Below are 54,805 nucleotides of genomic sequence, written 5' to 3' on the forward strand. Positions count from 1 at the left end.
AACCCCTCGGTTTCTGTGACATTCCGTCTCCATCCGCTGTCGTACCTTCCAGGGAGGAGCAGGAGATGTTGGTCCAAGTCCTCCTCTTCCTCGCTCCTCCCTGCCCTCACCTTCGGGTGACTCGATTTTTGTAATCAGAGTTATGGGGTGCTTAGCTTTACTTTGCAATTCCTTTGGAAAAATTTTTTTTTTCCTTTTCTTTCCTTTTTTTTTTTTTTTTTAAAGGGAGGGCAGTAAGCCAGGTGGCTTTCAGAACTGTTTCTTAGTCGTGCCACTTTGAAGCTCTTTGAGCTGAGGATGCAAAAAAATAAATTAAAAAAAAAAAAAAAAAGGAGAGAAAAATGGAAAAAAAAAAAATCCATGTAAAAGCCAACTTTTACAATGTTACCATTATAATCTAGCACATGCTTCTATATTACTAACGTACACTATATATACCAAATAAAACCCTTCTAACACCTGATGTATATTTTAAGTGCTTTGTTTGGATGGAGGTGTGCAGATTTGGGAATAGAGGAACTGGTCTTTGAACTTCCACGCTCCGGCGGGCGCTCTGTGAGGCTTGCGTTGGAAAAAAGCAATCGGGGCTTTTTTTTTTTTTTTAACGCTGAAACTTTATCAAACTTCAGCAGTTGCTCCGTGCGACCGACCGGCCCCCTGGGGCGCGGCGGGATCTACTGCCTATGCAAACCCCTCCTGCTCTTTGAGATTTAAAACCCCACCAGTTCTGCCTGTCCTACCCACACTAGCTCCAGTGACCTCTAGCATCTCATCTTTGTATTTCCCTTCAGGGCTTTGTATACTTCACTGAGGTTCCCTTTTTTTAATTTTTTCTAAATATATATATATATATATATATGTGCGTGTGTATATATATACAGATTTAGTTTCAAAAAAAATATCGGTGAAAAATCGATTCACTTGCTCTCGATAGCTTGCAACTAATTTTTTTTTTTTTTTAAGTATTCATACATACTTACGAATGTCCCTCCCTGGATTTCTTCATTATCCTCATTTATTTTTTTTGAAACTCTGAAAGCGTGCCAGCAGCACAAAGAGCGTTTCGAGCTGCACTTTGCGACCGCCCCGCGCAGAGCAGGGTGCAGACGGCATCCTCCTGCCCTCGCCCCCCAGAAAAACCCACCCACCCCCCCGGAATTCGGGGGGTGCGCTCGGAGAAAATCTCAGACGACGAAGACAAACGAGGTTGTTGCGTGGCCGCCTGTCAACCCGTTATTTCCAAACGTTTTATTTAAAAAAATAAATCACCCAGTCGTGTGTATTCCAGGTCGCCCTGAAGCCTGGCTGTGGGGAGGTGAGAGGGGGAGGTGTCTTAACGAAACTTTGCAAAGTGACTGTCCTTTTTCTTTTTTTTTTTTTTTTAATTAATCAAAAATCAGTGTTTTGGACTACAAAAGGAATATTTTTCGTGTGAAAGGAAACCCGCTCTAGCGTCGGATCTGTTTCTTCTCGCGCCTCCTGCCTTTAACTGCTCTGCTTTTCCAAAGCGAAAGCCACGGTGCTTTGGGGCTTCGGTGTGGTTTGGGATCGATGACTTGGGTGGGGGCTCCGTGTGTCCCCCCCGAGGGAATCCCGAGCCCCCCCCCCCCCCCCCGGCCTCGATGCTTCCCATTTTGCACATCGCCCTTTAGGAAAGAAACTCCATGAAAATAATGCAAAAACTGGAATTTTTTGCAATATTATGAAAGATAATCTTATTTTAGCTCATTCTGTGACATGTGCAACTCCTGAGAAAGCCATACTTAATGGTTCTTTTTATTTTTTAGATTCTATATTGTGTTTTGAACTTCTGCCTTTTTTAGTTCCGCATAGTAAGAGTGCTGTGTGTATGCTTTCATATATATTTATTTTTCAACGTGCTTTAAACCTGTCTACAAAAACAAAGCTAAACAAATGAAAAAAAAAAAAAAAAAAAAAAAAAAAAGGACAGTGTTTGAAGATCGTTGATTATTTTTTTTTTTTTGCTGGGAATATTCTATATTATACTGACTTTATATTAATTATTATAAACCTGTGTTTGTATTGAAGATGTGTTTAATATTTTGGGGAGGTTGAGGAGATTTTAGTAACCAGAAGTCAGTGGGAGAACATGGCTGTGTTGTACTGATTTTCTGTAAATGTAGTTCAGGTAAATATGACCTTATTTTCTAGTTGATCTCCCAGTTTTTGTCTGCCTGGGCATGCCGGAGGCGTGCCTCTTCATTATAATTACTTTGTGATGGGATTTAGCTTAGACATACTTGCAAAAATCAATCAGTTTCAATAAATTGGGAAATTGCTGCTAAAATTTGTCTGTCTTTTTTGGGGGTTTTTTGTTTGTGTGTTTAAGTACTATTTTTTTTACTATTTTTTTTTCTCCTCCTCATGTGACGGTACAGCCGGACCCTGCACCCCCCCCCCCAGCTCCCCAAAATCCCCCCAGGCTGGGGGTGCTGCTGCCTCCCCCCTTCCCCTGCCCACCCCAAACAGGCTCCCGGGGCTCATCCCCCCCCCCCCCCCGCCCCGCTGTGTAAGCATTGGTGGCAATTTCCTTATTTTTAAGGCTTTTTTTAAGAAAAAAAATCCCTTTAGTGCAGCTCCGGGGCGCTGGGAGATGCAAGGCGGGGGGACACACCCCCACAGCACCAGCTCTGGGGCTGCCCACCCGGCAGCGCGAGGCCCCTCGTAAAAGCAATGAACAGTAGTAATTAATAAAAAAAAAGAATCCAAATATTTATTTTTCTTTGTTTTGTTTTTGGTTTTTTTTTGTTTTTTTTTTTTTGTTTTTTTGTTTTTTGTTTTTTTCCTTTTTTCTTCTGGATCTGACACATCACCTCCCCGGCGGCGCCGCAGCGGGGACAGGGGATGGGGGGGGGCCCAGCCTGGCACGGCACCGTCCTGGCCCCCGGGGCCAAAGCGGTCTGACCCCCTGTGAAAGAGGAGGGGGGGGGGGGGGGGGGGTGTCCCTGCGAGAGGGGGGGTCCCCGATTCAAGGGGACCCCTCCTGCGTGGCGGGGGGTGGGGGGGAACCTGCCCTGGCCCGGCCCCGGGTGCCACGCACCCACCCCGTCCCCACCCCACCCATCCATGGGGGGAGCGGGGCGGGGGGCAGCGTGGCCTGAGCCGCTGCCCGGGCAGGTGAGTGAGGGGATGGGGGGGGGGGGGGGGGGGGAGTGGAAAAAAAGGGGTTTGGGGAGGGGGGGAAAAGGGTTTTGAAGGGAATAAAGCCCCTTAAAAACCCCTCCAGGGCTGGAGGCAGCACCACGGCCAGTGCGCTCTCCTGCCCTGGGAGGGAGTATTTAAAAATACGAATTTTCATATATTTTATTTAAAAAATAAAAACACACGAAGGAATAGGGAAAGGGGGAGGGGGTGGGGGGAGAAGGGGGAAAAAACCAAAAAATTACAAAAAAAAATAAAAAAGGGAGGGGAAAAGGGGGGGGAAAAAAAAAAAAAAAAAAAAAAAAAGAAACCTCTTTGTGCAGTTTGGTTTAGTGCAAATGGGCGCATTCCTGCAGGCACTTCCCGGAGCATCGCCCCGGCGGGAGCCGCTGCTCCCCCATAGGAAAAATAGAGAGAAACAACGATACAAAGAGTAAAAACCCCCTTGGGGGGGGGGGGTGTTGGGGGCAGGCGCCCACCTCTGCCCTGGGCACTGGGGGTCCCCCCCCCCCGGGAGCGGGGGTAGGAACGGACACCCCCCTCCTTTCCCGAGCCCCCGCACCGCTGGTTTGGGGGTGGGGGGGGTCCCAAAGCAGGCACGGGGAGGGGGGGGCTGGGAGCAGCCAGCTGCCCCCCCTCCAGCCCCCACCGCAGTGTCACCAAAAAGGGGGGGGGGGAGCAGGGAGGCAAGGAGGGGGGGGGCAGATTTAGCTTATTTTCAAAAGGAAAAAAAAGGAGGGGATAAGCTCTCCGTGGTGTGCATAAAGCTTTGGGGGGGGGGAATGGGAAGGGGGGGGGGGGGGGGGGCCGTTCCCTGAGTCTTGGGGGGCCCCCGGGGTGGGGAGGGGGTGAAGGGAGAGGGGGTAGTGAGGGTTGGGGGGGGGGGGGGGGGCGCGAAGGCACCTCGAGTGCAAAATGTGCAAGAAGGAGGGAGCGCGGCCCCGGCGTCAGTCGAGGAAGCGCTGGCAGGCCTTCTTCCAGCGGCAGGCCGTGCACCACATCTCCCGGTTCTCCATGCCGTACACCTTGCGGCACTTCTTGGCCTCCCCCCGCGGCCTCCTGCGGGGGGGGGGGGGACACACACACACACACACGTGGACACGCACAGAGGTCACGGCGTGGGGGACACACATACACACACCCCAAACCCCCCCCCCCCAAATCCCGGAGCTGGACGCGAGGGGCTGGGGATGATGGCTCACCTGGGGACGGCGGGCGGTTTGGGGGGCGGCGGGGCGGGCGCGGAGGGGGGCAGCGGTGGGACCGGGCAGCCCTGGGAGGGAGATGGGGGGGGGGGGGGAGTCGGGGAGAGGGGTGGGGGGGAAGAGAAGAGACAGATCCGCGTCACAGCCCGGCCACCACATCGGCCCCGAGCGGCTGGGGAGGCCGGGGGGTGGCAGTTATTTGAGGGGGACACACGCGCACACACACATCCGTGCACAGCAGCAGCCCCCACCCCCCCGCCCCCCCGAATTCCTCACCTGGTACGCGTGGTCGGTGTGGACGTGGCAGAGGCCGGGGGGGGGCCGGGGGGGAGGCCAAGAAGGTCAGGTCGGGGCTCGGCAGCGCCGGCGGCACCGGAGCCTGCGCCTCGGGGCCGGGGAAGGCGGGTGGCACCGAGGAGGTGGGTGACACGGGCGTCAGGCTGGAGAGCCCGTCCGTCAGCGAGTCCACGTCTACGTCCAGCTCCGTGTAGTAGAAGTCCTCCTCGCCGTCGCTCTGCTCGAGGTCGGCTTTCCGGCTGCGGGGAGAGCGGGGTCCGGCTGGGGCAGCACTCCCCCCTCCCACGGCAGGACCGGGGACACCGTGGGGGGGCGGTTTGGGGGTGTCCGGGGGGGGACCCCATGTGCTTACCCAAGGTGCACGGTTCGGATGTGCTTCTGCATCCCTGAGGAGCTGCTGAGGACTTTGCCGCAGCTCTTCCACAAGCACTTGAACATCACCTTGGTGGAGTTCTGCAGGTGAGAGGTGTCAGGCCGGCAGCTCCGTCTCCGTCCCCAACGTCATCCACCATTGTCATCCCCATCCCCATCATCAGCCCCAACTCCATTGTCATCCTCAACCTGATCCCAAACCCCACTGTCATACCCAACTTCATCCTCAACCCCATTGTCATCCCCAACCCCAACCTCATTGTCATCCCCAACCCCAACCTCATTGTCATCCCCATCCCCAACCCCATTGTCATCCCCATCCCCAACCCCATTGTCATCCTCAACTTCATCCTCAACCCTATCCCCAACTTTATTGTCATCCTCAACCTCATCCTCAACCCCAACCCCATTGTCATCCCCATCCCCAACCCCATTGTCATCCTCATCCCCAACCCCATTGTCATCCCCATCCCCAACCTCATTGTCATCCCCATCCCCAACCCCACTGTCATCCCCATCCCCAACCCCACTGTCATCCCCATCCCCAACCCCACTGTCATCCCCATCCCCAACCCCATTGTCATCCCCATCCCCAACCCCATTGTCATCCCCAACCTCATTGTCATCCCCATCCCCAACCCCAACCCCATTGTCATCCCCATCCCCAACCCCATTGTCATCCCCATCCCCAACCTCATTGTCATCCTCAACTTCATCCTCAACCCCATCCCCAACTTTATTGTCATCCTCAACCCCATCCTGAACCTCATCCTCAACCCCATCCCCAACCCCATTGTCATCCCCAACCCCAACCCCATTGTCATCCCCATCCCCAACCCCACTGTCATCCCCATCCCCAACCCCATTGTCATCCCCATCCCCAACTCCTTTGTCATCCCCAACCCCACTGTCATCCCCATCCCCAACCCCATTGTCATCCCCATCCCCAACCCCATTGTCATCCCCAACCCCAACCCCATTGTCATCCCCATCCCCAACCCCACTGTCATCCCCATCCCCAACCCCATTGTCATCCCCATCCCCAACTCCTTTGTCATCCCCAACCCCACTGTCATCCCCATCCCCAACCCCATTGTCATCCCCATCCCCAACCCCATTGTCATCCCCATCCCCAACCCCACTGTCATCCCCATCCCCAACCCCACTGTCATCCCCATCCCCAACCCCACTGTCATCCCCATCCCCAACCCCACTGTCATCCCCATCCCCAACCACATTGTCATCCCCATCCCCAACCCCACTGTCATCCCCATCCCCAACCCCATTGTCATCCCCATCCCCAACCTCATTGTCATCCCCATCCCCAACCCCATTGTCATCCCCATCCCCAACCCCTTTGTCATCCCCATCCCCAACCCCTTTGTCATCCCCAACCCCACTGTCATCCCCATCCCCAACCCCATTGTCATCCCCATCCCCAACCCCATTGTCATCCCCATCCCCAACCCCATCGTCATCCTCAACTTCATCCTCAACCCCATCCCCAACTTTATTGTCATCCTCAACCCCATCCTCAACCTCATTGTCATCCCCAACCCCACTGTCATCCCCATCCCCAACCTCATTGTCATCCCCATCCCCAACCCCACTGTCATCCCCATCCCCAACCCCACTGTCATCCCCATCCCCAACCCCATTGTCATCCCCAACCCCAACCCCACTGTCATCCCCATCCCTAACCACATTGTCATCCCCATCCCCAACCCCATTGTCATCCCCAATCCCATTGTCATCCCCATCCCCAACCTCACTGTCATCCCCATCCCTAACCACATTGTCATCCCCATCCCCAACCCCATTGTCATCCCCAATCCCATTGTCATCCCCATCCCCAACCCCATTGTCATCCCCATCCCCAACCTCACTGTCATCCCCATCCCCCAACCCCATTGTCATCCCCATCCCCAACCTCACTGTCATCCCCCAACCTCATCCACAACCCCATTGTCATCTCCACCCTCAACATCATCCCCCTCACCGTTCCCAACCCCACCATCATCCCCCCACCCCAAAACCTCCCTCCCATCGTCATCCCCACCACGATCCTCAACCTCAGCCCCCATCCCACCTTCCTCTTCCGCGGGATGGGCTCTCCGAAGACAAAGTGGGTGCCGTCGGGCTCGTCGGGGCCCTCGTCCAGCAGCGGGGCGGGCAGGAAGGTGCTGGGGACGTGGCTGGAGAGTGGGGGCGACGGGGTGGAGGGGGTGGAGCGGTCGCTGGGGGGGTCCCAGCTCCAGTCCCCGCTGGTGTTGCTGCTGCTGCTGCAGCTGGAGGACATGGCGGGCGCCTCCTTCCAGACCTCACCTCCGGGCTCTGGCGAGGAGGAGGAAGAAGAGGAGGAAGGTCAGATCCTGCCACGGGACACGTCTCCAGGGAGGGTGGCGGCGGGAGGGGACACACACACACACACAGAGGGACACGCTTTTACCTGGGGCGGGGGTGGCCGGCGGGTGACTGAGCACCAGCGAGCTGGTGGAGAGGCTGGTGAGCACCGTGGCCGCCATCACCTCGTCGATGCCCGCCTTGCCCGAGAGCTTCCTGCCGGCGAGAGCAGAGCGCGGGGGGGGCTGCGGTGAGGAGACAAGGACCCCCCCACCCACCCCGGGACCCTTCATCTCCCTCCATCACCCACCGAGGTGCCGGGATGGCGAGGAGACAAAGACCCCCCCCCCTCCCCGCCCCGGGACCCTTCATCTCCCTCCATCACCCACCGAGGTGCTGGGACGTCACGGCGACGGGGTCTGCACACACCCCAGGGGTGGCTTGTTGGTGGGGGGGGGGACGGGGAAATGAGTGGCACAAGGTCACGGTGGCCACGTTATGCTGGGGACATCCCCACGGGCAAAGGCACCCGGGGGTGCCCCGTCACCTGCAGCACCCTGAGGTGCTTGGGCGTCATCCCAGCAGCCAGATTGGAAACCCCAGGGGTGCAGGCAGCCAGCCAAAACGGTTACCACCCCTGGGGGTGGGGTGTGTGGGGGGGTAAGGGTGGGGGGAACCCTACGTGTCCATGGGCAGCACCATGCCAGAGGGCACCTACAACCTGCTGAGAAACGTGGGGGTTTGCTCAGCTGGGGGTCAAACAACTTTCTGAAGTGGGAGGGGGGAAAAAAAAAAAAAAAAAAAAGAAAAAAATGACAAAAAAAAAAAACCAAAACAAAAAACCACAAACTAACAAACCCATAAACAAAAGAATGAAATTAAAATTAAAAATAAAGCGAGAGGTCAGGAGCAACAGAAGCCATCTTGCAAACCTCCCGCGCCGCCGAGGGGATAAATCCGGCGCTGGCGAGCGGCGATGCTCTCCGAGCCCGCGAGCGGCCGCGGTGCTGGAGGCCAAGCCTCAGCGGTGCTGAGCACCGCGACCGCTCGAGGGCTCGTGATACGGCACCTCCTCACCCACCAGGGCCGCGAGCGGGCAGAGCCCTGGGTGCCACCGGTCACAGCCAGAGACCCCGGGCGCTTCGGCCGAGCGGCCAAAGTCCTCCCCTCGCAGCCGGTGGTTAAAAAAAACCCCACACCCCCCAAATCCCGGCTTCCCACTGCCGGCGGGAGGTTTCGGTTGCCGCCCGCCGTGGTCCTACCTGTGCCGGGGCACGGGGATGTAAGCCGAATGCAGCGCCAGGCAGCGTTCCAGCCCGGCGTCCAGCACCCGCAGCATCGCTTCCCGGCTGGCCGGCTCCCGGCGCGGCAACGGCTCGCCCAGGCGTGGTAGCCAGCCCTCGGGGAGAGCGGCCTGCGGGAGAGACGGCGGGCGTCACCGGGGAGAAGGATCCCCCCCCCCGCCCCTCCCTGCTTCGAGCAGCGGAGATCCCGCGGGGATCCCCCCCGCCCCGACCTCGGCGCGGCACCTCCCGGCAGGGCTGACGGCACGACCCCGGCGAGCCTGTTCACTGCGTCCACTTCGGGGTGGATCCCAAGGGGATCCCGCCCCGTCGCAGCTGGGGGTTTCCCCGGGGGGGGGGGGGGGAAAGCAGCCAGCACCCTCCGGCGAGGCGGCTCCCAGCGCTGGTCACCCGCCAGCCAGCGGATCCCTCCCCAGGTGGATCCCCGGGGATCTCGGCAGAGCCAGCAGAAGACCTGCCAAGCCTCCTGCGGGGTGGCTCCAAGGTGGCAGCCCCCCCCCCCCCCGCCACGTGACAGCACCAAGGGGATCCCTCTCTGAGCAGATCACCCGGGATCCAGCGGGGATCCCCAAGAGCAGGGAGCAGGCTTGGCCCTGCCAGGCCCATCGGAGGCAGCAGCACCCACTGACTGGGCACTGGCACCAAGTAGATCCCGCTCCAGGTGGATCCCAAGTGATCTCGCTGGGGCTGGGACCCTGCAGGGATCCCCCCCCGGGAAGCGGGGAGCAGCTCTTCCCGCAGGCCTGACCCGGGTCTGCGGCGCTCGCTGGCCACACTCTGTCACCAGGTGGATCCCTCTGCAAGCTGTGCCCGGGCAGATCACCCAGGGCTCAGATCCCACCGGGATCTCCCTGGAGCCTTGCAGAGGAAGGAGCAGACCCGGTGCGTTCCTCAGGGCAGCCGCATCCATTGGCCGCCCATCAGCACCAGGCAGATCCCTCCAGGGCAGATTCCTGGAAAATCCCAAAGGGCTGGGATCCCTCTGGAGCTCTGCTGAGCCGGGAGAGGACAGGGTCTGCTCCAAGAGATCACTGTCATCTGGCTGCGTGGCAGCCCTGAGCAGATCCCTCTCCGGGCTGGGCGATCCTGAGCAGCACTGAGCAGATCCTCTCCAGGGATCACAAGCAGGTCCCACTGAGTCGGGCTGGGATCCCGCAGGGATCCCCTTAAGCTCTGCAGCAGCAGACGGGGCTGCTCCGGGACGGCAGTGCTGCCTGCCCACGCACCGGCACTCAGCAGATCCCCTTTCCAGGCAGACCCCAAGCAGATCCTTTGGGGCAGAGCTGGGATCCAGCAGGAATCCCCCACCCCCCCCGGCCCCCCCACCGCTGCAGCTCGGCCGAGCCGGGCTGCCCCGAGACAGCAGCGCCCACGGGCCGGCTGAGCGGATCCCTCTCGGGGGTAGATCCCGAGTGGCTTCCCCAAGGCTGAGGATCCCACCGGGATCCCCCTCAGCGCTTCGGCCAGCGCCGGCACGGAGCGGATCCCCCCCTGGTTGCGGGACAGATCCCCCAGCCCCTCGGTGAGCACAGGGAGTGGATTCCGCCCCCCCCCCCCCCCCCCCCCCACACTCCGGGATCCCGCCGGATCCCGCCCCCCCAGCTCGGCCAAACCGGGTTCGCACCGGGGATCTCCCGGCACAGCGCGGGGGTTGGGGGGGGGGGATCCCTCGGTCCGGGCAGATCGCGGAGATCCCGGCAGAGCCCGCCGCGGGGCGGGGGTGGGTGCTGGCGGCGGGGGGGGGGTGTGGGTGTGGGTGTGGGTGTGTGTGCCCCCCTCCCACCCACGCCCCCCCCCCCCCCCCCCCCCCCGAAGTTTGTCCCCGAGCGGCGCCATTTTAGCGGCGGGGAAAGTTTCGGGCGGGCCGCTGTCAGCTGTCACCGCCCCCCCGCCCCCCCCCCCGCTTCCCGTTCCCGTCGTCCCCCCCCCCACCCCGTCCCCCCCCTCCGCCCGTTCCCCCGTTCCCCCCCCCCCCCCCCACACACCCCACCCCACCCCGGTCGCCGCCGCCGCCTCCCCCGGTACCTTCGGGGCGGTGCCGGTGCCGCCGCCGCCGCCGCCGCCGCCGGGCTCTGGGGGAGGAGGCGGCGGGGGGTGGCGGCGGCGGCGGCGGGCGGCGGCGAGCAGGGCGGCGGGCGGGCGCGGGGGCTCCATGAGGGAAACGGCGGCGGCGGCCGCGGCCGGGCCCGGCGCGGGGAGGGGGGGGGGGGGGGGGGGGGCGGGGAGGGAGGAGGGGGAGCGCGCGGTGTCGGCGCCGGCCAGGCCACGCCCCCCTTCCCCTCCCCGCGCCTACCGCCATTGGTCGGCGCCGCCGGGTCGGAACGCGGCCGCCGTTTTCCCCGCTCCCCATTGGCTGCGCCGCGCTGCCACTTTTCCGCGCGGCGGCACGCCCCCCTCCCCCGTTTCCCCGCCCCTCTCCCCCCTCCTCCCTCCCTCCCCCGTCGCGACACGCCCCCGCCGCGACACGCCCCCGCCGGCAGCGGCCATCTTCGCGCGCCCCGCCCCGCCGGGGCCCCCCCCCCCCAAAAACCAACACCTCCCCCACGCCACCCCCCCTTTCTCTCCACCGCCCCTTCGCCCGGCGCTTCGGGTCCCCCCCCCCTCCCCGTTGGTGCCGACACCCCCGCAAAGTCGCCCCCCGCCCCGCCAAACTCAGGGGGCTCCCCAAAAGTTGCAAGGTGCACCCCAACCCCCCCCCCCCCCAAAAAAAAAAAAAAAAAAAAAAGTTCAGATTTTATTATTATTATCATAGGGCGGAATGAGCGGTTTCCCCTGGAAGCGCCGGGTTTCCGCCGGCTTGGAGGACCCCGCAAAACTCCCACAGCCCCCTCAAAGTTACAGGGTTGAAACTGAGCGGCATTAGAACTTGGGGGCTTCCCCCTCCAAACAAGTTATGCCCCCCCCCCCCAAATTATATGGCTTCTGATAACTTACAGGGGTTCTCCAAAAGTTGCGGGGCTCCCCGCAAACTTACACTGCCCACAACTTACAGATGTCCCCTCCCAAAATTCCCCCCTGAAAGTTTTAGACCCACTGGAAGTTATAGGGCTCCCCCAAAAGTCGCAGTGTCTTTCTGCTACGTGGGGAGGGGGGGGGGGGGATCGTCTGGATTTTGGGGGTAGGGGAGCGGTTCCCAGCAGGAAAGGGGACGCCAACCCCGCACGGGTTGGGTCAGTCGCTGCCAAAAAGCCACCCAGAACAGCGGGGGGGGGGGGGGGGGGGGGTGCTCGGGGTGCCCAGGCTGGGTGCCCACCCATGCTCAGCTCCTCTCCTGCCCCAAAACCCACGGTCCCGCCGGCGTGGGGCCGCCCGGGCCCTGCTGCTGTTTGATTTTCCAACCCGTAGCCTGAAGGCCAGGACAGAGTCCGTGTGGCTCTGTCCCCCCCCACACCCCACAGTCTGGTTCCCCCCCCCCCCCCCCACGCCGGCAGCCCTGGGCTGCCCGATGTGGGTGATTCCTGGGGGTCAGGGCTGTGGGGGTGCTGGGGACAGAGTCCTGGGGATCCCCTGCCTGGGGCGGGGCGGGGGGGGGGGGGGCAATGACCCAAGCGTGGCGGGGGGGGGCATGAGTTTCGGGGTGCTCAGACACCCCTTGTCCCCTTGGGGGGGGGGGTGGCTGGAGGTGTCACCTTCACCCTGTGCTGTGCCCGGGGCCAGGCGCTTCCAGAAGCGGGGGGAAAAAAAAAAAAAAAAAAAGAAAAAAACAACAAAAAAACCAGCAAACTGGGAAAACCCCGGCCAAAAGAAGGGGTGTGTCACCGCGGCATGGCCACCCCTGGGGTCCCCTGTCGAAAAAAGGCGGGGAGGGGGGGGGGCATCCCCTTGGGAATGGGGGCACCCGCTGAACCCCAAACCTGCTGCGGCTGTGCCGGGGACCAGGAGCATCCCCGGCGGCTGGCGGGGCGGCGGTGGGGGAGCACACGAGGAGGAGCCTTCATCCCCATCCCGCAGCTCTGGCCCCCGCGGCCCTCGTTAGCGCAGCCCCGGAGGAGTTAACGACGGAGCCCCCGCGGCAAGACTCTTCTCCCCCCCTCCACACACCGCCCCCCCCCCCCCGAGTTTTTGATAACCCACCCGTGGCTTCGCTGGCCGCCCCCCGCTCCGGTTTAATCGTTAACGCCGAGCTGGCGGCTCCGGCGTTGTGCAACTCCCGGGAGCGTTGCCGGCCCCTTGCACAAGGGCTCCGGTGCCGCCAGCCCGACCCCTCGCCCCGGCAGGGTGGCTCTGGGGTGACACCCCAGCGCTGGCATCCCCGGGAGATGTCCCCAAGGTCCCCAGGTGCCGGGGTGGCGCTGGGCGGTGATGCCCCTCTCCCCGGGCTGGCTAGCGGGGTACAGAGCTGCAGGGGTGCAGGGCCGTACCGGGTGGGGAGCGGGACGGGGTGCGGAGCCACGCGGTGAGCAGAGGTGGGGTGGGTGCGGAGCTGGTTTGGGTGCAGAGACACGTGCTGTGCACAGCTGTGTGGGGTGCAGAGCCACAGGGGGTGCAGAGCAATACAGGGGGTGCAGAATCATATTGGGTGCAGAGCCATATGGGGTACAAAGCTATAGGGGGTGCAGAATCATATGGGGTGCAGAATCATATGGGGTGCAAAGTCATTTGAGATGCAAAGCTATAGGGGGTGCAGAATCATATGGGGTGCAGAGCCATATGGGGTGCAAAGCCATGTGGGGTGCAGAATCATATGGGACACAGAGCCATATGGGGTGCAGAGCCTTATGAGATGCAAAGCTATACAGGATGCAGAATCATATGGGGTGCAGAGCCATATGGGGTGCAAAGCCATGTGGGGTGCAGAATCATATGGGACACAGAGCCATATGGGGTGCAGAGCCATATGAGATGCAAAGCTATAGGGGGTGCAGAATCATATGGGGGGCAGAGCCATATGGGGTGCAAAGCCATGTGGGGTGCAGAATCATATGGGACACAGAGCCATATGGGGTGCAGAGCCATATGAGATGCAAAGCTATAGGGGGTGCAGAATCATATGGGGGGCAGAGCCATATGGGGTGCAAAGCCATGTGGGGTGCAGAATCATATGGGGGACAGAGCCATATGGGACACAGAGCCATATGGGGAGCAGAGCCATATGAGATGCAAAGCTATACAGGATGCAGAATCATATGGGGTGCCGAGCCGTACGGGGTGCAGAGCCGTACAGGGTGTGGATCCCTATGGCGTGCAGCACCGGGCGGCGTGCGATACATCATGCAGCACCGCGCAGCACCCTACAGAGTGCAGCACCGCGCAGCACCGCGCAGCACCCTACAGCACCGCACGGTGCGCAGCACCGCGCCGGGCTCCTGCTCGCTCCCCCTTGTGGGAACGGCACCGAGCAGCACCGGCCCCTCGCAGCTCCGTCCCCCCGCAGCTCCGTCCCCCCACAGCTCCGTCCCCCCGCAGCTCCATCCCCCCACAGCTCCGTCCCCCCGCAGCTCCATCCCCCCGCAGCTCCGTCCCCCCACAGCTCCGTCCCCCCACAGCTCCATCCCCCCACAGCTCCATCCCCCCGCAGCTCCGTCCCCCCACAGCTCCATCCCCCCGCAGCTCCGTCCCCCCACAGCTCCGTCCCCTCGCAGCTCCGTCCCCCCACAGCTCCATCCCCCCACAGCTCCATCCCCCCACAGCTCCATCCCCTCGCAGCTCCGTCCCCCCACAGCTCCGTCCCCCCACAGCTCCATCCCCCCGCAGCTCCATCCCCCCGCAGCTCCGTCCCCCCGCAGCTCCGTCCCCCCGCAGCTCCGTCCCCCCGCAGCGTGACGGGGACCCCGGCCTTGCCGTGGGCTCCCAGCTGGTGGGGAGCAGCGGGGAGCCTGCAGCCCGGGGGACCCCAGCACCCCGCCGTCCCTGGGGACGAGGAGAGATGCTCCCAGCCCTGCTCCCCTCGCTCTGACACCCACCCCGACCTCCCCAGCCAGACCACGAGACTCCAAGCAGTGTTTCGGGATGGATCCCCCAAGCGATGTTTCGGGATGGATTCTCTAAGCAATATTTTGGGATGGATCCTCCAAGCGATGTTTCGGGATGGATCCTTCATTCACCACCCAGTTTTGGAGCCTCCAACCGGGGCACCGGCCACGCTTTCCATCCTCTCGAGGACTGGGCAGTTGTTCTCTTATTTATCTGCGAGTCCAGCTCTCCCGAGTCCCGCAGGCAGCACCAGAATTACGAACACACACATTGGGGCGTTTTCTGCTGCTGGTGGAGCAGGTTTGGGAGATGCTTTGGCCACCCCCCCAGCTCAGGCGAGAGCAGCTTCCCCTGGCCTGGGGGAAGCCCAGTGCCGTGCCGAGCCTGACTTTCCCCAGGGAAGCGGCACAGCGATACCCACGTCCCGACCCCGTGGGCAGTGCCAGCACCAGCCTGACCCCACAGGACGGATCTTTGCCCCGGGAGCGAAGCAGCTCAGGTCCCAACGCAGTGGTTGGGGTGATGCAGGAGGGACCCAGCCCCGGAGAGCCGCGGGGTGGGACGCGGGGAAAAAAAAGGAGCAGGACGCGGGCGGGGGGGAGCCCACGCACGGGTGGCAGCAGGAAGAGCGCGGCAGCATCGGCGCCAGCCGCCCCACGCCGTTTTCTATCGGGGGCCTTTATCTCGCAGGGGGATGGGAGCAGCTGCCGGGGGCCGACTCCTCTATCTCGAAGCGGCTGTGGTTTGGCATCGAGCGCGAGGCTGCCGAAGCGGCACGAGGCCTGCCTCCCGGCTTCAACGTCTTCAGCGGGTTTCGCCGAGCGCCTTGTTTTCGTTTTTAATCTCTTCACCTGCTGTGACGTAAGGAGGGTGGAGGGGGGTGGGGGGGGGAAAAGCTTCCTGCCTGCCCCACGGCCCGCCACGGCCGCTCTGCTGCCCCGGGTCCCGGCGAGCACCGGGCCACCTCGCCGCGAGGTCAGGTAGCCCGCGGCCAGCTGGCTGTAAGGTGGGGCTGGGCTACACCCAGGTGGGACTGGGGTCACCATCAGCGCGTCACCTCAGGGGACACGGAGCATCCCTTGGGGCAGGGATGACAAATTCCACACACACCCCCCCCACACACACCGCGGGGAGGAAAGCCGGGGTGCAGAGCCAGCTCTCCCGAGCATTTCTGGCACCCCTCGAGGCCGCGGCACCCGCGGGAGCGGCAGCACGAGCCCTGCAAACGCTCCCCAGCTCCGATCCTGACCCCAGGCAGACCCTGTGGCTCTCGGCACGGGCTGACCCACCCCATTTCAACAGCTCCTGGCAGCTCGGAGGTGCAAAACCATCCGTGCAGGATGGGTGCACCCGCCCACGGTTACGCTGTGCCCGGCCCTGGCCCCATCACGTCGCTGCAGCAGCGGCCACCAGAATCAGGGGTTTAGATCCAGTTTTAAAGTGTGTTCTCCTGAGCAGGATGAACCCTTCTCAGCCTTTTAATGGTGTTTGGGAGACGGCTGCTCACGGAGGCGCCTTTGCACCGGTCCGAAAGGTACTGAGGCACGTGGCTGGCCCCTGGCCACGGCCGGAGCTGCTGTGCTGGTCCCTATAACTGGCCTTGGTGACATTCAGTGATGGGAATGAAGCTGCTCGGGGGCTGGACGGGGTCCCGCTCTCCCCTAGGCAGGGGGGGGGGAGGATGGAGACCCTCGCTCATGGCATAACCCTGCTGATGAGGGGCCTGATCCCGCAGCTCAGGGCCGCAGGGCTGGCCGACAGCCTCGCCCCAAAACACAACCGGTCCCAATCTGGTTCTCCCATCTCGGTGGCAGCGCCAGCTCCGTCCCACTGAGCTCCCACGTGGCACCCAGCCCCTACAAACTGCCCCCCTCCGGGCATCCCAACACCAACCTGCTTGGGCTGGGACAGGGACACTTAAAGAAAAGTAACACATAGACAAAAAGCGCTTGCAGGGATGGAGCCGCCCCACAGGCACTGGGCTCGGGTGTGCCCGTCCCCACGGGGCTCAACCCCCTGAAAAGACAGTCCCGGGGGGACCCCCGCCCCGATGGCATCGAGCCGGGGTGGGACCACCCCGCAGCGAGGACCCCGCTCCCGGGGTGGGGGGGGCAAGGAGGGAGGATGCTATAGGTTGGTGATGTACACCTGCAGCCCGTTGGCCGCCGTCCTGGCGGAGGGTCGCCGGGACCCCCCTGCCCAAACGTCACCGACGCTTTCGTAGAGGTTCTCAGGGGCACAGCCCTTCCGCGGCTTGTCCCGTTTTGCCGCCTTCTTCCAGTTAACGTCCACGGCCTCGTAGTCCGGGTCGGGGCTGCGGCTCTGAGCAGTCCAGGCTCTGTCGCTGATGGACTCGTAGCAAGGGTCGGGGGGGGTTTGGGCTGCCGGGGGCCAGCACCCAGCCAGGGCACCCTCCTCGCGGCGGGGGGGCGGCCACCCAGCACCCACCTCCCTCGGGGACGATGAGGTCACCTGGGTTTTCTTCTTGGTGGCTTTGCACACCGTCGAGTACATCTCTTCCAGCTGCAAAAGGAAAGGGGGGGGGGGGTTCGGGGGCAATCCCTGCCCACCGCAGGGTATCCCCACGGCCATGTATTCCCCCCCCCTCCGGCTTCCCACAGCCCCCTGGGAAGATCCTGCCAGTGGATTAAACATTGGGGATCCCGCTTTTTGCATAACCCAGGGAGCCTTTCGCTGGGCACAGAGAGCAGCACCCTGGGGTCTCGGCTTCATCCTGCCCCCCACTCCCCCCAAAGCTCCACTGGAAACGCAGTAACCTGATTTACACCCCGCTCCAAGCACAGGCGTTACAGGGAGGCAGGACATCACCTGCCCCCCCATGTCCCATCCCTGCTGCCCCCCCCCCGCCCCGAGCTGTACCTTTGCCTGGGGGGCATTGCCTGCGCCGTCCCAGCACCGTGGGGCTGCGGGTGGCCCCGCCACGGCCCCATCCTGCACCTCCGTGGGCACCATCATCTTCACCTTTCGGACACAGGCGTAATCGGCCGCCCCGTGCCTGGCCCGGGGCGGGGACACCTGGGTGCCGGCGGGTGTGGGGGGCACCGGGACATCCTCCCCCCCCACCGCCAGGCACTCGTAGACGGTGTCCGGCACCGGCTTCCGCAGTGGCGTGAAGAGCAGGTTGGAGTAGGTCTGGTCGGGGGCCTGGGAGGCGGCGGGGGGCTCGGGGATGCGGGGCAGCTCGCGGTGCAGGAAGATGCTGACGCTGGAGCTGTGGGGGGAGTCGGCACCGGCGGGGGGGCCCACGGGGCAAGGGAAATCCAGGCTGGCCGGCCGCTGGGCTGCGGGGAGAGGAGATGGAGGGATGCCGGGGGCGCGGGGAGCATCGCGGCGCGGGTGTGGGGACTGGGGGGCACCCACCCAGGGCCACCGGCCCCCCCCCCCCGGCTCCACGGCCACTCACCATCATCCCTGGCCTTCACCCGGTACAGCTCGTGCAGCTTCGTGTCCGACTTGCTGAGCGACCGCAGCTGCGTCTGCCGGAGCAGGGACTGCCACGGGACGGGGGGAACGCGCACCCTCAGGCTCGTGGCCGGGAGCTGAGTTCCCCCCGGGGCTGATCCTGCCCCCCCCCCCCCCCCAGCACACACTTACCTTGTCCACCAGCTTCACGCTGTCTGGAGGGATCTTCTTCTTCCTGCCCTTGCTGCGGGGAGAAGCGGGGCTGAGCCCGATGTGGGGAGTGGGTGGCCCCGGGACCCCAACCCGGCCACAATGGGTGTTGTCAGGTGCCCCTCACTGGAGCAGCAGCACCCCACCCCCCCAAAACCCACAACCCTTCTCCTTCACCATCCCCGCAGAGGGGGGCCGTGCTGGCTGGGGGAGGTCTCGGTTGCATCCTGCACCCCGTTGAGCCGTGCCGGGCACCGTTGGCATCCCCCTTGGCATCCCCCATCCCGCTCAGCCCTCTCCAGGCTGCTCCTGCGAGGCCTTTGGGCGCAGGATCAGACCACCCAGAGTCACGCCGGGGCCGCAAATTTGGGGATTGGGGGTGAGCAGAGCAGCAGAGCCCAGAGATCCCAACTCAGGACAGGCACGCAGCAGCATGGAGGGGGTGGGTGTGTGGGGGGGGGTTACTCCATGTGCAGCCGCCGCGTGCCACCAAGGGGTCCCCAGCCCTGTCCCCAGCCCCCCCAGGGAAAGCAGAGGGGCGGCGGGCGGCACGTACCGTCTGCAGGCAGCACACAGGGCGCCCAGGTAGACCACGCCGGCGAGCAGGGCCAGGGCAGCGCCGGCCGGCAGCACCGGGGTCCGCGCCGGCCCCTCGCCGCCGGCTGCAGCCATGGGGGAGCCGCTTGCCGCACCGCTGCTGGGGAGAGAAACCACGAGTTTCGGGGCGCTGCGGGGCTCACCACGGGGCGCAACGCAGCACGCTGGGCTTGGTGGGGGTCCCACGGCGTGGTTTCCACACCCCACACCCCTCCAAAGGCAGAGGGTGTCTTTGGATGCTTTGGGACACACACACGCGCGTGCGCTGGGGTCCCCGTTTTCTGACCAGCTGCTGCCCCCCACCCCGGGGCTGCCACGCCGCCTCCATCATTCTGCTCAGCCCGGTGCAGATGGCCCAGCAGTGGGTGCTCTGCCAACCCCAGGAAAAAAATTCAGACTTTGGTTCCTATTTTTTTTTAAAAAAAAAAAAAAAAAAAAAAATTAGGAAAAACCCAACCAAACCCAACAGGACTCAAGCTCCCGAGTTGCCACCAAATTGTTGAAAAAGGAGATGCCCAGGGACCCTGAAAACCCTCTGGAGACCTCCTAAAAGCACCAGTGCGCTTTCTGGGGACACTGGGACGTCACCCTGGGCTGGGGGCTGGGGGTGGCACCGCTCCCCAGCGCAGGTCGTGGGGTGGCCCAGGCAGGATGGGCAAACAGATGACTCAGCTTCCCGGAAATGGGGCGAGCTTCAGCCTTGCACTCAGCTCACCCTCCTCGCACCCCGGGCTCGGTGGCACCCACCGGGACACCCTCCTTCACAGGGGGGGCTCACCCTCTCCCCCCTCCAAGCCCCGCAGGATTTGGCCCCACGCCCCCCCCTGCCATGAGACCTGCAGAGTCACTGGGTAGAAAATCCCGGGTGGGAGCGACGGCGCTGCCGGCATCGCCGCTGTCCTCCCGTTTGCAGCACCGCGCACAACGAGCTCCCGGGGGGGGGGCTGAGCCCAGCCCTGCAAACCCCACCGCGATGTTTCTGCTCTGGCAGGAACCCGAGTCGCTCCTTGCAGCGTCCCAGCACCCTCCACGCTCGGGCCAGGAGCTGCGGGAGCGCAGCCGAGCACCAGCCCAGCTCTTCGGCACACACAGACCCCACCGCCGCCTCCGCCACCACAACCCCGCTCCTGCAGCCGCTCCGGGCTGCGAGAGGTGAGCAGAAAATGCCTGAATTTTACCGCTTTCCTCTGCCAAAAGAAAAAAAGCCATGCCTCGCCCAAAGCCAGCGCTCTTCCCTGCGCCTTAGTCAAGGAAAAAGTTCCTCGCCCGCAAACCACGGCAGAGCAAGCGGTGCAGAGACGTGAAGGTGCCGGGGAGCCCGACGCAAAGAGTAGATTCTCCCCAGCCCATCAGGATCCCGCTCCTTTCCCAGGGGAGCTCTCGGTGACACCCTGTGCCGTCGCCCCTGTCCCTCTCAGCCGTCAGCGCGCCGCAAAGCCCAAAGCAAAAAGCTGACGCCGCTTCACCTGCGCCGATGTCGAGACGGCGGCCGCTGCCCCCGGCTCCGTGCACGCCCCTGCCCCCCCGGAAAGGCCGGCGTGCTGCTAGAGACGTGCACGCCAGCGCCCCGAAAAGGCCTGGTCTGAAGGGAGACCGAGGCAGATCCCAGCGGCGGGGTAAAGCGCGGCTCGAAGCAGCCAGGGCAATGATCCGGACGGGGGAGCGGGACGGCTTCCACGGACGGGGCGATCCCGCGGGGCACGCTGAGTGCCTCTCACTCACACCCCCCCCAACATGTCTCAACCGGGATGACCAAGGTCAGGCGAGCTCCGGTGAGAAGCCGCCCTGCCTCGCGTGAACCCCGGCCCCACGGCAGCCCCGGCCCCACGGCGAGCAGGGAGGTCTGTGCCCCTCGGGGGACCGCTCTCGCTCCCCGTGTCGCGCCGCAGCATCTGGGGCGCATCTTCGTCCCAACAACCAGCAGGTCTCTGCCCACTTGTAGCACCCTTTTATCCGAGAACTTCCCACGCCTTTGGAACCTTCCCCGACTGAAGCCTTAGCACCCGGACAACAATTATTTCAACGTGGAAACCGAGACAGAGAGGCTTTAGGGACTAACCAGGCTAGACAGACTGGCTTAGATCAGAGCTGGGAAGGGAAAGCAGTTCCCTCCCCAGTGAGGTTTTAATTAGACAACACCGCTTTTCTGTCTGAGCATACATTAATTATACAGATTACCTGCAACACAGGCAGTTGCTTTAGACAGTCCTCGCTGAACTTGTTCAGCTCATGAGAGCGACAGGATCTCAGGCCGCAGAAGCGGCTGCGTTCAGGGCAGAACGCAGCAGGCTCTGAGGTTTAGCAGACAAAATTGTAACGAGGTACGACGGCTGGGAGCCGCTGTTATGTCAGGATTGAAACGCGAGCGTTTAGCACGCTGAGGCAGGCACACGCGGGGCGGCTTATCCCACAGCGGGTGGATTTTCCATCCCTGAATTTTTAAGATCGAAGAACGGAGAGGGAGGCTTCTTCAGTAGAAATGAATATAGAGAAATTCTTCTGGCCTACTTGCTGTTGTGCGGGAGGTCGGCGGTCGCTCCTGGATTTCTGACCTGGAAGGACGCCGAGGGCACGCTCTTGCAGGCTCAACAGTCACTGCGAGAAGCCGCTGCTTGGGACAATACGTTGGTTCATCGCAGAATTACAAATCTGCGAGGAAAACCCAGTGCCCGACCGCAGCCCCTCAGGTAGGACTGAGCAGGTTTGCAAGGCAAAGTCTCAAACGGACCTTCTGAAACCTCCCCCTGAGTTCCCTGCCAAACCAAGTTCTTGATCTCCCCATCCCGGGGCTATTCTCTGGGGCAGGAGGCTCGGCAGACGGCGTTTCGGAACGCGCTGGCTCCACATGCCAAGACGGCTTTGAAGACGAGAGCAGCCACAGCCGCAGCGTATGTGCGACGCACGCCCACAGCCCACCGAGGAGGGAACGGCTCCCTTCTGTGACACCCGAGCACAGGCTCGACAAAATGCAGTCGGTTTGTCGCTCCAGGACATGGGAGATTTTTTTGGGGGTGACTCCTACAAAAGGCGCCAAGTTTTCAGCTGGTTCTCAAAACAACGAGATTAAATTTACTGTAAAAGTAAGTTCTGCTGCTGCTGATTTTGCCTGGCCTCTGATTCATCTACCCAGATAAAACCGCACAGTGTTCAGCACAGGGTGACGAGAAGAAAGTCTATGAAACTACTAAAAGCGTATTTGCAAGAAACCAGGACAAACATTACAAGCTGATTTCCATCAGCAATTGTGAACACGGCTGCAGCAAACACAGCTCAGGTACCCTGGGGAGTTGTACTGAAAAAAAGTCCCAAGAAGCAGAAGTAGATCTTTTTTTTTTTTCTTTCTTTTTTTTTTTTTTTTTTTTCTTTTCAGCTTTGAAAAATGGAAGCCCCGTAACAGCTAGTCAACAACACTGACTCTGCCCTAAACCACGGGATGCAGTTAGTCAATTTTAAGATTATTTCAAATACAAAGCAGGCACGAGATCTTACCCACTTGACTCGCGTTTCTGCAGCAGGAGGGAGAGATTTCATGGTCAAATTCCTCTGGAGGTGTTTCATTTAGAAAGGACCAACTGTATTTCTAAATGCCAGACCCAGACGTCACAAACCTTGGATGCACACTTCCAACGACAGTCCTGATCGCTACTCACACGCTGGAGTGGCTTTTGAGAAAATACGATTTAAAAACCTTCAGGTAAGTGACCTGCCTGCTCACCCCGTGTGGCTTTGGTCGAGGCTGACATCACCTCAGCAGTTTATTTTCCTCCCGCCCTTCCGCGATTGCTGGAAATGCACTCGGGCAGAGAATTGCACTTCTAAGCAGAAATCAAGAACCTGCTCGAGAGACTTTCTGCAGAGCTGAGCTGCAGCAGGACATCAGCTCTGGCGAGACCTTGGTGCTGCAGCTATGGGAAGCCAGATTCCAAAATACAGGATGGGTGCAACGAGATACATGTTTTCTTGAGAACCACCTGCCTCCCACAGTGGTTTTCTTGCCACAAGTTCAGTAGTTTTACACAATTTTGGGTTTACAGAGGACAGCATTTCAGTGACCACGCTCTCTCAAGCCTCCACACCCACAGCCAGGAGCTCAGCAATTCCCCAAGAGCCGTTCCACACGTAAGCAAAAACTCTAGTTCCCCTCCCCACAAGACAACTGCAAATCTTTCTGTTGAAAAAAAAAAAAAAACAATGCCCCACACCTCCGAACTCAACAATTCATTCGCCGCACAAGTAACCGGTTCCCCCTCAGCCTCTCGACTCGAGCCACGGGACCCCAGCAGCGTTGCCAAGCTCAAGCACCTTTTCTTCCTTTTTTCAGCCCGGATGCTTCCAGAGCACGAAGCACCAAGTGGCACAGAGCTTGCAGCCCTGCTCGCAGCCCGCTCAAACTGCAACCCCGCTGATGCTTCCCCACCGCAGCGAAGGAATCCTGCCTCTCCAGTCCGGCTGCAACAGCATCTCCGGCAACACAGCGATTCCTATATAGATCAGGGGGTTTTAAAGACTTTTTCAACCCCTGATTTAGTTGCAGATACCCAAGTCTGCCAGGCAAGAAGCAAACACCACTTACTTTGCAGAAACTCAAAAGCCGGTGAGCGTGAAGAGCAGGGATCCGATCATGATCTCCTCCTTGCCAGCCAACCTGGAGAGTTCAGCTTCTTTTATCCCGCAGATTTATTCCTAATTAAGGGTTCCCGAACCTCTCAAACATCTCGATGTGAGCTCTCCCGCTCCTCTTCGGCTCCTCCTAGAGCAGGCAGCTCTGAGCAGACACCACGCAGCACACACCACAGCTCGCTTCCTGGCCCGCAGAGGTGGTTGCTTCACCCAGAGGTAGGCTGGGTTTCTCCCCGCCTCGGCTGCCAGCGGCGCTGCAGACGGGCTCCGCAGGCGCCCGGCACACAAGAGCACCCTCTGCCGCGCTCCGCTTCCCACCGAGCCGGTTTTAGTGGCAGCTCTCTATCCGCAGGGCAAGAGCAGGAAAGAATGGGTCGCCCCAGATCGTCATTACCTTGCAAATGAACAACACCTTACAAGGACAGAGGGGAAAGAAATAAAACCCAACTTTATTCACCAGGGATGTGAACTGTCTTGGGTGGGAGGCAGCAGCTATTTGAATAGGAGTCTGACAAGTGAGGCTGTGGAAATCCCAAGAAAGGGTCAAACTACAACTTAGCCAAGACACAGCACTAAATACACCCAATTCTTAAAGAGATGTTAAGTAGTGTCAGAGCGCAAAACAAACCCAAGAAATTTCCCTGCCCAGCTCGGCTCACCAGTCACGGGCCACTTCAGCGAGCACCCATGCTAAGCTGGGCACATTAATCCTTGTCACCACTCAACACTTGAGTGTGGGAAACAAACAGTCATTTGTGAGGGAAGGGCACTGAGTAACCATTGTTAAACCCTTGAGTTAAGCCCAGTGCACGGAGAACACGACTTCAGAACAATGAAGATAGCGCGGCCAATTCAGTCAGAAACCGATGGATGCTGAAGTGCTCAGGGCAGCCCACGCCACCTTCACATCTACATGGTGCCCACCCCAGCGGGGCCCAGGGGCTTTCCCACAGGAGAAAGTCACTCTAACAGGTTTCCTGAAGACGTTCATCTTGTTTATTTTTGCTGCCACTCTGTATATTCTGAGGTGTGTCTGCAGCAATGCTAAATCCCACATGACTTGAACAACTCTGATCGTATCTCCTGCAGCCTTAGATTTTCTGGTTAGTTTGGCAGCCTGACCCTATAAGGAGGTGCAGCCCTGCCCAAGCTGACAGCTTTAGAAGTTTCTGAGGAACAGATAAAAAAAGGTGGTACTAGAGGAACAAAAACTTTTCATTAGAAAAATGACTCGCAGAATAAAAGGAAATCGATTTCTTAAATTAAGAAAAAAAAAAAAAAAAGTGTCCTTAAGATACTGGCATGAAATTGCAAACAAATTTTCTTTTAACAAGCAATTACAATGCACAAGTCCCACCAGAAACAGATTCTGATGAAACCACCATCTCTTCTGGGGCAAGGACTGGCTGCCACCAACGCAGGATATAACCTAGGGGAGAAGACATCCTTTCTGCCCAAAGCCTCTCCACGCTGCAGGGAAGGGCACCGCTTGCCTGGCCTGCTTCCAGCACAGCCTGAAGCTCGCCCACAGACGGGGCTGCACGCTGGGCACATGCAGCCCCCTCCTGATCTTTGTGCTCAGCCGGGGTCCAGCCCGACCCAGATCTGGGGCCTGAGGTTTTTTAATAAAAGGACCTGTGTTCAGCGAGCCACCTAGGACAGAAAAACTCAAGTCATGATGGCAAAAAAAAAAAAAAAAAAAAAAAAAAAAAAAATCACAAGGCTCTCTGTGGAGTTGTTCCTAGCTAGGAGGTTTGAGAATCCGTTACTCTGCCGTCTTATTCCCCCAGCTTTGGCACTCTACGTGTGGAACCACGCAGCTTTCCATGCCAAGTCAAGGAGTTACGCTACAGCATGTCCTAGGGATACTCTTACAGTCAAACTGATGAAATCTGATGCTTGAGGCCACTAGTACCCACCTCCAAGCTGCCAGTTTTCTGTCTATTCATTACACTAGGGCTACAAGGAACTGCTCCCCAAAAAACTGAGTTCTCAGATAAATCCCACAGCAAGAACCAGAAGGTAGAGAGCAGCTGGAGCGCTTTGCCTTTGTTGTTTTCACCCAGCACAAGCCTTTTCTGCTTCGCCAGAGTGTGTTCGGGACCCTGCCTCCACTTGTGTTCGTCAGTTGGCTGCAAACACAAGCCACAGTTGATGGCAGGATGTGGGGCTCTCAAAGCCTCCCCAGCTGGGTCGTAGCCAGCAATGTCATCCCCGAGTAGCTACAGACTCTGGAAGGAGGTGCTACCGCAGTGATAACAGAGGAAAGAAGTGTGCAAGAGAGCAGAGAATCGTATTTCTTGTAGCTAGTCCTCCTACAAGGCTCAGGCTTACGGAATGCTTTCAGGGCTGGACGGATGTGTACTCCCACCCTCCCCTCCCAGCAGAGCTCAGAAGCATCTAGTTTTAGAAACTGCTGCTTTTCAGCCCAGTTTTCAGGCTGGGCAGCCCGAGGCCCGGAGGAGCAGGATGGCTCACCCAGGCGCCGAGGCCACGGGCACCGGGGCTGGCTAGAAGGACAATCACTGCAGTCAGATGCTTTTCCTCAGAGACTAGAACTCAGTCATCTTCTTATGCGTGTCTGCTTTCTTCTGCTCCCGCTGCAGACTGGCTTCCTGGGCCTGCAGCTGCCCCAGCTGTTTGTGCGCATTAGCCAGCTTCTCCTCCAGCTGAGCTGTAGCAATGCTGTGCCTGAAAGCAAAAAGCATTACAGCGACGTCATCCTGCGTGATAAGATCAAAGGCTTGTCATCATCCCAGGAGGGTTTGCCCTTCCCTGCGCGATCCTGCTGAAAGCCAGGAAGAACCTGAGGCTCAGCACAATCTGGGCTAGAAAATGTCCTCCCGTGATGCTCAACAGCAGCACTGCAGATGGGCACGAGAAGGAAAGGACTCCAGCACCTTTCCTCAGAGAGCTCCTCTCTTCGTCACAGCCTGAATTCCAGCCAAAGGACCCCAGACACATCTGCCAGTGTCCAAGCTGGCCTGAAGCACACACTGAAGTCTCCCCCCTCCACCTCCCCTTCAGTCTCATCCAGCTGTGTTTCACTTGTTCCTTCTACACCTCTTGTCAAGCCCACCCCTTCCCAGAAGCACCATCCTGCAGTCCCAAACAGCATGCTTTCCTACCGTCCAATGTTGCGTGCCAGGGCCTGCTGGATTCCTCTGATATCCTTCTGCGTTTGTTCAATCTTCTCCATTGTCTGGAAGAGGCGGACACTCAGGGCTTTCTTGGTGCTCTTGCTAGCGTGGTAGATCTCTTTGCTGTTCCTCTCCGGCAGTGCCATCCCTCCAGCCTTCTCCCCACCGCTCTTCCCTCGCAGTTTCTCATTCAAAAAGTCAAACACGTTGTGGGGAGGCTTACGGCTGCCCGCAGGGGATTGTCTGGAGCTGTTTCCCTTCGCTCGGCATTTCCTCGATTTGCCTGGGTCCAGCTTCCCCTGCTTCTTCTTCTGAAGCACCTCAGCACACTGGTCGAGGGATTTCCCTCGAGGAAGTACCACAGCCTGCACCGGCTCCACTCGGCCCTCAGCATTCTTCCCTAACCCTGAAGAGAGACACCAAGCAATTACTGCAAGTGAGGACATCCCCGCTCCGAGTCACCTCCCGCTGACAGTCACAAGCTTAGAACAAGCAACCAGGCTTTCGAGGCACAAAAAGCCATAACTACCACCCAAGTTAAGGGGAGCAGCAAAGGCCACATCGTGGTGGATGCAGATGCTATGACAGGAGCCTTCTACAGCAGAAGATACGTGATAAAAAGCCCGAGGCCATCTGTTAGGCCGGTTTCTATGAAACTAGGTTCAGCCTCACATTCGCAGCTTCTCAAGCCAGCTTCTTCTTAAAACTGGTTTGGTTCCTCTGGGAGAACCAGAGACAAATGCAAGTAGCAGACTGCCCTCCTAAAGCCCCCAAGGCTCAATACAATTTGTGTACTGAGAAGCTAGTTCAGCAGGCTTTGAAGTCTGTGTCTAGAGCCAGGAGATGCTTTAACACAGACATCAGAAGCTTCACAGATCAGTTCCCTTCTACCTAAAGCCTTTGAACATCTCGTACAACAGTTCTCACGGCTTTAATCATGAACTTGACCATGATTCCAAATGCCTCCAATTTTTGCTATTACCATACAGGGCTTGGTGCACACATATGCCTGTACTTCGATTAAGCAAGTTATCCCTTCTTGCCTTCCTGAATCTGCTGGGATTCATCACAGAGCTTGAGCCTTATCTAAGAGGCCCTTCCTTCAGCACAGAAAATTTTTAGCATCACCCAAAATCTTGCTTTCCTTAACTAGCTTTAGGATCCACCGAAGCAGTCAGGCTCTCACAGCACCAGGACCACCTTCTCCCCTTACCTTTTCCAAACTCGTATCCCATCTGAACAAGCAGTTTGGAGCCGATACCACGAGTGTGGGCTTCCCAGCCACCAAAAGAGGAACTGCACGCCGGAGTCCATTCCCCGTTCTCAGGAACTCCCGAATCTATCACTGTGGCACAGAAGAGATGAACCAGTGAAACACAGAAACAAAGCTGCTACACAAAACCTTCATCCGGGGTACCCACACAGCACGAAAACCCCTCACGAGGCAGTACAATATACTTCTCCCTCCCTAGAACCATTTGGCCACTCCTTCAGCTTTACTCAGTTCCTACTGAGCTGTCACCTTTCAGGAACGCCGCATAGCAAGTCACTTAAATGAGAAATCTCACTTGATTTAATGTACATACCATCTCACAGTTACAGGCAGAATCATCCAGATGGTTTTAGGTTTCCTTTCCTTCCTTCTAGGATGGTGATACAGACCGACATACCATCAGAGTAAAATCTGGGACAGTGGCATGTAATACTTGTTCTGTGCCTCCAGCTGATGTCTCTGCTACGAGGCCTCTCTAGGCCACAATGCTAATTTTGTGTTATTAGATTCCAATAATCTCTATTACACTAAATTAAAGAGCTCTAGGACACAACTGGGTCCCTGTGACGTAACTGTGGTGCTAGCACAGGGACAGTGCTGTAATCTCAAAGTCACTTAGGCTCTCTCTGTGTCAGCTTCCAAGACTGAAACAGGGCACGGCGGCTCCTCCGACCTCCTCGAGGCACTGGAGGACCAAACACTCACAGTTCCTGGGGTCTTGTCCTCGTGTGCCATGGAGCTACACAGAGCTCCCAGAGATGAGGAAGTCTCCCGATTCACTTATTAGCTCAACTCAGCCAGCCACATAAGAAACAGGCTGAGAGCTTGGAACTCTGCTTTAAAATATCACACCCTCCTCTTTCATGTGTTGGAAGTTCCCATGGAAACCTCCAACCTTCATTAGCCCAGTAATTTGTATAAAACAAAGATTTTTCCTTTCCAGTTGTAACATAATAGCTAATTACTGTTCTCTATCTTTCAGCAGCATATAAAGCGATTAGCTACTCTTTCATCAGAGGCGAGACACTTATAATGAAAGCTCCAGAAGAGTAATTCAGTAGGTCCCAGAGAAAGGCAGACGTAGATCACGCGTCACTTTCGCTCGCACCGTCCTCACTCCCTCACCTTTAGCGTAACCGGAATCATCAACGCTGTCGTCATCAGACTCGGCAGATTCAGCACCATCTTCACTTCGCAGTGGGGGAATGACACTGTCTCCTTCCACAACAGCTTCTCTGAGCAGCAGGGAATCAAACTTCACAGTGTAGTAACCACTGTCAATGTCTACAGAGGGAAAAGCAAGGAACAAGAGTTCCACTCAGTCCCCAGTATGCAACTGGCAGAGGACTTTCTAAAACAGGGTTAGCTCCAGTGGAACGACACAGGAGAGGGGGAAGGCCCAAGGAACACGTCTTTTAAAAAATTCTGGTTTTTCTTTGTGCTTTAGATTTCTGTCTGGGAGGGAGAAGCACCCACTGCAATGACAAGCAATTTCTGCAATGCCTGTGTTGATACTTAAACGTTTATTTCTAAAAATGAAGAAAGGTGGGCTATTGAGAAATGGAAGAGAAGTTAGATTTTCTCCCCTCAGACCCAATAACAGTGAAAGAAAGATGAAAAGAGAGCCTAAACCCTCACTCTTTCCCAGGTCTCGGGGAAGCCTGTATCAGCCCCTGATGGGCAGGGCCAGCTCCCCTGGCTTTTGTTTAAACCACAGCAGATTGTTGCAATTCTAATCTAATATGCATGCAAATTCCTGCAACACCCGCCTCTTCCCTTTTGGTGCAGTTAACGTAGTAATTTCCTTCCCACGTTCCTGCTCTTACGTCTCCTTTTTGTCTAACACTCTCTTGGTTCCTAGCCTATTCCCAGCCCAAGCCTGACAAAGTTCAGACTGTTTTCTCAGCTATGTCAAGATTTTCAGTTTAAGGACGCAGCTACGCAGTTAATGTTTTTCTACCGTTAACCAAAATAGGTAAGTTTCACATTCACTTCTGCATCAGCCTTTGCTTTCCACACAGAACCCTGGCAAAGCACGCTCAAACAGGACTCACCGGTTATTTTTGCAGTGTACCATATCCCATCGCTGTGTTTCGCCAGGCAGGCTGAGCCCACCTCCAGCGCGCTCAGGTTGGGCTCCTGAAACGGCTGCAGCTCTTCCACAGCAACCACCTGGCCATGCGAAAACCTGCCAGGGAGGGTGGGAGAGGAATTATCTCTACCTCATTTGAGCGGGATTTAAACAAAAACTCCTTCCCTCCTTAAATGCAAACAAGTTGTCAGCAGTAATGAATCTTCACCATTAATTACGGAAGTTTTATCGTATTATTTCAATTACACAAGTTATTCATTTTTCATCGTAAAGATATTATTTATGTCAGGTAACAAAGAATCCATCCCACCCCAGAGAATTAAGCTCTCCTTGCTAGCGACACATCCAGCAGAAAAGTTCACAGGCCCTTTGAGATAAACAGGATCACACAGACTCTAGTCCAACCTCCTGCACCAAGCACAACCAACTTCAAAGACTGATCAGGTTGCTCAAGGCTTTACCTCATTAAATTCTGAAGATCTCCAAAGATGAGATCTCCAAAGGAGAGGCTACAGCCTCTCTGTGCAACTGGCGTGTGTGCACTATCAAGAGACGAGCTTTGGTGTTTTATTTTAAAATACTTAATCGGTTATTAATTTAGCCACTCAATTGATTATATAAAATCTCTGCAACTTCCCCATGGGATTTTCCATTCCGCCTCTGCGTGAGCTAAAGAAAACAGCCAAACTGGTGCCACTGCTTACCAAAACACATTTAAAAACATAAACAAAGGCAAAATTTCATTGGGTAGAAAACCCAAACGTGGTACTTTCAGAGGTTTATCCCTCTGAGAAACAAGGCCCTTAGCTACAGGAAGGACACAGCCCCCTCCCACCCCTTTTGCTTTTTTACCGACAGTTCTCTTTAAATCTGCACTTGTCATCCAAGAAGAACGGGCACGGCTTCAGAGACTTGTGAGTTGGATAGAGATACAGCACTCTGACTCCCGCGCTGCCGTCTTCCAAGTCCTCTGTCCCCACAATCATGGCATTATGGTACTCCAGGGTCCCCCAAGAACTGTAGTAGGGAGCTTTAACCTTCATCCCACTCAACTCCTCCTCCTCCTCTCTGTCAGACTCCTCCTCCTCCTCTTCGCTGTATTTTGATTCGTTTTTGTCATCGGTTTCTTCATCTCTCTTTGATGATATCTCACTGCTGTCAGCTGAAGGCGTCCCATCAGTTCCAAGCTCAGCAATGGCCTCCCTAAAAGCAGCATACTCCTCATCTTGGGCGGAAGAGTCTGGGTTGGCAGCCTGCTCCTGGAGACCTCCTGGGGAAGAGGAGGCATTTGTATCTAAAGTAGCCAGAAGTTTGCTCTTTTTCACAGACACCAGGCTCGATTCGGTCAGTTCTATCAGCTGCTTTAAATCTTCCTGCAGCTTAATCAAGTCCGATTGCTGCGATGGGTCCAGGCCTGCCCCTAAAGCCAGCTCCACTTGCTGCAGCTGGGCATTATAGGTCTGAATGGATGCTTCCAGACTCTCTTCATCCATTATCAGCAAAATAAAGGTGTGTTTAGCAGCACCCTTTCCGGGAACTCAGAACATAGTCAAAGAGTTTACTTAAGATGAGCAACTTTTGGGATAACAAGTCCCTGCCCGCAGTAGGGACCATCTACCCCGACGTCCCGCTTCTTCTCTCAGAAGTAGCCAGGCCGATGCTCCCGCAGCAAACCGGCGATGAAGGAGCCTGAGGGGAGGCCAGGCCCTGCCCTGCCCTGCCTTCCCCCTCCCCGCTGGAGCCCACCGGACCCACGCACCTCCTCCCGGCAACCTGGGCACTCGAGGCACGACCCCTCCGCCACGGAGCCAGCGGCAACTCCCCAGCCTAACTCTGCCCCGACCGCCCCGCTCACCCCTCAGCTCCCCCTTCCCCTACTGCGCCGCCGCCATGACACCCCACCAACTTCCGGCCCCGCCGCACGCCCACTTCCGGCTTCGCTCCCCAACGCGCTACGCCGCTCAGCAGCACGGCTGCCCCCCCTCCCCGCGCCTGCGCACTCGGGGAGGTTCGTGCGTCGCTGAGCTTTCTGGGAGTTGTAGTCCACACGTCCCCTCCAGCACCACCCCCGCCGCGGCACGAGAACTACATTTCCCAGAGAGCCGCGCGCGCGGGGAGGGAGGGGGGGGAATGGCGCAGGCGGCCGGTGCCGAGGGGCAACGTTGAGGAGCTGTGGCGGGAGGTGTTTCTGGTACCTGGCGAGGGGCTGCGGGCTCTGGGCGCTGTCCTCCGCCTTCTGCGCTCGGGGGGACGGTAAGGGGCCGCGGTGGGGGCCCGCAGGGCTGTGGGGCGAGCCTGCGAGGTGCCGCCGGGCCGGGTTCTGGCCCTGGCCCTGGCCCTGGGCCGTGAGGGGGGGGAAATGGCGGGGAGGGTCGGTTTCCCCCTTCTCCCCTGTTAGGCTGTGGCAGGGGAAGCGGGGGGAGGGGGAAGAGTCTCCCGGCTCTAAGGGGAGCGGGTCGGTAGTTGGGCACGTCTGGGATCACTCGCCGACCCCAAAGGGGAGCGGGCCGGGGGGGTTTGTCCCGTAGCCTGCGGCCTCGATGCCTTCTCAGGGGAAAAGCTGGGGGTGAAGGGCCCCCCTGGCTCGGCGGATGAAGCCCCTGCGCTCCGGGGTGCCCTGTTCTCAGGCCGAGTGCTTCAGCCTCGGAAATCCCTTACTGGTCTGGAACGCTGTTGTTTTTTGTTTGTTTGTTTGTTTTTTGTTGTTGTTGTTTTTGTTTTTTGTTTTGCTTGTGTGTTTTTTTTACCCTTAGGCAACATTGTTTCACTTCAAAGTGATTATTTATCTGCTCACTTGCTCAAAGACTCTCCAAAGTCTTTGCCTTGAGGTTCCCTTTGTCTGTATTTAAACAGAAGAGTTGTCTCAATGCTGTGTGAGTCAGCTGTAGTGTTTGGTACCAATCCTTTTTGCATTTTGGAAAATTATTTCTGCCCTGTTTGTGAAAATCCAACAACAAAAAACCTGTGGGCTTTTGCAGGTGTTGGTGTTGCTTTGCCTGATTCTTAGTCTTCTGGTGTTGACTCATGAACTTACCTGTCTTGCCTTCATGGCATTGTAAGATGACAAAACACTTGTATGGTGGATACCATAACAGGAGGTTGCTGCTGGATAAGGCTTAAACCCCCTGCTTATCTTAATTTATGTGCCTTTATGATACATTGCACTCAGTTCAACCATTAAAGGTCCCATGATACTGTTACATGGATGGGGAACAAGAATGAGGGGACTGGCCTGTACATTCTTGCTCAAAATACCAATTCTGTATATTTGTATGGAGTTGACTTAATTTTCTGTGGGTCTTACATGTGCTGCAAAAGATATTCAAGCTCTTCTTTAGCTCTCCTTTAAGCCCCAAAGCAGACAGGGTAGTTTTCAAATGAGGGTTGAGTTTGCAGCGGATGCTGGGCACAACATACAGAAACAGAGGATAAGCTGTTTGGAAAGAAAGTCCCTCACTTGTAGGCGTTTGAAAACTTGATCTTGAGCAACTTGCATGATCTCTCTTGGATCTGTGATTTGTCCTGGGATTGCCTAAATATGAGAGTTACTGATAAAAGAATAATGTCACTTATTTACCTGGTGTTGGGAAAAACCTGCGTTGTGGAATGAGAGACTTCTGTAAATGACCTGTTTGTTAATGATATCCTGGTATTTGTTGCAGGAGCAGGATGTATACTCTGCTGTCCGGGCTCTATAAATACATGTTCCAGAGGGATGAGTACTGCATCTTGATCCTTGGTTTGGACAATGCTGGTAAAACCGTAAGTGCTGTTTATTACTCATTGCGCAGGGCATGTGCAATTTTAAACATCCTGCAAAGATAAAGCTTCTGACAGGTTAATCTTTCTTCGGCTGTATTGTGAGTTATTTTAATGATGTCACGCCAAATAATCAACCTTTCCCTCTTACTTAAATTTAGCATAAGCTTTCAGGGATGTAGCTGAGGCTTTGGTAATCCTGTAATCACCTCTGATCCCTTCTTTCCTTGCTAAAGTAGGGAACAAGAAGAGTGGTTTGTTCCAAGGTTAGGCAATACCTGTTGGAGCAAGATTCTGCAGGAATTAGAAGGCAGGTTTGGGTTAGGATTACCCCAGCCAGTAAAATATTGGAAAGCAAATACTTTTTCTTGTTCCTTTTCAGACCTTCCTTGAACAAACTAAAACTCGATTTAACAAGAACTACAAAGGGATGAGTTTGTCCAAAATCACAACCACTGTAGGCTTAAACAGTAAGTAACTCTGTTCAGAATTTTTTCAGCTTCCCTGCACAGTTAGACCACAGCTGGTTCTTGTTTAAAGTATTTAAGAATTGGCAAGGGCAAAATAATTTCTGGAAGTAGAGATTGTATCTCCCAACTCCCCTTGTCTTTTTGTAAGAGGATAAAATAGGCTTCCTCAGCTTATGAGGAAAAATCGCTGAAGTCTTAAAAAGGCAAGTGTCCCATTTCACTGCTATGCTCAGAGGTTAAGCTAAATTTCACTGGTGTTCATTTGTTGGTCTGATTCTGATAATATTTGCACTGGTATGACTCTGATATTAGTGATCACTCTTTGCAAAGGTATTGTTCTGTTGTTGAAAGTAGCCACTGTATGTGATTTGTTCCTCTAGAAGACTGTCTACCCCAGATTTCTTAGGGGGGTGTACGGGTGGTGATGCTTTAGAGAACACCTTTAGTTTTCATTGCACTGTCTTTTCTTCTTTCCCTCTAGTTGGTACTATTGATGTTGGCAAAACTCGGCTCATGTTCTGGGATCTTGGCGGACAGGAGGAACTGCAGTCTCTTTGGGACAAGGTTGGAGATGTATTTTTTTTTTCTTGTGGAAATGTTTTTGTCTCTTTTAGAATTGAAGCAATATGATCATTTAATAATCATACAGGCTTATTGGTGACCCTAGTACTTAGTGTCAGCACTTTTCCAGAGATTCAACTACATCTGTTCAAGATTAGTGAAGAAAATGATTACTATTTGCATTATTGTTTACAGTCAGCAGTTACCAACCCATATCTGAGGGTTGTGCCAGTAGAGATAAGGTTTTTGGGGGACAGATAAGCTATACAACAGGTGAAGACCTGTTGTATTCGGTAGGCCTGCAAACAGAGCAGGCAGTGCATTCTGTGTGCCACCATTCTTCTCTCCGGACATATACTGTGGAAACAGCTGGCTCTAACTGGTTGATCTCTTCCATGTGTATCAAAATTTTACCAAATTAAAAAAAAATTAGGAAGAAGAACAAATGGTCCTAGTGGATAGATACACTAATATCTCTGTTATCCTTTCAGTATTATGCTGAATCTCACGGAGTGATCTATGTTATTGACTCCACTGATGAGGAGAGGCTCTCAGAATCTAAAAGAGCTTTTGGTGAGTATGCTGTGTTTTACCTGTACTGTGATTTCATGATGTATTGTGGCACAGTTCTCTCGTTCCTATGGTGTCTGTTCCTGTGTCCTTGAAATAAGCTGTGTGGCCTGGTGATGACACATCTGTAGTGCTTTTGAACTTTTTTATTGAAGTCTGTCTTGTCTGTAACAGAGGACTCATTTTTGTTGCCTATAATGACCTCGAATCTCTTTTTGTTCTTATGCTAATGATTTTGAAATTTTTACACCTTATTTTTCACTTATCACCTCATTAATTCTCAGTAATATGTTCATTGGTCAAAATGAAGTTTGAAATTTGATCTGGGAAAAAATTCTGTGAAAAAAATAGCCCTGAAAGGTTGTATCAAATTAAACTGTAATGCAAGGAAGAGCCTCTTGATTCATCCCTGTGTCCAGATAGTCTGTGTCAGGCATTTGTGCAACTTTATCTTCCAGAACTGGCTAAACCTCTGGTTTTGTTTCTGTGCTTTATAGAGAAGATGATTACCAGCGAAGCTCTGGAAGGGGTTCCCATCCTGGTGTTGGCTAACAAGCAGGATGTAGAGGTAAGATTATTGCAGATTTACTTCTTAAATGAGCAAATAAATAAGCCTTGGAAAGGTGAGCTCTGCATTCATGTTAAACTTCTTTAATGTTCCTGGACTGATCCTATGGTGCTTCCCACTGCTGGAAATAATTGCTTTGAATTTAGTTTTGATTTTTTTCTCTTCTCCTCCAGCCCTTTTCCAGTGACATGAATGAGCTTACTGCAGGCACGTCCATATCAGCTTATTTCAACTTTTTCTGTAAACAGAACACACTATGTAGCTATGGGTGGGTTTTTCTTGTACTGTGACTTGGTATCTAGATACTGTTTTTTCCTGTTTATTCAGCGAAAAAATGTTTAGTGCACTTTGTTTATGCTGTTCTGCTACTACCTTGGAACAGCCCAACAAATGTATGTGAAGCAGTATCATCCCTTTCCCATAACCAGATAAGATCTGTTCAATGAAACATTCTGTTTGTCCTAGAGCATTCCGTCAATAACAGTAGTGAATGGCAAGGAATGCTTTTGCTAGTATAATTTGAATTATTTCTAGCATATCCAGAACTGCAACACTCTTGTATTTGTCAAGTGAGTGGGCTCTACAGTGTGACTGTTTAGGTGACGCATCCAGGGCAGTCCTTATCTCCCCTGACATGGAAAAAAGGGAGAAGAATGCCTAAAGCTATCGTGGTATTTTCCATGTTTTCCTCCTTTCCACGTGCTGTGCCTGGAATTCCAGTACTGCAGTTCGAGTGATTAATCTCTAGATGGAGCCAGAGACTTCCAGTAGAATTTGGAGCACTGATCCTGGCAGCTGTGATCAGTATCTGTTTCAAAACACACAAATACCTCCCAGCTTCTTCTCCTGGACTTTACACCTAGTTGGGTGAGTGTAGTTGTGGGAGAGACTTCCATAGAAATCACTTTGGCTTTGAAGGAGGATTTGGTTACACTTCATGTGTATGGCACAACAGGTTTTTTGATGATCATGAGATTATCTAGTCATAGAAATAAAATAAATGTAGTTCCTTGTAAAAGACAGCTTGAGATTGAGACAGAACTCCTGATTTATGATCCTGACTTTGCTGTGATCTCTGGTGTGTGGGGAAATTGGCTGTTTTCCCTTTGAGGAAACCAGAATATTAACTCTCATATTTCCAAGCAACACTACAGCTTTACAGCAGGGAGCAATCTGCACTCTTGCCTTTAGGTCTAGAGAAATATGCAGTGACCTGGAAAGCTGTTCCAATTTTCCTTATGGCTGTATATGCAAATTCTGTTACGGGCACACTGCAGACGCCAACTCTTCTGGCATCCTAGCCAGACTACAGAAAAAAGATTGAACGAGTGGACTTCTTCATACGACAAAAGAGATTTAGTACAGGCTCCCAAGATAAAAACTGGAGGGGGTTCAAGACCAGCCCACAGCTTTAGCGCCTTCATGCAGTTGTAGAACTGTGACAAGAGTTTAGCAGAACTGTGCTGAGTGGAGGTATACCTATTTTCAAGAAATACCTAAATGGTATATTTAGAGTTCTACTCTTAGACTGTGATTTTGGATATGAACACAGAGCAGAGAGATATCAGTGCTATTAACAAAACATTAAAGGGACTATAGCTTATTTTTCAGTAATTATGCAGATTCACTTAAGCAAGATTTAGAAAACTAGAAGGCCTGTTCCGCTGATCTAGCAGAATTGAAGACTTCTGGAGGAAAAGTGAACATTACAGGTTTGTCATTGGTAGAGATTTTTCTGCTCTGGATCTCCAGACATATAATTGTAGTGGGGAATGCTGACCGGCCTCCCTCTGTCATTAATGTGGGTTATGATAAAGGAGGTTAAGTAGTGTCTTAACCTTCTTGGTGTTCGCTGATGAAGATAATTCATGATGATTGCATCTTTAAAGGCCAGCAGAAGACTTGTGGGGAAATACATCACAAGTAGTACATCTGACCTAGATTTTTTTCTTTTATTTTTTTTTTTTTTAAAGTTTACATTCCTCACAATAAGCTAAAAAAAGTTCTGACTCAATGCCTGAAATGCCTGAAATTGCACAAACTGTAAGAATTTTTGGCCCTGATGCTAAATTCCTTGTACAAAAGAATTCCGCTGTTAATAGGCGCTACTACCCTTGGGTAAATTACATCCCTTCAGCACTGCCAAGCACGAGCGGTGTTTGGCCGTATCAGGAGATGTAATACAGTCATAGACTGCAAAACACCAATTCTGATGTTGTGACAATACCGTATATGATTTTTTTTTTTTTTTTTTATACCAGGAGAATACTCTGTGTTTAGCAGGAGCTTCAAAACGGGATCATTTCATAAATAATTAAAAGACTGGTTCAAATGTGTGTTGTGGGAGGGAGTTTATTTGGGGTTTTAAAGGAGCTATTGCTTATTGCTTTGTAGAGGAATTGAGTGTCTAATATGCACTCATTCATGTAGACTCCCTTTCAAGTCAGAATACCAATTCTGAAAATATTGGGTAGTTTGGCTTACCTACTGTTTACTGCAGAAACTGCAAAATGAGAACTTATTTGTCATTTTGTTGTGAGTGCGGTTGTTTAAAGATTTATAAAAGCTATATATTGGAGTTGTACAATGAATTGTTAAAACTTGAGGATAGAATGGCTCATTTTGGAACACTATGAAGAGTACTGGAAAAACTGAACTGAACAAATAGCATGTAAGAATAACGGGGTGTTATATGATGTCTCTGGGAGGAAGTTATGCCTTTCTAATCTTAAGACAAATTTTGGAAATTTTAATTTGAAATCTCCAGAATGTTGAAAAGCTTCCTCATGTTTTTGGAAAATGAGAGGAGTCATGGTGAGTAGCAGCAGCAGCATATATTTGAAGATTCATAGTGTTATGTTTTTCTAGACAGTGGTTAGAAAACAGGTCTTCTGTATGACAGCCATTCTAACTTAAGAAATACCACAGCTTCCCTGTAAAATTAGTTTTAATTTAAATAAGCTTGTAAAAAAAAAAAGATAGCACAGAACATAGGTTGAGTAGGCTTTTTATTAAATAGTTTTACTTAGGGTGTCCACCTTTCTGGTTTAGTTCCATTCTGCCGATGGATTACTCTCGAGATGGCTGAAGAGCCTGTACTTCAGGTTTCATCCTGATAGCAACCCAAGCAGCAGCATTGTCTTTCCTACAGTGGATTTGGCAAATAGATAAAGACTCTACAATGCAACCTTTTTTTCTTTTTCTGAAGTGACTCCAGAAACGGAGCCTTTCTTCTTAATTTACTTCTAGGTGTACCGTTCCTGAGTCTTAATTTGGGGAGTGCTGTCTTGAACCCTTCCTTCAAGGAATTTGGTTGTGCAGGCAAGTCAGTCCCGGCGAGACTGTGCCTTGAAGAGCCTTCATGAAAAGATGGTTTACAGTGCATTCTTTTGGGGAAGTTGAGATAGAAATATGATTTGTCAAGTTGTGCGAGTTTCCTCTGAAATGTATGGTAGATAACATCACTCCAGAAAGGTCATCTGTGGATTTTATTATTGTAATGGTACACTGTTTATGTGATCACAAAGCCAGCTTCCCTAGTTTGCTCTTGGTTTATGTGGTTTCAGTTGAGAAGCAAAACACATCTGTAAACAAATATTTTGTAACGTAGACAGGGAGGTGGAAAAGAGAGGAACTTAGAAGCCGCAGCTGACATTTTCTCCTGAGCATGAGGAGTGCAAATGCTCCTTCCTGAAGTGATGGGTGATCTGCCTCATCTTCTGCTGCAAGACAAGATTCCAGTTCGTGGCTTCCCCTTGAGCACTAAAACAGGCTTCTTTGAATTGATCGCTCTGGTGCTCACCGCTCTGCTGCATTACCATACTTTATGCCAAGGGGAAAAGGCCGTTCCTCAAAACAGGTGTAGTGTTGTGATGCAGAGACATCCTGCTATGAACAGTGTAAATGGGGCAAAGCCTCCTCAGAAGCAAAACTCCTGCTGCTGCAGATTTCTGTGGAGAGCAATGGCCGGACAGCTTTGTAGGAGTTAGGGCAAGCCACAATCGTACCAGAGCGTGAGAAAGGGAAGCGATTATAACGGCTACAGCAGTTATAAACTGCACTGGGAAAAGGGGACTTGGGAAAGGCCTCGGGGCTGGCCAAGGCAAAGGAGGTGGATTCTCTGTGCCGCTGGATGCGTGCAGGTGTACTACTCTGCAGTGGTTCTGGGGAAGTCGGTTGCCTGATGGCTTTGTGCAGGTCTGTGCAAGCAGAGATAAAGGGCAGTGTGGCTGCGCTCTGCGCTGTGATTTCCCACCTTGAACACATTCTCTCAGACTTATTGTAAAAAGATTTAAGAATAGATCATAATTCAGAAAAGGAGAAATTATTATAGTATGATATTAAACTGTGATAAGCTTAAAGTATATTTCAAGAAATATTTGCTCAGTTTCAGCTGCCTTGGGGTTTAACCCTCCTGCTGCCAAGTCTCATTTACTGAAAAAAAATAGTGACATGAAAAACAGCTCAAATTATTGACATGCAGCTTTTCTTCCTTCCCAGCTGTTGGGTAATTGACTTGTCTAGAGCTTTGGCTTAAATCAAGGGGCAGTTGGACCTGCCTTTCTTATCTGGCTGTGAACATCATACCAAAACTAAAGTAGCATCTTTTACAAACTTGTAGAGAATGGTTGTTTGGTAGTAAGCTCTTCCCCCTCTTCCAGACCTACTGGTATGAATTCCAACTCCCAAGTTCAGTCTGACTCCCTCTAAAGTTAGTATTTGGTTTGTTTGTTTTGTTTTGTTTTTTTAATTTATTTAACTATTTATTGTGTGGATGACAGCTCATCTTTATGAATTGTAGCTTTTTAATTTGGCAGAAATCCTGAAGTAAGTTGTTGGGGCTTTGGTACAATGAAGTAAGTAACATTTCTGGATACAGTTTCCAGCTCTTTGATTGAAACTGCAAGTTTGAAATGCAGTTTAGGTCATAAGAAAGTACAGTCATCCCAAGTTGCACAACCAATGGATTCTAGGCCCTTTACAGTGGAAAATCACAAGTCTGGATTCAAGGGCACTGGGTGAATAGGATATCGTTAAACTCTTCTCAAGCCATTTCTTAAGAACGTTTCTTATAAATAAGCACTGAAACCTGCCTGTTTGTCACATGGTCATCCCCACAGTAGTTTCCCGTATTTAATTTATCCAGAACCAGTATTTTGCAAAATGGATAGCTGATATCATTAATTTCCATCTTTTTGCTAAGTTAAGGCCCAGACTTGTAGAAGACTGAATTCCTGTTTGCAGATAGTCTGTTCTTTCAAAGTGGACATACACTTGGACTAATCCTCAAGACTCACAAGGGTCCGATCTGGTATTTGAGTAAAAACTTGCCCAAAACATGTATTTGAGCCTCACTGAAGGTTCAGAAGAAGGCTGCAGACAGAGGAAGAAAGCAGGGCTTGTGGCCAGCTGAAGTGCTTATTAAATGGCTTATCCAAGGCTTCCAAGGAAAAAGTGAGCACCAAGATCAGAAGAGGGTTTAAAGGCTGGTGATTTTTCTTGTACTTGCTTCCTGTGTTCAGGGAGGAAGATGCAAGTCTAGACTTCAGTAGGGCAGGTTTACTTTTGTTGTGTTTGTAACTCTAAGAATAAAGTCTTTGTGCTAACACAGTGATTTATGTCAGGAGAGTAATTCACTGGTTTATTGGGGGGAGCTTATGCGTTTGTGGATTTTAAAACCACTTCTCAGCAATTTCCTTGCAGCCTTACAGAAATGCAAGACCTGATGGTGATAGAGAACAGTGATACCAGACATCAGAAAATGTGCTGCATTCAGTGTTGTCAGCATTTTCTTCTGCATGCAAAATGCAAACTAACAAGTCCAGAGTGGTCATGTCAAGGAATGTTCTGGGAACTTGGGAAAAATCATATCTGAGTGATTTTTCTGAGAGTGCACACGTAGGGAGACTTGATCCAGGCCATTGGCAAAGAGTCAGCTATAGGAACTGACTTGTCTGGGATTCTGGCAGGTACACCGTTTCAAAAGGTGTTTCAAGGAGGTGTGCTCTTGTAGTGTTTTGGTCGACAGACCTTGTGTGTGGTGCTTGGGGCAGGTTGGAAGGTGTATCCCAAGGATGTGCAGGTTGTGCTTGTTGTCATTACTCTATTTGTGTAGAAGCGTACATCTCGAGGATCAGGGAGGTGCGGCAGTGTGCGTATGCTCTCTGGAAAGAGCATTCTATTTGGTGAAAAAAGAATATGTTCCTTTTTTTTTTTTTTTGGAATGTAAAGAAGTTAATTTGCTGTGTTAGTGGGTGTTAACCTAACAGCATCATGCCCTCCGGACTGAAGCAGAACAGTGGCTGTGGTAGGATTCATTTGGAAGAAGGTCACCATCTCTGGTAGCATAGAAAGCAAGCTCTTCTTTGGTTTCCCTTGCAGACTTGTCTGTCAATACCTGACATCAAGACAGCGTTCAGTGATTGCATTAACAAAATTGGGAAGAGAGACTGCCTGACACAAGCTTGCTCTGCTCTTACTGGGTAAGTGTGGGGATGGATGGTGTTTTGGGTAACTGAGCAGCTGCAGGGGGTCACACAAGCGGAGCAATACTACAGGGTTGAATAACCCCTGAAAGGGAGCTGCGCGTGAACCTTGGACTTGCATCAGGTCAGTAACTTCATCTACAAATCCCACCTGTGAAAGACAATGAAAATGTTCTGCTGGCTGTGAGCAGCAGGACTCGGAAGCATATGGAGCTGTTAATTCTTGTCCTTTATCATTCCTTCTCTGTACTCAATAACCTTTGCAGTTGTTGGCTTGCTGCAGCTCCTGGCTTTTACATAAGAAGTCAGTTGAAAATATAGCTGTTTATGACACTGCCAGAGAAATAAGTGGTGGTCCCATTGTTGGTGGTGTAATTATGCTCTTGCTTTCATATTTTTTTGCATGCAAATGAGCTTTGTTATGTAGGTAATAGAACAATCTCCAAGAGAGTTCTTACACTAGGGATGCCTGTGGTTTAGGATACAATGAATAGAACAGACCAAAACTTGGGAGACTGTGGTTCTTCTTCAGGCCTACACAGCTGCGCACCACACAGCTGCACGCTGTGACCTTGACCAACCCACCCGATTCTTGATATCTTGGCATCACTACTGCACATTGGATCTTGCAATACTTTGGTTACACTTTCAGTTCTTTGAGTGAAAAGCGCTATTTGGCATAAGTCAAAAGTACTGTTCCAGATGGCTACAAGTGTTTCTGTCTGAATTACTGTCTGGACTGAATCCAGAGCTTTGAGATTTATTCCTTTTTAAGTCTAGCAATAAATCTGTATTATTATACAACTTGCTGCAAAGGATAAGGAAAGCTTCTTAAACCATGAGAAAAATCTGTTGTCTGCACTGCTAAGAATCAAATGCCATTAAGCAGATGAATGACCACAAGAACAATGGTTAAGCAGTAACTGGAAGAGAAGTATTAAATAATAGTCTTATGAAATGCAACCTTTGCAATTGTGGGTTTTGCTCAAACACTTCTAGTTTTGATCTGTGTGGAATTTCCTTTCAAAATTTCAGTTTGAGTTTGCACTAAAAAAAAAAAAAAAAAAAAATTGTGGAAGTCCTGTCTGGGAAGCTGTGCAGACCCCAGTGAGTTGGTGACTTGCTTGGCAGCCCCAGCCCTGATGATTACAGAAAGTTGGAGTCACAGTTGGAAGATCTGATACAGCTAGCCTGAGACTTGGAGCAAAACAACCTCAAACCAGATGTAAAGTGATTTGATGCTTGTTAATCCCATAATCCCAAGGTTTCCACAGAGTTGATGACTAACTGAATTGGATGTAGACTTGTACAGACACCAGAAAACTAAAGGATGGCGTTTACATACCACGTTAAAAGAAATCAGATCTCCATTGTTTGCATATATGAGAAACTAATGTAGTAATGCCAATAAGTAACTGCAGGGCAGAACCCTTCGCTTGCTCTTGTAAAGGCTCAGTTAGGAACAACATGAGCCATGTTTTTGCTCTTGGTTGGTTGTTGGGGGTTTTTTTTGTTGTTTGTTTTTTGTTGTTTTTTTTTTTAAAAAAAACCTTGTCTACTTATTTCCTTAGCAAAGGAGTTAACGAGGGAATTGAATGGATGGTGAAGTGCGTGGTGAGGAATATTCACCGGCCTCCAAGAAAGAAGGACATCACGTAAGAAATTCAAGTCAGCGAGGGAATGGACATCTCTTTCCACACAGTTTTGTGTTCCCTTTACAGAAGGTGGTCCACTGGATTCCTATTACACCTGATTCTTTCCTGAGTTTGGAGACAAACATTCTCTTTCTGCGTCTAAAAAACTTGAGCAAAGGATTCCAACTGGGTTGGGGGTGGGAATCTTTTACATTAAGTATTAAGCCGTTGGCCTGAGAGCATAGACCAAGTGGCAATCTACACTTTGTTGCAGATGCAGAGGACTTAATTTTCTACTGTATTACTTTGTGATTCTTGGTTTGTTAGTCTAACAGGCTAGAGGCCAGTGACATGAAGGAACTCCTGAAGGAACTGTGTAAGTGAATATGAAAGGGGAGGGAGAGCCTGGGAAATGGCTGTCCCTTCTAACTGAGAAGATACCTTGCTGCTCCAGCCCCATGGTTGCTGTAGGTGGTATTACTGGCCCTGTTATGCTGCTGTTTGTGTAATGGGGAGGGACACCCTTGATTATAGCTCAGTTTTCAGTTGGCACGTTGATTCGTAACTTTTACTTGTGATAAGTGCAGATATGGAAGCCAGCAACTGCACAATAAGTACACTGTTTAAAATGGGTGTTCTTAATAGGATGCGAACTCCAGAAGCACTGCCTTGCTTGGACTGCCAGTCTCTCTGTTGTGCATTCTTTTTAATCATAAGAATAATGGGTATCTTCTGTAACTGGAATGAATTGAGGCCCTATCTGTGATCTTTCTAGGCCAAAAGCTGAACCTCTAGGCAGGGAGAAATCAGTATGCAATAAAGCTTCCTACTTCTTTGAACTTCACTTGCTGAAACAACTGATGTTTGGAAATCATGGTACTTGGGGCTCTAGTTTGTTGAAATGCAAGAAAGAAGAACATGAAGGCAGCTCACAAAGTCAAATAGCACTCACTTCTTAACGTAGCCCACCCAGCTAGTAGTTCTGCTGACATATCACTAACATTTTTCTGAGTATCTCTTACATGTATTTTACAGTGGTTTGGCAGTGGGTGTTGCTCTTTGCATGTTTTAGTTACTCCTGGAACTGGAGACCATTTTGTGCTGTTTGCTCACATTACAAAGGGGACATTATTCAAGCTCTGTTTGAGCAAGTTTGACAGTAGTATTTGTTTAAAGATGTTATTTGGCATTTGTCAAATAACTTTCAGCTAAATTTTCTGTGCGTAAATCATTGCAGACTTTTTTTTTTTTACAAGAGAACATAATTCATTCCATCACATTGGGTCAAAGCAGGAGGGCAGTGGTGCACATGGAGTCGGTGGAAATAATTGCGTACTGGAAAGCAGAATCTTGCTTCTCAGTAACGTGGGATAGGAGAAGGCTGCACAAACTGTCAGATAAGGTATCAAACCCCTTTCAATTATGTGCTGTTGTTAGAAGAGGCGGTATAACACAGTATTGCGTTTGGATTTGAATGGTGCCAATGTCAACACCCTATTCCAGAAGAATTAAACTGCAGTAGATGTAACTCAGACACAGATTTCATGAGGCTCCTGCGGACCTAGTGACCCATCTCAGGTTTCTTATTCACTTTGTGAACACAGAGGAACCCTGGAAGGTCACTCACCTACTGTAGGAAGTGGCACTTGAGGTGCTGCATGTGACGTGGGGTTGAGAGTTGCAAGTGTACAAACATATTGGATACCCAATGGCCATGGATTATGAGGGAAATCTCTCCCACTTGGCTGTCTCTGAAAGTATTTTCAAGGTATCTCTGCTCCTGACTCTTGTTTCGGTTGGCAGAGTTGGTGCTAACAATTAAGCTGCAGATGTAGAACAGTGACTGGTGGACAAAAGTGCCCTGCTGAGAGACAGAACACTTTAGTCAAGTAACTTGAAATATCTGCTTAATGGGACACCAGGGGTTTTCCAAGCTTTCCACATACTCAGATCTGTCCCTATTCCCTAGGAGACTAGGGAGGAAAAAACAATTTTGAGCTTGAGGCCATAGCTGTTCTCACAAGGGTCTAGACACAAAGACTGCTTTGTGGCACGAATCGGCAGGAGGTCTTAAATTAAAGCAAACGTTTTGACTTTAGAATTCCAAGTTCTCAAGAGGGGGAGAATCTTTCACCCAGAAAGATGCATCAGCTGCCATGTTTAAGTATGAACATGCTGTGATGCCCACAAAAAAGCAGGGAGGATTTCTCTGAAACTGGCAGTGAAAAGTTCAATCGTTCAGAGTGCTTTCTGAGAGCAGTAACAGCAGTTACTTGGGGTACACAGAGGCAGCTGCGTGGCTCCCAAAGTCTGTTTTGGGCAAGAGCTTTGCAGCCAGGTTTTTTCACCATTAGAAGTAAAGTGCACCCACCTGATATTATTGAAAGATTTCCTGAGTGCTGGGGAAGCCCAGCAGGTAAACAGTCGGGATGGTTGTTGAATTGCTTTGGTGTGTTCTCCATGCTGCAGCATGACTGCAGTGAAGAAATTCAGCTTGATCTGCTGACGGGGCCAAGATAAAGATCTTGCTTTGCAAACACAACCTGGACTTGGATCTCGCTGAGCATGCACCACGTGCAGTTATATGAAGCACAAAGACAATGTTGTGCTGCTAAACCAGCTGGGGTTTTCGGTTGCATCTTGCTCTATATGGTCATAAATAGCCGCACCAGGACACCGGCTTCCACCTTCAGCTGGTTTTGTTGCAGCTTCAGTCTCTATAAACCGGTCTGTTCTGCTAAGGACGTGGAATATGACCAAACTGACATGGAAGAGCATTCTGAACAGGGGTGGCAGTCGGTGCATAAACTACTTAAAAAAAAAAAAAAAAAATAAAATTCCACTGGGATAGTCTGAGATGATACACTGGTAGCTGATAACTCTTTCATGCTTTGATCAGTAATTTAATCAATAGTTTATTGTATGTTAGATTTGTGCTTTATCTAAGTCCTTACAGGAAGCACAGGATTTTAGTTGAAATGCTTTCGCATTGCAAGTAACCCCCCTGCAGGACCTCCAGCCAAAGCGAGGGTGTTTCCGAGTAGTTCACATGTAATCGGATTTTCGGGTTTTTGATATGTTTGATAGACCTGTTTTGCCCCTGCCTGTTTACAGCAATTTATTTCTCTGGAGAGCTGCTTTATCTTCCCAAGATTCATCATCTGCACTTAGTAATCCCTTTCTCCCTTAGCATGTTTTACACTGAGTTAGAGCTAAGTGTCTAATAATCACGGTAGTTATTCTACTTGCCTTATTTGAACATTGGCAGAAGATTAACTTTCTCTCACTCGTCTGGAATTTCCCTGCTATGCAAACGTTTATGAGCTGTTAACAGCGGGAGGCAAGAGCGTTCCTTAAAAAAAAAAAAACAAAAAAAACCACAAACCCCACTTCTAATGTTTGTGAGTACCCTGTGAATCACAGTGCTATCCACGCGGTGGCAATTTCGTCTCCAAAGGCACAGGGGACCTGAGTTACAGCACTTGCTGCTGGCACCGCCAAACCCCGTCCCAGCCTCGGGCCAGGCGACACGTCGCCTTGCTGCCTGGTGGCCCTCTTCCCAGCGGCGCCGAGGGCAGCTCTCGTCCCGCTCGCCGTGGCATCCCGTGCCTCAGAACCGGGGGAGATACCGGCACAAATCAGACGCGGCTTCCCGCTAAGCCCAACAGCTTATTTCAGGCTCTAGCCAGTACCGCCGGTTTTGGAGCGGGGTGAGGAAGCGAGCAGAAGGCGTGCGTGGGGCCGTCCTTGCTACTCTGCTAACCCAAACTCAGCCTAGAATAGAGGAGGGGACTTAATACCCTTCCCAGGGCAGTAGGGTTGGTTTATTCCTAATCAAGCCATTTTCAGTCTCTTCTTCCTTATGGTCCTATACCTGACGCAGCCTATAGCATCGCTTGTGCACCGGCACATCCACCGGTCCGTTGAAGGGAAGGACCTGCCTTTCCCCGTCGCAGATAGCTCTCTCGAGCAGAAGGGCACTTCACTGCAAGGCTGGAAGTTTGCTTCTCCTCAGCGATGATGTTTTAGCTGGGCATGAGACTCTTGGGTTAGTCACCGTTTCCAGAAGTGTGTGCTCATGAGTAACTAACGATGAGGTACCACTGCGGGTTTGAAAAATGTAAGGTTACAACAGTTCTCGGCTAAAAACCTGGATTAAAGTACTTGAAGGTTTCCGAGTTGATTTAGTCGTTTCATTATTTTTTGAAACAGTACCCTGGGACTTCTCTGCTGGCAAGTGGCGTTAGTTCAAGGAGAGAACTAGAGGGATCTACTAAGAAAGGCAAAGAGTGGCAGTGTCACTGGTCTTGACCATTATCCCTTCAAGTTAACAAAAAATCTGGTTGATGTAGATGGTAACTGACTGGCAGCCGCAGACAGAAGTGCCCACACAGAAAGGAAAGCGGGTTCTGCCTCTGCTTGCATCTCTGCTTGTGCTCCTGTGCTGGGTCTTACCAGGACAAGCACTGCAGGCTGAGTTTGCCTTCACTCTTGGGACCTTCTTCAGAGACTGAAAGAAGTTGCTCCCAAAGGTGTGATTGTCTATAGGTTTCCCAAAAGCAAAAAAAAAAAAAACAAAAAACCAAACCACCACAGGCTGAATTGACCTTGCCACAGAGACAGGTGCCCTCACAAAAATCCCTTTTGGCATGGTTTTCTATTAAAATTTGGCTTGAGTCTATCTCCCGGAAGATAAGAGGCAGTGGAGAGGTGGGAAGAGCCGCTGCCCTCTGCCGAGCTCTCTGCGGGGCAAAGGATGCCGGAGAAACGAGAGCAGGTGCTTTTTCACACTGGAATTTTATACAAGTTGGAAATCCCACATGAAACATTCCTGGTGTATAACATTAGTTTGTTTGCTGGACCTCAGGCATTTCCTGCAGCATTGCCCTTTGGTTTTGTTCCTTGTGCTTCTGAAATCCCTTGAAGAGTTGTTTTTCTGCTCTGCTGGTAAAACCAGCTTCTGTGACAACTACTGGGGGGCTTTCCATTCGTTTCGCTACTCACGCTTGGGCTTTTTTATCTCCAAACCCACTTCACGAAGATACAGTCCCAGCTGTCAGTAGTGCCTGCTCTCCCACGACTTCACCTGCACAACTTAAATCTGATCACAAGCCTTTACCCGTGACGCTCATTACCTTGGACAGGCATGCTGATTAAATTTTCTGATGAAAGAAAGAAACAAATTGGGACTAAAAGCACTTGGAACCTCATGTCGGAAAATGACCGAGGACTGGCGCAGAAGACTTGGACAGCACAGCATGCAACAGGGAAAAAAGATCTAAATTTCTTCCATAAACTAGGTTCTCATCAAGAGGAAACAAGAAGAGGAGGAACATTTGCAGCGAATTACTCAGTTGCAGAATTCTGCCTGATTTTTTTTTTTTTTTTTTTTTTTTAAATGCCTTAGATCACTTTCTGGAGGCAGGAATCTCCTCATCCCTTCTCGGTTGCACCGTCTTTCCTTAAGCGCTGCTGCTTCCAAACAAGTTTCCGAATTTCCATGTTGTTAGCAGTGTCCTCTGTTGAATACCACATTCCCCACATCCTTTTTTGAGAGTGTCTTTGCAGCAGGCTCATCTTTCCCACAATCATGTTGTCACAGGCTATCAAAAGCAGTTGTGACTGTGCGGCGGTGGGTATATTTGCTTAGGAACTCACATCCTTTCCTCGAAACAAAATCCTTGCCGGATGAATCTGCAGTAATCATTACTAACACTACTAATTCATGAGTAATAACTTCTTTTTGTGCGTGGCCATTGTCCTGGGTTGGGTGAGTGGTGGAGTTTTTTGGTGGCAGGGGAGGGAGCTATCGGGGCAGCCCCCTGTGAGAAGCTTCTCCAAGCTCCCCCAGCTACAAGCCAGCTCCACTTCTGTTTGGAAAATTGAGCCCACCAGCTGCGCCTCTGCGATAACGTATTTAAGAAGGGACGTGGTGACGGGCAGGGGGACTTGGGAGGAGGAGTTGGGGCAGCTGCATGAACACCAAGGTCAGTGGAGGAACGGAGGAAGAAAGGAGGGGGGAGGTGTGCCGGAGCAGAGACCCCCCTGTATCCTGTGGGGAGACGGCAGGGCGGCCCCCCCCTGCCACCCATGAAGATCTACGGTGGAGCAGACATTGATTTGTGGCCTGTTGCTCCTGCTCGTCTGATCAAGGCTCTGTGCCCGAAGAAGGCCGGGGTCTCATGGGCAAAGGCAGCCCCGCTGCTGTAATTCAGCGCTGGGAGGATTGCAGCATGCGGGGGAGTCCCACGCCGGAGCAGCTCGGGAAGGGCTGCAGCCGTGGGAGGGAATCCAGTCGGAGGAAGTTAGTGACCCATGACGGAGCAGTGTGGGGAACGCTGCGGCCCATGGGAGGAATTCATGTTAGAGAAAGTTTGTGGAGGACTGTCTCCTGTGAGAGGGGGACCACGATGGAGCAGGGGGAACAAGTTTCGGACACTCCCCTCACCGAAGATGAAGGAAGTGGCAGCTCTGACTGCACCCCCCATTCCCTGCCCCTGTGCCACTGGGGGAGGAGGTAGAGATATCGGGAGCAGAGCTGAGCCCGGGAAGAAGGGAGGGGTGGGGGGAAGGTGTTCTCAAGATGTGGCAATGCTTCTCACTGTCCTACTCTGTTATGTGTTGTTAGTGTCTGTAATAAATGTATGTTCTTTTTTTTCTTCCCCTAACGAGTCTGCCTTTTGCTCGTGATCATAAAAGGGGGATTTTCCCCCATCCCAGTCCTATCTCGAACCCCAAGCCTGGCTCTCTGTCCCTTCTCATTGCCGGAGGGGAAGGGAGAGAGAGAGCTGCTGCATTGGGGTTGGCTGCCAACCAGGCCCAAACCACGACAGCCATAGATGGTGTTGGCTTTCTACCATCCACAGACGGTCGATAAATCCACTGTTCCCTGACACTTCGCCGTCCGGTTGTCTCTCGGCAGCTCCCTGCCAGTGTGGCCGTGACGCAGCGAGCGCGCACCCCGGAGCGCTCCGGTGCTGAACCTCTCGCTGCTCACAGACGGGATCGTCTGCTGCCGCCTGGGCCGGGGACACGAAGCCGGCAGCTCCACTCAGCCGCCCGCCTCGCCGCTGCTCCCGGCTGGGGACTTGCCCAGCAGCTGGGGGAGGCAGCCGCCCGCACAGGGTTCTTTCGGAGAAAGCTCCAGCGTTGGAACTGCACCGCCTTCGGCTGGATGGCTGTCATGGCAAACGTTTGGAGGAGCTACTCCAAACCTCTGATCCGGCACAGCCCGAAGGTGTCCGTATTCAGCGTATACCATAAGCGCTGCTCTGAGGAGAAATGAAATTCACTGTAAAATTAAGTGTGGCCTTAAGTGCTTTCCTGAAGCAGAAACCGATGGAGATGTTTCTGCTGTGTTACTACCTGTGTTCCGGATCGATTCGTAGCCAGGAGCTCCTTTGCTACTTCTCAGAAATCAAATTAATCTGATACCATCTCATCGGTAGATTAGTAATTTTTTTTTTTTTGAGTCACACTCCCGCAAAAAAAAAAAAAAAAAAAAAAAAAGTTCTACAAGACTGTCATAAAGAGGAACAAGGAATTCATTATTCCCAGAAACTGGTATTACAAATAGCACCTCCTTGCTGCCTACCCCTTTAAACAATACCTGGCGAATGAATACACGGGCAGCCCCTGGATTTCACCCCAAGATTTTGCTGGGGTTCGTGAGCAAAGCCCGCTGCTCGCTCAGATGTGCTTTTCTGTCAGGGGAACAAGATGACCGGTGAGATACCGAGGGTTAATCCTGCCCTGTTGAAAGGTTTTGCTCCTCTGACACAAACAAGGCTTATTTTCACACGAGAGAGCTGCAGCTCTGCGTAATACCCACATACGTTGACCACCACGCTTTTAAGAGAAGCGCTTTGCCCCGGGGGATGAAAGCAGTGGGAGCAGAGGCAGCTGCCCACCTGCAGAAGGGGAAGGACGACGGCCGAATCGAAAGCAACTGATCCCACGCACGCAGCCCCGTCCCCTGCAAGGATTAAACTCTCCCAAGTCCTCACCCACGTCCTCGGTGGGGTGGAAATTTTTGACAGCTCATCCCCATGCCACGAGGCAGGATCACGGGCTCGTCTGTGCCACAGGCTGTGAAAGACCTAGTAAATGCCCCCCGAGCCCAACCGTCGTGTCAAAGGGCAGGGGATCGCTGCAAACGAGAGGTGCTGAATCACAGGCGAGGTTGCTCCCGCGTGACGTTGCGGCGGGGCACGACGCACGAAACCGGGTGGAAGAAGAGCTTGGGTTTGCTCTTGTCAGAGCTGAGCTGTTCTGTCAGGTTCAGGGTCATGAGCTGAGGAATGTACACTCCTAGGCTTATCTTCCACGTTTCCCAACTAAAGAGTCCTTGCCTTAACTTCTGGGAAGGCTGCGAGAAGCCCAATAAATCACCTGCCAACCTCCTGCATCGCGGGAGGAAATACGGGCACAGAAAATGAAACCAGCACCGGGGAATCTCTGCGCTCTGAGGCTGAGCAAGCACGCTGAAGCTGAGCTGAACTCTCCAAACCTTGAGCTAATCCTTTACGCTTCACAGTCAGAAACACCCTTCGGTCTGCACGCAGAACCCCCCCAGCGCACAGCCTGGTCGGGTCTCCCGGCTCCTATCCACCCCCCCACACCCCCCCACACCCCCCCCCCCCCCCGTGTTAACGGCGAAGCCGCGGCACAGCTGGAGCTCTGCTCGGGGAAAGCCCGGACCCCAGCACGGGCTGGTTCCCTGGAGCCGAGCTCCTCCCCGGGGTGAGCGGTGATGGGGGGCAGCACACACCCCCACCAACCGGCGCCTCCAGCCTCCCCACGCACAGCCGGCAATGCAAGGGCGCTGATTTCCAACATGGCTTAGTCATTTAGGAACAGCAGGCTGCTCTAGCCCGCTCCCTAAACATTGTGTAAGATGGAAAATGTCATTGTTTTTACAGGGTAAGCAAACAATTGCTTTGGGAAGACTCCTATTTTATGTTGACCCAGCTAATACTACATAAAATGCTTGCGGTTCTAAACAGTGAGGGTGTTGTGTAAGGATATTATGGCTGTAGTCATTACAAGCTTCCTGACCACGTTTCCCAGAAATTGATGTAAGCTAAAGGCCATCAGAAAGTTTACTAATCTATTCTATTTTCATTCAAGCTAAGGGCAGCCAGTGCCCAGTCCTGAGCATTATAGACTAAGTACCTTGGGAGCAAATTCAGCGGAGCCATACCAAGGCTGACCAAGTAGAAGAACTGCGTTTCAGATGTGACACGGTTTCCTGGCTGAATTCCAGTTAAGTGACCTTTTAAGTAAGCCTCTCAAGGAAAAGCAGACTTGTCTCTAAAGGACAGCTGTCCCCCCAGCACTGGCTTGGAAGCAAACACTGGAAATAAGTGAACACAACAGCGCTGTGCTCTGTAACTGCCACAAGAAACCGGATCTGAGGTTTTGTTAAAAAAAAAAAAAAAAAAAAAAAAAAAGACAATTTCATTCTAGTAGTGCTTTGGCTTCCTTTTAAACTATTGATTCAATGCCACAGCACTGCCTGAACGAGTCTGCTGGGTACTAAATACTCCCAAATAACCGAACCTTCTTAGGGAGGTTGTGGATGAGCTGTATCGGTACCTGTTCTCGCTTTAGCAGCAGGCGGCAATAATTTGCTTTTTTGGAACATGCTTACTTCAAAGACCTCCAAACACCTTTGAAATGCGGAACCTAGAAAGCTCATCCCATTGTACAAGGGGGAAATAAGGGCCCTTTGGGGACCAACACAGGCAGGGGGGCAGTGAGGGAAGGGGAAGGGGGGATGACCCCCCAGCCCACGCTGCACCCCGGGGCCAGACGCGCCTCTGAAGCGGGGACCCTCCGGCAGCATTTGGGGGGTCATCAGGCAACTGAAGCGTTTGAGTTTCTTTAATGGGAATAATACTGGGAAACCAAACGGTTTCCCTTTCATTAATGTTCCTCACCGAGATTTTCACATTTTCATTACAAAGATTGATCAGTCAGATTGTGGTTTTGGTCGTCATGAGGCAAAAATTCTCATTTCAGTAAAAGAAATACGAGGAGGCAGAGTTTCACCCAGCCCTGGCCAGGCGCGGGTCAGTGGTGCTGAGCCACGCTCAGCCCAGCAGCACTTGGCCCCTTTCCTCACCCCACATCCCGAACCGACACCGACCCGCCGCGGGGCTGCCTGGTCCCGACCCCCCCAGTTCCGCTGGGTCCGAGACTGGCTCAGGCTGGGAACGGGTCCCATCGGCTCTGCCTCCGCTTGCTCTTCGAGACATCCTGCTCTCAGGAAGATCCCTGAGCACAGAAAGGAACAGGAATTATAAACTGAGGAGGGGAAGAAACGAGGGCAGGGGAGTGAGGTGAGACCCCGTGGGGGATAAGCACCTTGGCGCGGCCAAGGCTGGGGGGCACGGCCAGCACGCTCACTGGTGGCGTGGAGCCGGTCAGTGCACCCCGTTTTCTGTGAAAACAGGGATGTTTGCTTCTGCTTCTCTTGCTTGTTTTGAGACTTCGCCCCCTGAAAGCCACAGGAGGCTCAGACGGAAACGAACGTGTACAGAGACCTCCTGCAGCAAAGAGAATTGGGAAATAATCGCGGGGTGAGCAAAAGGTGGTGCTGCACCGCAGCAGGTTTGGGTCTGGCCTGGCAGCATCACCGGGGGCTGTGGCAATGGCTTTGTCCTGAGCATCACAACCCCCCGTTTTCGGGGGTCCTCCCTCAGGTCACATTCTCTGGCACTCCAGTTCAGGTACCCCTGAGCTGAGCACAGGTTCCTTTGCGCTGTGTGCTCCAGTTGTTTCTCTGCTCCTGCTCTTAGACACG

At 53.1% G+C, this 54,805-nt stretch overlaps 4 protein-coding genes across 6 annotated transcripts; 1 reads left to right on the plus strand and 3 right to left on the minus strand.

Moving 5' to 3' along the window:
* Positions 1–4,272: 4,272 nt before the first annotated feature.
* Positions 4,273–10,766, minus strand: SLC2A4RG (SLC2A4 regulator). Its single transcript, XM_042801223.1, is given in 8 exon segments — positions 4,273–4,435; positions 4,644–4,692; positions 4,694–4,903; positions 5,017–5,117; positions 7,126–7,370; positions 7,486–7,595; positions 8,642–8,793; positions 10,709–10,766. Coding segments are annotated over 7 exon segments (867 nt in total). The 5' UTR covers positions 8,719–8,793; positions 10,709–10,766; the 3' UTR covers positions 4,273–4,360.
* Positions 10,767–16,029: 5,263 nt separating this feature from the next.
* Positions 16,030–23,774, minus strand: LIME1 (Lck interacting transmembrane adaptor 1). 2 transcript variants are annotated; one of them, XM_033001185.2, is made up of 6 exons: positions 23,400–23,774; positions 18,786–18,923; positions 18,212–18,263; positions 18,021–18,108; positions 17,477–17,898; positions 16,030–17,119 (listed from the first exon to the last, which is right to left on the minus strand). In XM_033001185.2, exons 2-6 carry the CDS (start codon positions 18,899–18,901, stop codon positions 16,724–16,726), a joined length of 1,074 nt encoding a protein of 357 aa, XP_032857076.2. In that variant the 5' UTR covers positions 18,902–18,923; positions 23,400–23,774; the 3' UTR covers positions 16,030–16,723. The 2 variants fall into 2 exon arrangements, with proteins under 2 accessions (XP_032857076.2, XP_032857075.2); XM_033001184.2 differs by having other exon boundaries at positions 18,786–18,926.
* A 96-nt stretch (positions 23,775–23,870) lies between these two features.
* ZGPAT (zinc finger CCCH-type and G-patch domain containing) lies at positions 23,871–31,790 on the minus strand. The gene is made up of 6 exons (XM_033001183.2): positions 30,804–31,790; positions 29,914–30,047; positions 28,985–29,143; positions 27,800–27,931; positions 26,575–26,992; positions 23,871–26,137 (listed from the first exon to the last, which is right to left on the minus strand). Exons 1-6 carry the CDS (start codon positions 31,442–31,444, stop codon positions 25,999–26,001), a joined length of 1,623 nt encoding a protein of 540 aa, XP_032857074.2. The 5' UTR covers positions 31,445–31,790; the 3' UTR covers positions 23,871–25,998.
* A 289-nt stretch (positions 31,791–32,079) lies between these two features.
* ARFRP1 (ADP ribosylation factor related protein 1) lies at positions 32,080–44,842 on the plus strand. Of its 2 annotated transcripts, none has more exons than XM_042801225.1 (8): positions 32,080–32,142; positions 33,614–33,713; positions 34,093–34,180; positions 34,662–34,744; positions 35,233–35,314; positions 35,809–35,879; positions 42,261–42,361; positions 43,936–44,842. In XM_042801225.1, the coding sequence occupies exons 2-8, from the start codon at positions 33,621–33,623 to the stop codon at positions 44,021–44,023; spliced, it is 606 nt and encodes a 201-aa protein (XP_042657159.1). In that variant the 5' UTR covers positions 32,080–32,142; positions 33,614–33,620; the 3' UTR covers positions 44,024–44,842. The 2 variants fall into 2 exon arrangements, with proteins under 2 accessions (XP_042657159.1, XP_042657158.1); XM_042801224.1 differs by having other exon boundaries at positions 32,081–32,204.
* The last annotated feature ends 9,963 nt before the right edge of the window (positions 44,843–54,805 follow it).

Source organism: Tyto alba, unplaced genomic scaffold (genome assembly GCF_018691265.1).
Source record: "Tyto alba isolate M040663 unplaced genomic scaffold, T.alba_DEE_v4.0 Super-Scaffold_33, whole genome shotgun sequence".
NCBI lineage: Eukaryota > Metazoa > Chordata > Aves > Strigiformes > Tytonidae > Tyto > Tyto alba.

What these genes read in the sequence shown, in the direction of transcription:
- ZGPAT (XM_033001183.2), bottom strand. Translation starts at nt 31,444, where the DNA reads ATGGATGAAGAGAGTCTGGAAGCATCCATTCAGACCTATAATGCCCAG. An exon ending in AGATTTAAAGAGAACTGTCG is followed by an intron (nt 30,048 to 30,803) that starts GTAAAAAAGCAA and finishes CCTCCCTGGCAG; the next exon opens with GTTTTCGCATGGCCAGGTGG. An exon ending in TGATTCCGGTTACGCTAAAG is followed by an intron (nt 27,932 to 28,984) that starts GTGAGGGAGTGA and finishes TCTGTGCCACAG; the next exon opens with TGATAGATTCGGGAGTTCCT.
- ARFRP1 (XM_042801225.1), top strand. Translation starts at nt 33,621, where the DNA reads ATGTATACTCTGCTGTCCGGGCTCTATAAATACATGTTCCAGAGGGAT. An exon ending in TGGACAATGCTGGTAAAACC is followed by an intron (nt 33,714 to 34,092) that starts GTAAGTGCTGTT and finishes GTTCCTTTTCAG; the next exon opens with ACCTTCCTTGAACAAACTAA. An exon ending in AGAATCTAAAAGAGCTTTTG is followed by an intron (nt 35,315 to 35,808) that starts GTGAGTATGCTG and finishes TGTGCTTTATAG; the next exon opens with AGAAGATGATTACCAGCGAA.
- LIME1 (XM_033001185.2), bottom strand. Translation starts at nt 18,901, where the DNA reads ATGGCTGCAGCCGGCGGCGAGGGGCCGGCGCGGACCCCGGTGCTGCCG. An exon ending in CTGTGTGCTGCCTGCAGACG is followed by an intron (nt 18,264 to 18,785) that starts GTACGTGCCGCC and finishes TTCTCCCCGCAG; the next exon opens with CAAGGGCAGGAAGAAGAAGA. An exon ending in GGTGAAGGCCAGGGATGATG is followed by an intron (nt 17,899 to 18,020) that starts GTGAGTGGCCGT and finishes CTCTCCCCGCAG; the next exon opens with CCCAGCGGCCGGCCAGCCTG.